This window comes from the organism of the source record quoted next, unplaced genomic scaffold, assembly GCF_019419815.1.
Source record: "Pyrus x bretschneideri cultivar Hongxiangsu unplaced genomic scaffold, Pyrus_bretschneideri_v1 Contig17, whole genome shotgun sequence".
Classification (NCBI taxonomy): domain Eukaryota; kingdom Viridiplantae; phylum Streptophyta; class Magnoliopsida; order Rosales; family Rosaceae; genus Pyrus; species Pyrus x bretschneideri.
In genome coordinates this window covers 2,710,554-2,779,890 of record NW_025999468.1, presented here as the reverse complement: position 1 = coordinate 2,779,890, position 69,337 = coordinate 2,710,554, and the positions used below count along the sequence as shown (strand labels likewise).

Sequence of the window (69,337 nt, the reverse complement as noted above, 5' to 3'; positions counted from 1 at the left end):
AATCTTTTTGTACAATTTGGTGTTTGGCTGTCGTGTCCAGTTTTGTACGTGATCCACATGTCTTGTAATCTCACACGCAATGTCATTTTTCACACATCAAAGATTCTTGAGGGAAATTTCACGAAAACAGAACAATATTGACATCCAAATTGATGAGATTGTGACATGTGAATTTAAAATTAAATCCCAGCAACAAAATTTAGATCAAACCCGCGATTATTATCCTAAAAACCGCGAAAGGGTAGAGATCATGCTCTGTAATTTGCTAGGGTTTCATTTTGGTTCTTATAATTCATAACGTTAAAACAGCCGGTGACGGATACAGAAAAAATTCTTTGGGGTCAAAAAGGAAATAGCACAAGCAACGCACAAACATTTTTGGACAGAACAACAGGTAAATTTTCAGTGTTGACATTTGTTAAATAGTTAGTTGGCTATAGTCATCTAGCAAGCCTTGCAATGCATATAAAGACATTGTCAAAAGATGTCAAGTTTCGCTCAAACATTTTGTCAAACACTTGTGCACAAAGTAATTACTAATAGAATGATCCAAATGTCATCAAACACTCCCAAACAAATTTCCGGGCTGCCATGGGGTCAACTAACCATGTTAACCCTTTTGTGGATCCGCCACTAAAACCAGTAAATTGATATTATTTTTTTTTTAGAATTCAACCAAAATTAATTGTTATAATAAAAATACCTTGAAATGCCTTGTGCCATCCTTACAAAACTTGAAAAGATCATTTTTTGGGTTTGAGCTTGCACGAAAGAAAAGGTATCGTTTTCTAGGTTCAAGCATTATTGCTTAATTATGAGAGACTTTTCAATATGTCTAGAGCACTAGATGTTATGCCATATATTTTTATACAACTGGAGGAAAAAAAATTTCAAGTGTTTCTCCACTTAAAAAAGCCCCAAATAAGCCCCAAATCTTTTTTTTTTTTTTTTTAAGAAAAAAAGAAATTGCCCAAATTTTTTTTTCTTAATTTTCAAATTCCATCATCAATTCTCAACCAAGATTTAGCCAACCCAGGTTAAGAAAACCCAAACCAGATCGCGGCAGCAAAATGATAAAACCAAATCCCACTTAAATTCAAACAGCCAAATTATCAGATCTCCCAAATATCAGAATTAAAATCTGAAACCCACTGCAGTACTAAAAAAACCCGATTCGAATAGACAGTTGTGAAACGAGAATGAAACTCTCTTTGTGTGGTGGTTGGTGCGAGTGAGTTAGACGACCGGTGAGAGAATTTGTGGGCATCTCCAATTATCAGATGGAGAGTAGGCGACTAGGAAGGCCACAAGGAGAGGGCGACGAGGACGAGGAGAGCAGAGAGCAAAACCGACTAATAATCCAAGTCTTTTGGTTGGTTTTAATAAGCAGGTGTATACTGTGTTAAATAAGTAGACTTATTAAATTAATCTGATACTTATTTAATCCGAATGAACGTCAAACGATCAAATCTGTATAGCTAATCTTATCCGATCGGCCAAAAAAACCTAAGGTGCCATACGCTAGAGGAATCTAATCGCACGTTTTTAATCAGCATCAATTGTCATCAAATCGTAGAACCAACAAAATTTTATGAAACACAAAAGGCCCACAAATTAATTAATACCAAACCAACATCCTCTCTGGATACGAAGATCTTAGAAATTTATGAATCATACTAGTTTATTGTATACCGTATGGTTAATTTTTATCAGGTATTATTTGTATTTAATTTTAAATAAATAATTTTAAATGTTTTTTTTACAGTACTATATATAATGAACAAACATAGTCTACGGATTCTTGAAATCCTCAAGGGGATTCGGATTCAACCAACATAAACCCTTACTTTCTTTCAACTTCTCCCAAAGCTAAAGTGTGTTGCTTTATGCATGTCTATCTGTCGCAAACCACGTGGGTCTGTACTCCGTAGACCTTTGCTCTACTTTTTATTCACCAAACGACAAAAACCAAATCAGTTGAAGAAACTGAGAAATACTAAATTATTTTATAATATTAACACGATAGTTAAACAAACAAAATAAAGCAACGCACGGATTATAAAAAGTTCCACTTTAAAAGTCCTTTAAGATTTCTCTTTGAAGGACTTTTAAAGTGGAACTTTTTTAAATCTCACCATCTCTTAAATTATCAAAGACTAATGTTTAATATATCCGTTCTGATTTCTTTTTAATTTATTATTATTAAAGAAAGGGCTCAAATTATTTTAATAATTTGAAAAAAATAAGAGATTCGAAATAAAGCTAACATTCTATATACCAAGGAATTAAACTCCAGTACCCCCTCCGTTTAATTTATTTAAACTAAACATTACTTTGTATGATTCTCACGTCATATTATTTAAACAGAATATTAAAAAAAAAAAAGTGCTTTGGAAAAATGAAAAAAGTGCTCTAAATTAAAACAAGTGCGTGAGAAGGATAAAACTTATTATTTTTTCTTGAATTCAATAGTACAAATTAATGGTAAAATTAAATTGATAATTTATCAATCTAGTAAAAATAAAGCCAGACCATACAATAATCGAAATATTAAATTTACTTGAAAATTACTTTCGAATTAATAATTAAGGTCACTACTCACATATAATGAGTTAATTAAACGGCGCAGAGAGTCCTTAAAGAAACAAAGAGACACAACCATGCTTAAATCAAAGATATTAAACTCAACGAATTAAATATAATTAATATATATCATTGGATCATAACAAAAGAATCTCCATAGTCATCATCATTAGCAACAGTAATGATGAAGTTAATAATAATAATTATAATTAATAATTAAGGCCGATGGAGTAATCATCTGCCGTAGAAACACCGTCCGATCAAATCAACACCGTCCAAATAATATCTCCATCACCAATAAGAATCCACCTTATTGAAAAAAACTAAAAAACCAAAAATAGTAGTTAAATTCTACCCGCTAATATACGAAACTCAAGATCCGCCTGCTGCATCTCTCTCTCGGTGACCGAACCAGCGGATAAAGGCCTCGTCCGCAAAACAAATCTAGGCCAAAAACGACGCCGCGATGACGACGGCGACCACGGAACCGGCAGAGAAGCCTCTGTTCACGGCTGCACCAGATGGGGCGGGAGCCTCAGCAGACGTAGTCGACTCAGTAGGAGCGGAAGATGTGACGTCGGAGGTGGATGGGCCGGAGGCGGGAGTGGAGGTGGGTGGTGAGGGTGGAGAGTCGGATGATGGAGAGCTGGATGGGGAGGAGGAGGAGGAGGAGGTGGTGGGGGCGGAGGACGGAGAGGTTGATGAAGCCGAGGACTTGGGAGCCTCAGAGGAGGCGGATGGGGTCGCTGCTGGGGTGGCGGATGGGGTCGCTGCTTGTGTGGCGGATGGGGTCGCTGCTGGGGTGGCGGATGGGGTCGCTGCTTGGGTGGCGGATGGGGTCGCTGCTGGGGTGGCGGCTGGGGTCGCTGCCGGCGTGGCGGATGGTGTCTTGGCAGCTGCTGCTGGGTTTGATGAGGGTGGTGGAGTGGATGATGGTGATTGGGAGGAGGTGGATGAGGCAACCTTAGCCTTGTCGTCGGAGAAGGCGGAGGCGGCGAGGAGAGCCACTGTCACCATCAACAACGCGAATGAAGAGCGAGCCATTGTGAGTAAGCAGGGAGAACACAGACAGGTAGAGAGAGAGTGGAGAGATAGAGAGGGAGGAGGAGGGTTTGTGATTTGGACAAAGACGGTTGAAAGGGAAAGACAGGAGGAGGAATATATATAGTGAGGTTTTGGGGTCTGTATTTCAGTCTGTTGACGTTGATGTCCCACCCGTACACGTGTATGGAAAGACCAGGCTTTTGCAAAAAAGTATGGGGAAGGTGAAATCCCAGCCGTCCATATTGGTAGGCCTGCAAACGCGTTTGTTTTTTCTGGTAAAAATCTTAATTCGATTTACTTTTATTAGCTGAAAATTTATGTGTTTTGCTTGGATTTTCTATTCTCTATTTTATATATATATATATATATATATATATATATATATATCGATATATATAAAAATAGAATATCTTTCATTTTTAACCTCTGAATTAATTTGGTAATTGTGATTTGTAGGAGCATTATCCGTGCTCTTTAAGGTAAATATTTCCCACTTTCAAGTATGGTATATTGAAAAGCGCAAATGTCGTTTTATATAAGTGTTTTTTCATCGTAAACAAAAGGAAAATAAATAATTTAAAATATGAATGAATAAGGTTAATTGCGTCAATCCCTAGTGGACAAAATTTACCCTATGGATCTAAGGTCAGGTCCAACCTCTTCATACAACTAATTACTTTACTTAATTACAAGTGGTAAATTGGCGTATGAGATTAAATGTTGGAGACGTTGAATTTAAGGTCAAAGTTAGAGATCGGAGTCTAAGGTCTAAGCTTAAGTGTAGATTTAAATTTGATTCAACGTTCGAAATCTAGGGTTGAGCACAGATTACTTGCAAACTGACAATAGTAATCTGACAATATGTTGAAAAACTCACGATTCGAAAAAAAAATCAATTGGATTGAAGTTGTTAACCCTACTTTATTCACATTTTAATTTTTTTTTTTTTTTTTTTTTTACCTTTTGTTTACAATGAAAAAACACTACCCTCATTAACATTGCAAAATTGTCTTTGGTCAAGCTTGCTCCATTTTATTCAATACAATGATATTCTAATTTAATGTGTTAGAGATTTGAGCTATAGGATACAGTGAGACGAACCCCAAATTATGTGAGTTAAATTAAAGATCTTTTACTTATAAGAAGAAAAAAATATTACTAGACTGTAATATGCTAGTGGCAACCGACGTCATTTTAGATTGTTTATAACAAAGAGTATGAGAGAGATGAAGGATCATTATGCACAACACATGCTGAATATACAAATCACTGAGGCCAACTCAAGAATGTGAAGAGATTTATACCTAGCATCTTGTATCAAATAATTATATTCTTCAGCTCTACTATCTTCCTTATCGATCCCTTGGCGTTATCATAACCTCCGCGTGCATATATGGTCAGCGTCGACGTTACCCTCCTTCTATCACTCCCGTACCTCTGATTCAAGTCTCCATGCGCCATCCACATTCAGGTGGTACGGTACTTTGGGTGTACCTAATGGCCCCGTCCTCGACACTGAGTGGTGGTGGTGGCTCGTATGTGTTTTCTTTGTTGCCCCTTGCCCAAGCATGATAATGCGTTACAGGCAATCCAACTGCTTTTTGTTTCGGTTTGAGTGGCCAACATCATCCTATGTTCAAGCAGATAATCGACATTTGGAGTGTCAAATCACACTAATTAACATTTAGATTAGGCTATTAAAACACCGTACCTAGGTCAATATATTGTCCCATGGGCCATGCATGGATATATTATTTAGATCTTATCCATCTCAGAGCATGCATGCACGTTGGCTAAGTATGCACTATAAGAGCAGCGGGAAAACAGTGTTATTTTGGCACACACTTTGAATTAGAATTGATAAACAAATGCGTTAATGTGAAACCCTTTTAATTTTTGTTAACATTATGGTTTTGTAGTTCAGCTGAGGTACTAACATTCTTTGATAAGTTAGTTACTTCAATCCAAATTGTGAGGAAATGATAGGAAAGTATATAAGTTACAATTAATACGTTCATGGCATGAGAATGTATAGTGACAATGTACTCGTACCATAAATATAGTTATGCGCATAAAGGACCAAAGAAAGTACATGCTTAAGAAGGATTTGGGGTATGTCTAAAATAGACTAGAAGAATTAGGACTCAGATAAACAAATTGATTACATTTAAATAAGGGTTGGGAACTTATTTAATTAATTATTTGTATACTTTCATTGAACACATACATTTATAAACTACTACTAGATTCTGAAGTGCCTGATTAGGGTTATGGTGTTGAATTAATTTTAATTTCTAATTGAAGCGAAAGTTGATATCGCGTGAACCAAAAACATGGCTGGTTTGATATGCATAAATGTGAATTTTACAGACGAAGATGAATGGAAACACAGACAGAGTAGTGGAGTTAACCACCTGTGCAAATGGGAAATGTTGAAACCCTTTGTTTTTATTGTGGGATATGGTGAGAAACTTCCCCGTGGCTCCCAAAATTACTCTATTTATATTTGATATGATTATCTTACTCATTACGTAATTGACTCTCTCTTATACATTTAATCTCTAGAAAAGGAAAGTACGTGATATAGATGATAAATGATGAATGAAGAATGGTGTGGTAGGAGGGAGAGGAAGAAATAAAATTGAACGAATAAAAACCAAATCTTCAAAAAATGGGTAAGAGTGGATGTAGACCGCAGAGAGTTGGAAATTCCCAAAACACAACCGCTTTTATATTTCATAGAGGAAATTGTAGAAATGGTTCCTCAATTTTAACTCAATTGGAGTAATAGTCCCTTAACTAAAAACCTATGACCATTGGTCCTTGAACTCATCCAAAACATGTAACTATGGTCATTTTCGTCAACTCCATTAGAACTTCTATCAAAATGAGTCATGTGCCACACATGTGAGGCTAAATCAAGAGGCAAATATGGAAAACCAAATGAGAAAAATTGTAGAAATGGTCCCTCAATTTTAACCCAATTGGAGAAATGATCCCTCAACTTTAACGTAATTGGAGTAATAGTCCCTCAACTTTAATCAAATTGTAGCAATGGTCATTCCGACATGATTCATTTTGACATAATCTTGAATGAGTTGATGAAAATGATCATAGCTACACGTTTTGATGAGTTGGAGGGGCCAATGGTCATGGAATTTTAGTTGAGAGTCAATTGCTCCAATTAGATTAAAATTGAGAGACCATTGTGACAGGATTTTTAGTACCTGCGCAAATAGGGTTAAAATCACTGAAAATACTTGCAAGAATACAAGGTAATTGTAGTATAAATGCTCATGCAAGGTCTTTATCCCCAAGGATTGTTTGACTAATTTGTAATTAAATCAACTCTTAATTAACTATTAAAACAAATTTTTATCAAAGATTTGAGATTTATGAATTTGAAAAGATTAAATTAACAATAAAAGAAATATGACAATTTGGAAATAATGGTAGCAAGGAAGAAAAAAACGTTTTTAAAATTAACAATTTAGAGAAATCTAAGGTTTAGCCGTCATCGTCACAATCCTATGCAAATCTATCAATTACTTATGAATTTCCACATATATGCTTTGAAGGTTAGATTTTCCTAATGCATATTTTCCTTGTGATGTTCAAGCAAAAAACGTATATCTAACATGCAATCCGTCTGTGATGTTCAGATCAAATATAAACATGCAAGACTCATTAAGTTTCGTGAAAACCCTCTGAAAAAACATGCAACCCTTAAGAGCGTGATATTCACCTTAAGTGAACTTACAATTACTAATCACAAGAAGCCCTCCTCAATTTCAGGGTGATGTTCCAACAGAAATTGCATCAAATTACTTGTCTAAATATTCTAATGGTGATCAGTCATTAAAATAGATACATATTTTTAATCGCGGTAATTAATAATTCAAAGTAAGCATGCACCCATTCATAAGCAAATTAATAAAATCATATATTCATGCTAAGATTTATGGCCTAACCCTAGCAAAGGAATTAGTTACGCATACTCATAATAAAAATCAAAGAAAATATTATTAAGGAGAAAAGGAATGAAAACATCTTAAAGTAGAAAATCTCCAAAAACCCTAGCAAAGTGTGTAGTTGAATAATATTCAGCGCCCCCCTCCCCTTTTAACTAGAACCGGCCAAACCCTTTTAATATCCCCCTAAAGCCAGCGCACAAAACCTAACAACAAAGTGTTTCATTCCCACTAAGAAACTAAATAATAATAAAATAAAATAGAAAATAAAGTTCTAATTAAACTAGAAGAATCTGTCAAGTACTTGTCCAGCCACGTTTTAGCCTCAAATATCCTCTAAATCCAGCCCATAATAACTTGTTTTGAAGATTAGGACATTCTGAACACATCTCCAGAAGGCTATGAACCCATCTGAAGTCACCTTAGGCTCCAAAAACGCAATTCAAGCCTAAAACGTCACTATTCCAGCACTGCGCACTGCTCATTTATTTCATTGCCAGAAAATCACCGCTTGTTGAAAAAATCTGATATTTTGATACAATCAAGCCAAGTGACTCACGAACATCCTCCAACTGGAATTACTCCAAAATTCGTCCATTTGGTCCAGTTTTGCTCCAAATGAAGTCGAAAGTCCTATATCAAAAATACACTTCAAAGTATCAAAATTTTTCCAAAATATACTAAGAATAGGGTTAAATATATAATATAAAATCTACTCATCACATTGCTACAATTTTTTCTATTACGTAAATGTGTTATAGTGGGTGTGATTCACTTATCTAGGTACCCCCTGTTGCATCATAAGACAATTAGACAACAATCTCTTCACTGCTCTTGATCAAGTCAAAAGTGCAAAGTTTTTCTTGCAGATCGCGTCAAAAAAGTATCTTGGTCGGACTGTTGCGCAAGACGCCTTCCCACAATCCGTGGGAGAGCTTCTGTACGCGGTAGCCCTGATTTTCTCCCTTTCCTCGGGCAATGGTGTTCATTGGATGACCGTACAACACGAGTAATCCATGTTTCTATTCAAATACTTTGATAATTAGAGTAATTTTACATACACGAAATTAATCCGATAATTTTTGGATACCAAATAAGTTACAAGTGTTTCATTTTTTCATATTTAATTTCACTACGAACCTCATTTATTTCTAGTAATTACACGTCTTCATAGCTCCCTGCATATACAAGGTTGAGGCTGGAGGCTCCTCTTTCTTATTGGTGATTTTAACTACTCTCTACTTACTTTACTGGTCCCAGTCGCATAAGCACGCATTGCTAGAGCTGGAGGAGTTTGAGAATGCAACTAGAAAATCTTGTTCAAGATCGAAAGAACCCGAATTCTTCACCCAGCTTCCAGATAATCCACTTCATTTGGAAAACTCATCCGCAGGCAGCTTCGGAATGCTATGTCATCACTTTGCTTGAAGAAGAATTGAGGAGAAGGGGGCCATGTTGTAAGTGCCTGCAAGGCCCGGGACGCCATCAGGCACGATGTCATTGGGAGACTCCAAATTAGTGTCAACCTGGAATTCAACAAGGCTTGTATTCAGTAGAGTTTGGTAATGGATGATAATGATAGAGAAATGAACACATATGCTCCATTTCATTGAAGTCAACAACTATTTGAATCACCAGGGCTATTTACACGAGGGATGATAATAAGAAACAAAATTAACGGAAGCGCAGCAATCTATGATTTTCCAAAGGAATGCATATGGTAAAAAATGCAGATCCTTTGGTGACCAATTTCTCGAAAACAAAGGATTATGCATGGAAGTGGGGGAAAAACCAACCACACGAAACCATTTCCTCTTGACCGGTGGTGCGGGCATTGGAACTTTAATAAAATAGTCATGTGCATTGAATGCCAAATAGATGTCGCCTTCGCTATTGTCATGAAACCTGCAAAACAAAAGTTTCAGTACGTATGTTTCTGATGCATTTAACAGTCTTGAACTTATAATCTTCAAGGTTAAAGTTACTAACAAGAGAAATGTAAATTGAACAAGAAAAAAAGGAAAATGGAAAATGCTATACAACAAGCCATAGAATCAAGTCCAAGACTGATGTTAGCAGAAAGCGGAAAAAACAACGGAAAAATCAGATGCTTTTCTAGGTGGTATCTAAAGTAACAGTGCATGCTCAAAAGTACAAAACCGCATTAAGGACCAACAGCCATCAAACGTAAGGATACCTTGAAGCAAGACATGATCACTTAACAAATTACTCATCAACTCCCCTCACGCAATATCTTGAAAGGAATATTCAAATTTACAGTATCAAAAATCTGTACTTTAAAAAGAAAACAGGCATAAGTCCTTACGTAAATGCAAGGAATTTGCTCTCATAGTTGTACCAGTTGTCTTCATGCCATGTCACATCATGCTACACCAATAATTGTTCAATGAGTCTTAGAACAAGGGGATCCGTAAAGTTAAAATTCAAGCATGAATGCCTCAAAAAATAAAACAAAAGGAAAGGAGATTACTTTCTCAAGAAATGTATCACGACCAAATACACGATGTGCTTGTCGAAACTTTATGACCTCCTTGAAAAACCTGAAGTGATTGTTGTTCCGTGCCTTCAACTGTCATGCCATAAGATTATTACATGCCAGTCGTAGATTAAAGTTCAACAAAAGCTGAACAAAAAAACTTACCAGTCCCCACTGGAAATGGTTAAGAGCAGTATCATGCCCATAACTGTTGTTATTTCCATGTCGAGTATGCCCATATTCATCCCCCATCAGCATCATTGGGGTTCCCTGGTCAAGTGCATTCAGAAGCTTACATCAGCACTAAATGTGCTCAAAGTGGCATGCAAATTAAGTATATTAAAGATATCAATGTTGCCAGATCCGAAAAGAATTGTCTAGCAAGAGTACACAATCATACCAGAGGTTTAAATCTATTTACCGCCAATCAACAGGCAGAAAAAAGGCAGGACCCCATTACAAGGGTCATAATAATTTTCAATGCTTCCAGATTCGGCAAATGTCAAGTAAAAGCTGAATTTTGAGACCATGTAACTGAAGTCTGAACTTAACAAGTTTAATATAGCTCAAACGGAAAGCACGATAGCACATGCATATGATATGACACATGAAATTAGATTTTGAACAACCTGGGATATCATTAATGCCAAATGAAAGTTTTTCATTTGGCGGGAGCGAATAGCTTTAACAGTAGAATCATCAGTTTCTCCTGTCAAATAAATGTGGAAAAAATGAAATTTCAACACATGCATATAGAAACACAAACTAATGCTGCAGGGACAAAATGTAATATAATTTTTTAATTAAGCAGTACCCATTTATACATGACAATTTCACTAGAGAACTGGTACGTCCCATTTGCACAAGTTACATCTTCTCTTATAGAATATATGCACAAAACTCAAAATTGCACGTACACCACATTTATTTACTTTGTGGTTTTACATAACATGGAAATGGACAGTTCACTACTTGATACTATCATTGTAATTACATTGATTAAAACTTTATCTACCTAGGCATTTAGGAAGTTCGGTGAAGATAACAAAAAATATCAAATCTAATGCTTAAATAACCAAAGACAGAGATAGGACATGAACTTTTATTTTTAAGATGTAGAATTTGTACTTATAACCACCCCCTCCCGGGCTTCCCCAGTACACGTACTAATACAACGCTAGCTTGAAATTGAAAATGATGCATCAATTGATGCCCTGTGGCCTTGACCACAAATTTTCAGTCCTGCCAATACACTAAAGCTAGAATAATAACAAAATATATCAAGGAGCAAGCGTCGAAGTTAGCCCTACCTTCATGACCACAATTCCAGCTCAAATTATCGTTATTTCCATCATTTCCTCTTTCTCCATTAGCATCATTGTGCTGCAAAATCAACAATGAAGTGACAAACTGGATGATGTAGACTTAAATAAACAAAAAACAATTGATGCATTAACAAATGTTGAAGTACCTTGAAATTGTATGAAACAAGATCATATAGTGTGAATCCATCATGCGCAATAATAAAATTAACACTGTGATAGGGTTTGCGCTTATTCACCTGTGGAATAAGCGAAAATAATGAGAACATGTAACCAGAGCTTGCATTAAAATGTAAAACACAAATAAATAAAAAATACAACACTGATGCAGACTTGCAGTTAAACAACTAGCTAGTAGTAGAAAAAACGATGCAATGTACGTCTACTACAGGATGGTCGTACATTCAACAGAGGCCAAACAAATTCCCAGATGAAAAGAGCGAGTAAAATAATACAAATCCAGATTAAGAAGTTGATAAGTTCATAAAACAGAAGAAATAATAATTGTAGTTCAAGGTCGTGAAATCAGATACTCTACATCTTTTTATTATCCATGGTGATAGAAAAAAGAATCATAAACCTAAAAAGAGTTTTGGGGTATTGTGGAAACTAGAAAGGAAAAAAGCACATTCAATGAGCATGAGGGTACTTTGGTTGCATCAGAATAAAAAAATTTCAGTAATGTGGGTACTGGGACCAGTTTTAATCAAGATAGTTTGTGAAGAAAAATATCATTTTCAGAAAAGATGTATGGCTGCCTTAATATGAAATATAAGGCATTCTGTTCTTTTGATTGTAATGGGGTATCCCCGCGTCTAACTTCACCCGAGACGATAAAACTTGGGAGATAAGTTTTCGATCCCAGTACTGAACCCAGTTCCATGTTCAATTTTATTGAATTTTCAAGCTGGGGCAAATCATCCCAGTTGAAATTCAAAATACAGATTAGGCAGCTTAACAAGTTTGCATGGTGAACATCAACAATACCAAATTGATAGTTATGGAAAAAAAGGAAATGATAGTAAACAGAAAACAGTATAATGCAATAATATTGATGAAAAAACTTACTTTGTAAAGGTCAGCAGATCCAGAAATGCGGGTGGCAAAACTTCCTTTCATACCAGAGTCACCCTGTATAAAGGAAAGTCAATGAAAAATCTGAATATGTATATATACATATTTATTTGTATGTGTATACATGTGTGTGTGTGGCTTTATGTAATTTATAATCCAACCACACAATAAAATACAAGAAAGTGGTACTTAGAAGGTACAAATAACAACAACCATAAAATGGCAAAAGTCATGCCCAGCAAAAAAGGAAGACAAATATAAATGTAATGATTAAAGAAAGTTCATGGCAGTCAAAAGACATATCATAACAGTGTTAACACTGAACAAAATGACAATACACTAAACTTAATCCCACTCAATCAGTTTATGGCAAAGCTTCAAAAAGCATCCACTGATCCAAATAAATAAATGTATTGAATCTTATGCAAGCCCTTGCTTATCTAATTCAGCCTTTATGGATTAAAATGAGAGGAAATCCCTTTTGAGTAATAATCCATACTTGCACTTTAATATTTGTTGTTATATCAGTTCTTGTACTTTGCATTAAAGCTAAGAGCGTGGTTATGTCATAGAGCATTTAAGACGACTATCATTTCTTAAGAATACCTTTATAAATCTCCTTAAGTCATCACGATATTTCCCATTCCATTCAGCCCACCTGCATTAAGGGAATTTCATGAGTAATGGACGAGAGCCACCCAAACTTTCACAGGCATACAAGGATCTTTACAAACAAATTGGTACATCAACATTCGCATCCTTCACCAAACGGCAAACAATAAAAACATCTCATGCACAGCTCCAAACCGTACAGACCAAGAAGTGGTCCTTAAAAACAATATGAAGCACGAAAAAAAAACATAATCTAGAAGCAAAATAGTCAGATATAGGTGGAGACAATGAATTGTTACATTTTTCCGGCAAGCCAACTTTATTCACACACAAAAAATATATATATATATAAAATTAGAGGATGCAAAAAAGTGTCCTCTTTTTTCTTTGACAAGAAAGTAACATTTACTTCTAGAAATCTCAGGCTAACAGCTTCTCCCACATAACTATGATGAATTGTAAATTTGTAAAATGAATCACCTGTCCCAATTTGGAAATCTTCCAACAAGATAAAGGCCTCCACAATCCCAAGGTTCGGAAATGATTTTACATCTTGATAAGATGGCATCTTTTGCAATAGCCTGGTCCAACAAACAAGGCTAAGTCAATCCTCACACAATTAAACATCTAGAACTTCACTCATTAACTAGAAGGCAGGTCTACATGGAAAATCATATATAATTATGCCCATAGCAATGGCCACCAACTTGTAACTATAAAAGTAACAACGGACATTTTCAAAATTTCATAATAACAAAGACATTGATTTTAAAACTAGATACACAAAGCAAACTTCTGTATGGTTTGCAAATAACTTACCCTAATAAGTGGTGGTGCGTCAAGAGGAGTCCCATCTGCTCCCCGACAAAGAACACTGGTAAGGTCAAATCTAAATCCATCCACATGATATTCAGTAACCCTGAAAATGTGTAACAAAAGATGAAGTATGAAGCTTGATATGAAATAGCTATTCATTGTATAAATCAACGAATGAAGACGATTTATGAGACAAGGGAAAATATTATACTAATCATTTTTGTCGAAAAATTTAAACTTCTTACACTGGAAATTCTCTAGTGTTGCATCAGAATGTATAAAGTCCAGGCCTTTACCTCATGGCCAATTGGTTAAGGGTTGCATGCTCTAATACTAACATGACACCATAACAGGCAATTTCTCCACTTGTCCAGCCCAATTTGGCCACACATGCTCCACATCACCCAATATAATAGATCTACATGTTTGGCTGAGTCTAGCCACAAGGGCAAGGGCTTAATGAGAATATAAAATCCCAAATCGGGAATTCCAAGTCTTGCACCACAATATACAAACTTTTGGGCTTCTCTGACCATTGCCAATTAGTTTGGATTGGCTAACTTAAGTTCAACAATATTAAACAAAATTACGGGTCATTTTCACCTAAATATTAATTCATTTCCTGAATCATGGGAGAAGGTATGATTCCATGAAAGTACTAAGGAAAAAAAAAAAGGTGTTAGGGTATAGGGGGCACTAAGGCTATAGACTTTTATGTCATATATCACATTTGAATAAGTTTATAAACAATGACTACAATATTGTGTCAAATGATAAAAGACATCACAAATACAATTACAATGTTAATCGCCAGATGGATAGAAATGCCAACAGATTGAAACAGATCACAACACAATAAGTTAAAAAATATAATGTTACAATCCTTCTATGAATTAGTACTCTCTGAATTGTGTCCTACCAATGTCTTAAACTGTCAAGAATGAGCTCCATGACAACAGGATGGTTACAGTTTAATGTGTTCCCTGAAAACCAACAAATACAAAATCTTAGAACTTCAGATATTAACAATGCTAGTTTTAACATTTATTCAAGGCCAAAGTCAATCATGTTTTGCGTCCAAAATCCAGCAGTACAGTCCAAAAATTGTCACTTTCAAAGTTTACTTTGGCAAAATACATACACCTTCCCTTCATTGACAAATCAATTCCATATCCATGTGATATAATTTATAACACATTCATGCTATATAAACATTTCATACACTTTGCCTTCGATAAAACAGCACCATCAGAATTTGCAGGTAAGAACACAGTTAGTAAAGACATTTGAATTAATTACCGCAGCCAGTGTAGTTACGTAATTTGCCATTGTTGTTTACGTCCAGCATGTAGTAAACCTGTAGATGTAGTATGCATCATTTATAAAAAAAAAATCTGAAATAATACCTCGAATACTTTATTTTAAAATAGATGTCCAGTGTTTTAAAGTTGTACATCCTGCCACAGCCAGAAGTTTATTCCACAAGGGAACCGTGTAGGTCAACTCCGAATTAGAAATTGTAGGTTAACTCCAAAATTCAGAACCCTAAACAGTTGTAGCCTCCTTATTAGCAAAATTCAAGCTTAGATTAAATGAACGATATTTATAAAGACTAAAATGAATCAATTCGCTCTTATATAGTTGATTAAATTTCAGTCTTTAAGACCTAGGAGGTGCAAGGAAATTTTCTCTCTAATTGATGGCAGTAAAATCTAGTTGAGCTAAGCCTTAATTCCAACTGTTTGGGGATTAAAATACACAGTCAAGGCATGAAAATAGTGTAACTAAAATACTCATAACAGAAGTATGACATCACCTTATTATCTACGCCGCGAAATGAAGTTGTATAGGGGTTGGCATCATCAGCTTCATTAGTATGATTATAGACAACATCCAAAATGACCTGTCCAAAAGGATAAGGTTTCACAACTGCAATATTAGGAACTTTGCAGAAAAGACATACTTTACCTCTATCCCAGCACCATGCAAGGCTTTAACCATTTGTTTAAATTCCTGAGAAGCTTTAAGGGGTCCTCCACCAGCACTTGCATAGCGGCTCATAGGAGCAAAGAAATTTATTGTTGAGTAGCCCCATGTGTTTATCTTCAAAGCAAAAGAAGCCATACGCACACAGTGTTATACAAATTAGATCACTTGGCCATGGTAACAGTTAACGCTCACAGGATTTAAAAATTGGAAAAAGAAAAAATACACAATAATTATCTACAATTATTGAAAGATCATCTTGTTGAGACGCCTCAAATAACCAGCTTAAACTTTGAAACCACCTGGGGTATCCAACTTGTCAGTCAGTAGCATCTATCTGTGGCAATGACTTCATATATAGTATAGAAAATGACCTGTGATACTGATGATAGTGTCATAACATAATTTAGGTTGATGGTGATTCATTAGATGGATTTTTCTCCCGCACAATGTTGGTTTTAAGTTCTTATCAGATCCATTTCTTTATTTATCAATATACATGTCCCATTTTTAATTGCAAACATCTAGATTTTCATCTCAGACTATGAAGAGAAATTACAAAGAGCAAGGTATATATTATAAAATTCAGTAACAAATGAAGAGAAGTTGATTTAAATACCATGTGATCTCTAGGATTTGGTCTCCTCTGGAACTCAAACTCATCAAATTCGAAAACCGGCAGCAGTTCCACTGCATTGATACCAAGCTCTCGAAGGTGTGGAATCTAAAGATTAAAATGGAGGGGAAAAATCAGAGAAGTCCATCATACGTGGAACTGTAAAGGATAGCAATTTACTAGTTGAAGTTGCGATTTCAATTATTTATACGTGGAACTGTAAGGCAGTATATGTTGTCATTATTCATGATCAATCTTGAACTTGCCAAACTTTATTTCATTTAATAAATCACTAGAAGTATTCACATTGTAAAACAAATCTTCAAGCACATAAGAACCAAGGCCCATAAGACAATTTCTTCTGAGGGCATAAAGGTTCACTAGTCTTGTCTAATGGAAATCGTATCCGGTCAGAACAACTTAGCAACAAATTTGGTTTTTAATAGGCATATTTATAGGCAACTGGGCATCACTTCAGACAATTATAGAGCTCACACCAAAAATTAAAGTTCTTTTTATAATTAAAAGTGAGGCAGCAGATAAAAACCTAAGAGACCATTTTTCAAATGAAAAGGAAAAAGAAAAAACTTAGATACCATTATGCATGTCTCCAGAAGTAGCCCCTTACCGTAACTTAGTTATAGTTTTCTGGTATAAATCATGTATGGAGTGTTGCATGAAAACAGAAGAAAACAATTGAAATTTCAAAAAACAAACGTAAAATGTTATAAAATCAAGTTAAAGAAGGATAGAGTTGAAGGGAGCAATCAGATAATTGATTCAGATATTGCACTTTGTATTAAAATGCTATTAGATAGATAGATTCTCATTCTTCTTGGTAGAACCAATTAATACCTTCTGGATCACACCAAGGTAGCTACCACATATATCAGGATCCAAACCACTGGATTCATCAGCTGTATATGCACGAACATTCATTTCGTAGATAACAAGATCCTTCTGAAAAAACAGCAGACAACATACAGGTTGAGATGTGATGCAATGTATTTTAAGTCTACATGTAACTCAGAAACAAGATGGAGCATCTAATGTTTAGTTGGGTAAAAAAAAATGAAAATATCATTAATTAGAAAATTAACTCATATCAACTATGAGCATATAAATAATACAGATATTAATAAAAATGCATTCAGTTATGAGTTTTCTCATAAACCATAAGATGTGATGTTGAGGGGAGAAAGAGAACTATCAAATTTCCATCTGATTGAACAAATGTATCAAGACCACAATTTATCCTGTTCACTGCATGACAACCGTACAACCATATTTACCTCAGGTATATTTGGGAGCTTGTAGTTGTCTCCCCAGTAAAAAGGCAAGCTATCAAAATCATAAGTTCCAAGAAATTTAGATAACTTTTTTGTGGTATCTCCAAAAATTCGACGGCCTTCAACTAGCTTTGCGTAAGGATCCACAAGCACAATGCTGCTGTCAAATCGATGTCCCTGATGCCAACCTCGTGGCCCATCCATACGATAACCATAAAGAACATTGCTCCTCGGCAAATCCTGGGAAGAAATAATTTCATTATCATGAGCAGTGTGTGTACAAGCAAAGAACTAACGCCATCATTAAATCAAGAACATCTCAAAGACAGGTAGTGCTTTGAGTAACCTAAATCAAATTCTACCTGGATACATATGTGCCAAATGTCACCGGTCTTGTTAACATTACGATCCAAAGGCAGCTCCATCATTCCACCATCCAGCCCTCCAAGCCTTACCATGACAAAATTATATTCATTAAAAGCATCAGTCAACAGATGAGTACATCTAGTAACAACAATATATAAACTGAGCATTTTAAACCAAAATGCAAAAAACGAAGAAATTATTTGAAAGAAGACTTTTTTTATAGGACTAAAAAGAAAGAACGAATATCTCCAAAAAGGCTGCAGAAGATGTCCATTATCCATCTACATCAAAACTACAGTTGGAACTTAAAAAAGAAACGAAGTTACATTCAGATCAAAGCTCCCTCTAACGAAGAAAACATGTCCTTGGAGAAGTTGAAAATCTACTTTTTTCCAGTTTCCTATAAGAAAAACTGATCTAATTTGTTTCAAACAATGGGAAACTGCCGCCAACAAGCTGAGATAGCACAAAACAATAATTGCCCTTGTGTTAGCCTAGTACTAAAGCAAGCTTCCACCGAGGAATGAAAATTTTTAGGCCAAACCCCGGCCACTTCAAAAATATTACTGTTCTACAAATCCCCGCCTTGGGCCACCTAAGAGCTAGGCGGTTGGCCACCGCCACAATTAATCCCTAGGCATTAAAAAAAATACGAAAGGGTGCCTAGACCCAGGTCAGGTCATTTCGGGGCAAGTGGATCATTTATGTAGGAACCTTCCTAAACCCGCCTAGACCACCTAGGTCGCAACTCTCACTTAGACATAATATAGATAACTTCCATTTTGCATTTTACTTTTTTCAAATAAATTGTTAGAGACTTGTTGGAACTTGGATTAACACTCATTATATTCACGTTCCCCTATTTTCAATATGTTCTACTACTTTATAATTTATATGTCATTCTATTTTGCACTTTATGTCTTCTAATACAATTATATATTTTTTATAACTATAAGTAGACATGTATTTAAATGTTATATAATAAATTTAGTTAAAAATTAAAAAACTGCCCTGGCTCGCTTAGGCACTAGCCCCTACCTGCTGCCCAACTAGCGCCCAGCGCCTTCTCGAACCTTGAAAAATATGCATAAACCTAATCCATATTTGCATAGTGAATGGAGTCAATGGACAATCTGAAAAAAGAATGATGAATTCTCTCAACCGCTCTTTTACAAAAAGCACACAATATGGAGATACATAAAGGGCCTTCATCCAAGTCAAATTTCAGCCCCAATCCAGGCCTCAAGTTTCAGTAATATTGTTAAATTGTCAATCTGCAACATAACAGACCTGGTATTGTATACAGATGTACAGAACTACATATATACGTGAGTGTACAAATATATTAACCAACGAACAAAATGGTACTACAATGTTACCTCTCTGGAAATGATAAGCATAGTGTGACAGCAGTTGCATGCTGTGAAAAGATAGCAAAATTTATCCCACTGTCAACTTCTGATACACCCAACGGAAAAGCTTGACCCGGGAAAAGCTTCCATGATGGGCTGGATTCTGACAGTTGGGTGGCTTCTTCCTATAAACACAGACAGTGAACACATGAAAATGTGAAATATTCCCATTCTGGCATTGCCAAGGAGTTGATTGAGGAAAAAAGTCATCAATCAGTTTCTGGCTCTCAAACATAGATGAATCATCACTGTTTTAGTATTGTATTTATGAATATTACATAATTTGGAAGTTTCAGCCAGCAGATATAGAAGGCAAAAGATATGATCCTACATGAAAAGAAGTAACTACCTCAAGTACACGTTCTTGAGCACGCTGACCGTAAGCACTGGCTGTACTATGCCTGGCCCCATTCCTGGTCTAACCTATGCCAGAAGTCCATCCATATAATTACCAACAATGCAAAACCAAAATAAATACAAAGTTCGATTCCCTGCATTATCGAAAGATAAACATGCCTTTCTGACAGCTCCTTGCTGATTGCTACCCGATGCATGTTTACTCCACTTCAATCTAATAAACCATCAACGCCGAAATCAACAATAACCCAAATGATTCATCACAAACCACTATATTTCCATAACATAAAATACTGGTACTTGCACTGCTACAAATACATTTTGGTGTATTTCTGTATGATATTCTTTAAACTTGAAAGTTGAAAAGTAATCATTTTTATTAATTTAAAACAAAACCCACCAAAGCTTTTTCGTTAAAATGGACCCCAAGAGCATAAAAAATGAAAATTCAAACCAACAAACTGAAAATTCAATCAATCATATAAAAAAAATCAAGAAAACAGAGAAGTAAAAGAGAATTACCCCATTTCAATGACAGGAGAAGCCACTGTGCATGTAGCACTAGTGCGAGATGAAGGGGGAGAAGCAAAGAGAGGGAACATGGAGGTATTTGAATCGTACAAATGTGGGGTTCGAAGCATCATCGATCTTTTTGTTGGGATGCAAAGTGTTTGATAAAAGTTGTGGGAGAGAATATTGAGAGTCAAAAGGGAATCGAATTTTCAGAGAAAGATGATGGATCTGAGAAAGTTAGGGACAAAAGGAGAGCACCATTTTAGTGACGTTTCGATTGAGCTAAAGCTGAAGCTTTCATCGCAGGGAATGGAAGTCGGATAGTGAGAGTGGGAGGATGGAGAGAGAGAGAGAGAGAGAGGATCAACTACCAAGAACGGCATAGAAGCGGGATGCTTTTTCATGTCTGCCACGTGAACGGATACGAGAGAGTTGGGTCAAGTTTGATGTTGCAATCGACACGTGTTCGATAACCTTTTTTAACATCATTTTTATTTCTTTTGATTTTTGTACCGACTTAGTTTGTGATATTTTCTTTTGATTTTTAGAGCACTTCCACCTTTAACAAATGTGTTAATTCAAAGTCTATATTTTAGGTCACCCTTCCAAAACCCACTCCATCCCACTCAATAGGTTGGCCCAAAGTGGAGGCCGGCTTTGGCTCAGCACATAATGAACAGAGCAAGAGTCTGGCTTACATGATGTCAGGCTGACATCAGTCATGTGAATTTCTTTTTTTTGCAGCTGGTGCGTGGGATACACGCTCACGTGAACAGGCGTTTCAGCATTAAAAAAATAATAAATAGATAAAATTTTAGATTTTACTGTGGGCCACATGTCTATTTTTAAGATGTTGGATTTCATCCTTTTTGAAATCTAACAATCTAGATTAATTAACTTAATAAAAAAATTATAAACATTGTTTAAAAATATAGAAAGAAATAAAATATTTTACACACACACACACACACTTAACCATCTTTCACAAAAATTGTACTTTCAGAAAATGACACGTGACGTGACAAGATTGGTTAAAAATTATATTTGAAATTAAAAAATAAAATTATTTTATAAAAAAATGTGACATCCCGTCCCGAAATTATCTAAAACGTGCATGGGAAATGACATTTTTACCCCTAGTTGTTTACGTTATGTTTTTGGTTGTTTTGTGTGGTGTTGGCCAGAGTTGGACCACACACACACACACTGTCCCTTTTCCCTTTCCCTCTGTCTTTTCCCTGTCTCTCTCTCTCTCCCGAGTCCTCTATCCTTCTTCTTCTTCCTTCGAACTCGTACGGACACACACACAACTACACTAAATCATCACAAATCGAGGAAACTAAGGGCACAGTCGTGATCGTGAGGTCGAGGGGAGCACGATCATATCATTTTCAGGTGAGAAACCAGTCGTTTTCACGTCGATTTCACAAGCTCCGATTTGAGCACTATTCATGCAAACTTATTTCTTCACGTTTTTGGGATTTTGAAGCTCATAGGTGGCTTGGTGGGGTCCCAAGGAGTCTCGGAGTGACTTGTTGGACGAAATTGGACGTTAGAGTCACCTGGTTCGAAGTTGGCCGGTTTTGGTTAGTTTGGACAGGTAAGATCGCGTGGTTTTTAGCCTTTGAAACTTGTATGGACGTGTTCTACTAGCTTAGGGCTTCAATTTGGTGCAAAAATCTTGAAAAATGGTTGAGAAACGAGTGAGAAAACTCGAGTTGCAGGTTTTCCAGTTTTCCGGCGCCGGCGACGGCACCGGAGAGTGAACGGAGAAGGAGACGGAATATTCCGTCAGATTTGACGGAATATTCCTGACGCCGTTGACGGAATCCGTTAGAAATAACGGAATATTCCTCACGGCGTCAGTTGACGCCATCTGTGTGCACCGCACGTGCCTGCGCGTGGCCGGCGCGTGCGGCGGAGGAAAATTTTTCTAAAAATATGGTTGTGATCCTGAGGTTGTGTAGAGCACGTTGGTATATTCATTTGTCCATTTTGAGCAATGTATGAGAAGTTATTACAAAAGGAAGGTTATGTGCTTTATAATTAATGTTTTTATAGTTATTTCGCATATAGGTGATTCCTATCCCGAGGACGAGCGTGCGCACTCGAGACAGGGGGGCTACGACCCTTCCACATACCAGTGAATGGGCTTTTGATTTCCGTATATACCTATATACATATAATTCCCAGAAATTTATATAAATGCTTATCATTATTTGCATGCCATTCCTTTATGTTATTGGTTGATATGCATGATTAGTGGCATATAAGTTGATTTATATATTCATTCATATGTCATATATATATGTTGGTGCTGTGGAGGCATAGGTAAGTGCCAGGTAAGCGTTATTTAACCTTTGCATTAAATAGTGATTTGAGGTGCTTAGAGAGCTCATAACCTACACCCCCGGTGTTAGTGCTCCCGCCCAGAGTAGGGTACAGTCCTTCACATGTCGTTCACCTCCCGCACCATACGCTCAGCTTGGATCCAAGTTAGGTGCACAGTCCTGTCGTACAGACCACTTTAGGTGGTTTCGACTAGTAGGTGACCCGCGATTATTCGCACAGCCTTCACGTGATCGTAGCACTAGAGCGTTTATATGTATTACACACAGGCTTGTCGTACAAACCACTATAGGTGGTTCCGACTCGTGGGCAGGTTTAGTTATTGAGATTGAAATTTGAGCTCTAGATTCAGCCGAACAGGTCACTTTAGGTGACTCCGGCTGCCAGTGATATGTTATTGATGTGATTTATACCTGAGCACTTGCATATCTTTATGAGGCTTTAAGATGGCATACCTTGAGCATGATTGGCATATTTGTACATACGTATATATGTTTATTTTCTGGGAAGTATACAGGTTTTACGGCGAGGGGTTAGAATGTATTTTATGAAATGGTTTTCAAAGAGCTTTGTTTTTGCCCACTCACGCTTTTGTTTTGCGCCCCTCCAGGTTCTAGTAGCCAGCAGTTTCGGTGGTTTTCCCAGAGGGCGTCCCGGCATTTCTGACAGACACTTATCGATGTAGGGTCACCTTCGGGTGTACTATTGTCGTATCATTTTCTTTGGACTGCTGTAGTCTTTATGCTCTGAATTCAGCGTCTCACTTATGCTAGCACTTATCTTATCACTTGTTGTATGCTAGTAGTTTTAAATTATTCGTACTTTTATATTACTTCTTTTAGCTTCCGCACTGTGCACATGGCTACGTCACTTCCACGTGACGGCCATCATGCCCTGATCTCGGTCGGGGTGTGTCAAAAAATATTTTAATTTTTAAATTTTTTAATTTTTTAACTTTTAATTCTTTTAATTCAACGTGAGCCCAAATTCACACGTGACATTCAGTCATGGTACATTTAGGCGTCACGTCATCAGTTAACGGAGGTTCTGACGGAATATTTAACAGATGTATGAAAATGTCTCAAAATTATGACTTTAGTACCAGACTGGGACGAAAAAAACTTCATATATGAAACGTTGAAAACTAAGAAATTTCAGGTAGCAAACTAAAATTAATCCCTTTCAAAAATCCTAACTAAATTATACAAATAGTTTATGTGTTATTGATCTTTTGTAGTTAAGTCCATTATCAACCTCAATTCGCGTAGAATTTTTACTTTTTAAATTGTCACCAGTTTTTTTTTTTTTCTTGATAAGTTATGTGCAAAAGATGATTTTTTTTTTTTTTTTAAATGTCACTGTTAGATGTTAAATGGTAAATTACATTTGCACTCTCTAGTTTGAGTCAAGTACAGCTTCATACCTAAAGTTTAAAACATTGCAATTTCATACAAAAATTTATGGATTTATTGCACTATTATACATCTGTTAGTCAATCTGTTAAATAATAACTTGAAAAGTATGAAATTCATATTTACGGTGATATGGAAGTAAAATAAGTGCCATGTGAAACAAGTCAAATTAAAATAGAATTTTTAGAATGTTATATTAAAAAGAAAATAATTTAAAAACTAAAAAGAAGAAAGAAAAAAAATTAATTTTAGTGGGGCGCATCCCCTTCTGACCTTCCTGAATTTCTCCTCCGTCTTTATCAACACTTGGGTCTTTCTTTAACTTGCTTAGATTGAAAGGCTACTAATTTTAGTTTGTTTTTACAAAGTTTTGAGCTCTGTGTTGTTTAAAATATTGTGATTTTAAGCTCTAAGACATAATTCTAAAGTATTAGACATTTTTTGAAACACAAGATGATTAGGTACATCTGATTCATAGATTTTCAACTTGCACCTCAACATATGTAGCTATTTTTGAGTGAAATCTTGGGATAAAATTTGTCTGCAAGCTTGCAAATATGATCAATGTTAAACGCCTTAAAAGTATATCTTGATTCTAAAGCTGAACTGAGAATAAGAAGTTCCATTACCTCCTCATTAAACCTACTATTTAGCTCTATCAACTGAAAATCTATTGCATTATTGAAGATATCAATGCGATAATGATACTCAAATGTAATATGACCTGTTTGTTGACAAGAACGACTAGTTCCTACTTTGTATTGAGTATTCATGTTGTGCATATCAACGTCGTGTTTCTTACAAAATGAATTCACTTTGTCAATAAAGGTAGCCCAACCATCTAATAACAAGTTTTGAAGGACATCTTTTGTAGTACTGACTAGGTTCATGTCATTTCGAATGTCTTGCTACTTATTTTGCAGTTCACGATAAAGGATATCGATGCTTCCCATGATCTCCTGCAATAGATGCAAGATGAAAACAAATTTAGACGATCTAATTGCATTGTAAGCACCGGTAGCTTCCCCACGCAAAGCGTTTGTAGCAGATCTATCATTCTTTATGTTCTCAAATATTGTACAAGATGCATTGTACATATGTATCGTCACATACTGAACCATAATGAGAACCCCAACGAGTAGCTCCAGGTCAATGTATAGTACCGATTTGATTAGCTTATCTTCCCATCTCAAGTTCACAGCAGCAACTTTGCAATGTTAACTGCTTGTGCAACCTGTAACCAAGTATGACGCTTTGGAGAAGTAGTAATAACATTAACAATTGGACCTAATACTAGATAACAACCACTCCTTTTGAGGCTGCAACTAATGGTAATTGCATATGATGGGCAAAACAATGCACATAATAAGCGAATGAACAATCTTGAGTAAATAATGATTGTAGCTTATTTCACTGACCTCGCATATTACTCGCACCATCATTGCCTTGACCTCTTAACTTTTTTATAGGCAACTCATGGAAAGCAAGGGCTTTTTTATCTCCCTATGAAGTGTCGATACATAGTGTCTTCAACCTACACAATGTCCAAAAAATGTTCTCGTTGAAAACTATCATTATCAACAAATCTTAAAATAATAGTCATTTGCTCTTTGGAGCAGTATCCTGTGCTTCATCAGCAAGAATACAAAAAATAATGCCCCCCACTTCTTGACGAATTTTTCTTCTTAGTATGTTAGCAAGAATGTTCAAAACCTTATCTTTAAACTTAGCTGTATGCTCTGAAGGATGAAACCCATGATTCGTCATTAGAAATTATTGTCTTAATGATTTTGAATTTATCTAATTTTTTGAAAAGATAATCTATAAATTATGTATTTGAAACATTGAAAAAAATTACCTAGTGATAACCACAAGAAAAAAAGGTGCCAGAAAATGTATCCCTCTAGAAGAGAGGACTGACCCTACGCACCGTGTCCTTAGAAGAGAGGACTGCCCTGCTCACTTGACAACAACTTTAAGGAAATTGACGACATTCAGAAATAAGGACTATCAACAAAATTACAAGAATTGAACAATAAAGATTTCAAAAGCTTCGAATCACATCCTCAAGAGAAGAGAGGGATCACAGCGTAGACCTCCTCTCATCAGTTGCTCACATTTAATCTTTCTTTTACAAAATCATAATGTCATTGCAGACTTACAATGTATATTCTAATGCATTTTCATTCGTACTATAGCGCGCCCGAAACATCTGTATGTTTTATCCCCACCCCCTAACAGAACAAAGAAAAAAAAGTAAAATTAAATGAAACAAAAGGGTGTACTGTTTCACTGGTGGGTATAAATCACCCGCATCTAAGCACCAGGTACGATGAAGGGTAAACTTAAGAAAAACCATATGCTCTCTTCACTGTAGCTACAAACACAGTGGGCGTATGCATCATCGGAAACACCAACCTGCGTCAATTAACAGATATCAGCTACTCAGGTAATTTGTATCAGGAATTAAAGCGATATGCAGAGATCTTTTTATGGTTTGTTTTGAATCATCTGCACAGATTATACGTCATTGAACTGATAACATTAATGAATAAGAAACTCCCTGGTGTTTACCTCTGAACAAAGCTGGAGCTGGTGCATAATGACCAACGGCAAAGATGAGCAAGCGAGCCAAATAATCAAACTAAAAGAAGAATGAAGCTACTCGTAGTAACGTGATGGACTCTTCTATATTCGCCATCCAAGCAAGATTCTATCATGAACCCCTACTTTGTTGCAGAGTTGCTGAGGCAGCAGCTGCCTCTGCTATTAATGAGACAGGTTGACGAGCCTGTAGACAAGCACCTATCTCAAAGGGGTGCAACTCAGAGCCATCAAAAACAAGATTAACTCCAGGAAGGACTACTTCTCTGCTGTCTGCTTCTTCTTCCTCAACTTTTGTAGTGCTCACCGGAGGGGCTTCTTCAACTGGCCTTGTGGCAGCCTCATAAACAGGAGCTAGAGCATATGATCTAAATACCAGTAAATACAATGGAGTTAGAGAAAATTCTCTAATACTATCATAACAAAGAAGCTAGAACATACGATCTGAATACCATCATATACAAAGAAGATACATCTGAATACTGTTCATATATATACAAGGGTTTCATTCATTATTCCTCATCCATGACTCATAGAACACTTCTCCCAACTGGAAATTGATTTATTAAGACACTTTAGAATAGGATACTCTTCTCCATTCATGTCCGACACTCATTTCAATGAAGAACCATGGGGATTAGGGTAAGATACTTGTAAGTGGGAAGTATCATTGTGTCCAAAGAAAAGCACAAACGTAAAAATGCAATGTACAGTTGAAGGATCATATAGCAAATAGTGAATACTATAAATGAAAATCTGGCTGTAATACTAAACATATAGATGTTAGGGAAAGGAATAAGATGCAAATATAGAAGAGAAGAGTTTGAGACAAACCTTAGAATGCTTCCATCAAAGCTCAAAACTTCAGCTCGGGAACGATGTCGGTTAGCAAGTTTTAGTCTCTGATGCTCACTCGAGGCTCCTGAAATGGGAGAGGATGGGTCGACAAGTGGATTCCACCTTCCACTAGCATAATTCATGAGATGTCGTGAGAAGTCCTTTGATTGCTCCTTTTGGTAAAGAAGTTTGGCAGCAGAACCTGTTGCTTGGTACTCTGCACAAACATCACGCAACCTTTTCCTTAAGCTTTGCATTGCATCATGATGCTCAGTAAGTAAATCTTTTTGAAGTAATTGCGACGAGACCACTCTTTTACATATGTTATTGCACAATTTCGGACTAAACAGTGGCATTCCAAATTCGACGCTCAATGGGACCCATTCATACTTCTCATCATCAGGTGCAAAGTGTTCTGAATCTCTTTCTTTATAAAGTTTCAATAAGCGAATATAGCCAACTGTCCATAACTCTATCTTGTTTGCCATATCACATAAGAGAGAATTCAGTTTTGAACTTTCCTTCTCACTTAGTTCCAATTCCTCCCCTATGCAAGCAACTGAACCGTCAGAGTCCTTTAAGGGTAATGGAATATCCATGGTGATGATTCTTCCAGATTCGTCGAGGTCATATCTACTGAGGGGCTGCACTAGTACAGCAGAATATTTCAGAAGTGAATTTAAACAATGTAAAAGTACACTTCCCTTCACTAGATTTCCTTCAAACTTGCCTCCCAACCCTCCAATTGTAGAACCATCCCAAGACCACAAAAGGGCTTTCTCACAACCGGCCAGCGGGGCAGGAAGTAAGCGTAAACATTGTCCTTTCATCAGAACAACAGAGAGGGGTCCACATGCCACAGTTGAGTACAAAACTAATTTCATCCAAGGTGTCATGCATGAATACGAGGGAGGCCCAAAATTAATAGGACCTGCTGGTCCAGGAAGTACTGACGAAGGTGGAAGAGGAATCATAGATACAACAATATCATAGTCACGACGAAACAACCGATCTAACGTTGCTGTTGCAAGAGACGCCAAGCTTTCACAGCGAAGGATATCCACTCGGAATTTCTTTTTCTTCTTTAAAATTTCTCTTCCAACATCTAACCCTTCAGCATGTATCGGTTTCTCATTATTCTGGAGATTCAAGTCTGGTTTAGGGACTTCAGTTAAGCTGGTGATATCTTCTGATAACGTACCAATTAATATTTCATCACTTTCTCTATCCGTAACAGGTTCAGCCAAAACAGAACCTTCCTGAGGTATTCCTGATTTCACAGAAATATCATCATCGACATCAACTTCATGTGTAGCTAAGTGTTCTGATTTCTTAGTCAAGGTGACATCAGATATGTCAGCTATGAGCGTGGCCGCATCATTGTTTGATGCCATCATATCCATGTTCTTGCAAACTTCTTCTGTTTTCACATCAGTTGCAGCTCCTCCTGATTGAAGGCATTCCAAAACACAACGGAGGCTAAATGCATGATTTGCAAATTCCTGTAGTTCTCCTTCAAATTTTGTCCCCTCTAGTGTACTCAGATCCTTACAAAGATCTGTAATACTAGTATGACCCAACTTTCCTGCTTCATACAGTGTCACAGCATGCGATTTCAAGCCTAAAAGAAAATACGAGAAATCAAAATGCATAAAATATTCAAGTATAAGACTCAAGATTGGAAGAACATATAAAAGCATGAAACGCAGATGATGACTGATACAAAGCACAAACACAACATTTTCAACAAAGCACAAATACAACTTTTTGTACATGAATAAAAATTTAATCTGCAAGCCTTTACGTCATGCTTGATATTCTTCATGTAATTAATGCAAATTACACGAAGTACCAAGTACCAATTTTCAAATATGATAAATAATCCTATCAAGTAACAAGCACCACATGATTGATATTCTTTTTGTAATTATGCAAATTAAATGTACAGGTCTATTTTTTGTAGTGTAATATTCATTGTCTTTGAGCCTCTCTACGTCACATGAACAATACCTTAGGTGTTATCTATTATGTCTTTTAGAATCCTAAGCATATTAATTTTGTCCTTCAACAATTCACGTACTTTGTAAGCCTTGAAGTGAACAGAGAAAGAACTTAAAGGTCTTGTCAGTTTGAACTTGCTTGCAAATGGTGAGTTGACTAGGCATGAGCCCAAGACACCATTGGCTCTGATGCCACAATTTTTCCATTCTCTCTCGAAGTGAATCCAAAAAACGAAAACTTCTTGTGTGATGCCAAAATTTGAATTGAGTCCAGATATCTCCTCTTGCTTTCTCTTACTCTCCATCCTACATGAAACTTATACTACACGGAAAAATTAGGATCTATTTGATGCATATCAGTTCTTCAATTTCCTTCGTTCTATCAGGTCCACATTTTCCTCTGCTGTACATCATTGGCAACTCATGTAAAGCCTTCTACAAATTTCATATGGTTAACTCTTTTTATAGATTGCTTACTGGAACGTGGAACAGAGGCTTATAGCTCCAAGATGGGACAAGCCTTTAGCTATCAAAGACATTCACAATGTTCTTAAGTATTCCAATGAATAGTACAACCTTTGGCAATCGTTGACAGGTCGCAGTTTCATCCCTTATGGAACGTCTGCTGGTCCACTAGTATGCAATTTCAAAGGAACTCAACTCTGGAATAAATTTGATCAAGTTTCTCGCCGAAGGAGATAACAGTGCAGCTCTTCCCCTCGAAAAGGTATTCCCTTATTCTAAGAGAACAAGACAATTCAAAATTCAATCTCTCTTTTTTTTTTTTTTTCCTTTTTTCTTTTTTGAACAAACGATAGTATACACTAAGGTGATAGGGGAGTGGGCACAATAGGCTTGCCATAATAATATGGTTCAACTTCGCCTTTGGCGAGAATCAAACCTAAGACCTCTCACTTACAAGTGAAGAGGAATACCACTAGACCATAGTACCAAGTGGCAATCTCTCCTTTTCATGATTTGAATATAATGCCCAAGCGGTACTACTCCTGACACTGATAAGTCATCCAATTAAGTTGAGCTAATCCCTTTGTATAGAAGCAGTAAGCTCCAGCAACTTTCAAGCAGAAAATTGAATCGTTATCCTACTCATGAAAAATGGGAGATAAATAACAAATGATGTTACAACTGACGCAATGTTAAAGTCAGTTATGGCACCATCTGATGTTTCATGCAAGATGGCAAGGAAAGTTTGGTTGCTGCGCAAGTCTGGCATAATGATAAAATATCAGGCTGTGTAAGGCATTATGCTTAAGTTGGCTTCCAGATTACAAAGAATTGTAGACAACTGCTTAAACTTTCAAGCAGAAATACGAACATTATTTAAAGACTTTAACGAAGCTGATTGAGCAAAACTAATAGTTGAGTTCAAGAACGCCTGTTCTCCCATGTGTAAGCCAGATTCTGAGAGGGAGTCTATGCCACTTCCCAACTCAAGCACATTCCACCAAAATGAGAATAACCTCCACTTTTTCGCTTGAGAAGCCGACTTGTGAAAGGTTATGTGAAAGGCTACCATCACTATAGTACTTATTGGATAAATTTTAGGACAGAGAAAAATGAGTTCATGAAAACTGTAGTGCCACTTTGAGGAAAGCCAGCACATAAAGAAAAATTGTACGAGACACTATAGATGCTGAGAGCTCCCAATGAACTGGTACAGCAGCTGTAAAGAACATGCTGGTACCACTTGCAGACATTTAAACTGATATCTATCTTAAGGTAAGGTTTCAAGCACAACTGCTTAGACAACCCACCTTATCTATTTCAACCACATGACTAGTATGTCAGCAAAATTCAGACTGCAGATCAGAAGTTGATGGTATTCAATATAATAAACTAATTCAGTCTTGAGAAGAAGAAACAAACCTGGTGAGACAGACCCCATCATAAGATAGGATGTTATGTTAGCATCAACAACAAATGCAACACGATCATGCAAAGAGTTTTCTGTCCCCGAAACATCTCCTTGTAGACTAGCTTCACCATCGGCAAACATAATTGCTGAGCTTGTACTACGACCAGAAGTATCTTCTTCACTGAGACTGTTTCTAGGAGATCCAGGTAAACTTGTATCTTGAAGCACAGATGCTGGATCAAATACTTTTACCGCCCATCCCAATCGACATGCAAAAGATGCAGCAGCCTGCAGCTGTGAAAGGTCAGCCTGTAATGTTGTTGCCAGTTCAGCAACAGTTGCATACTCGCTTGAAACAACAAAAACTGCATATAGTAACCTGAACAATAGAGCGTAGAGTATTATGATCCTGGTTCCACTGCCACGAAACAAAATTCAAATGACAAACTAACAATTAAGGTATCTTTGTACTAAACAACTTCCTTACTCCTCTATAGGATCTTCATAAGATTGCTCCCTGTTCGAAACAAATCCTTCGAGCCTGGAAACTGAACGAGAACATTTATTAATATTTCATCACAATATTCCACCACCATATAGAATTTTGTCTCCTTAGCGCAATACATTAGAAGTTCAGTTTCATTCTTAGTGGGATTGGTGGGAGTTCGGCATGTACGTCCATTCACAGTTTTATTTAGAATAAATGATGAAAGAGAGAAGGCACTTATACTCTAGGTTTTGGCTCAGATGGTAAGGAGTTGGGTAGAAGTACGATTGGTTAAAAGTTTGGGCTTCACCAAATACTTGAAAAGTTAAAAAAGGAAGTATAGGATTATATGTTGAAACTCCGTACTGGCACAACTATCAGTATATAGAACTGTATAGTGACTAGAAAAACAATGAACACAAATGCTAGCTCCAAATCAAAAAAAATAAAAATAAAAGTTGATCAATGAGTCAATGACCATAAACCATTTGTGTAGGTTTGGAAGGTAAAACCATGTAAATATTTGGGCGTCTAATCCAATGAGGCAGTATACGAAGATGAAATCAAAAAGGTCAGAATTTGTATGCCAATTGTTCATCCATACAACTTACCTTTAAAACGGTCATCAGGATATACAGGGACATCAAAGTATACTAATCCTCGTTGGTGAAGACCTTTAATAATATCTGGATCGAAGAGAATATATGAATTTGCTTCCTCTTTACATATTTTATCTATTGTTGCCGTTTCCTCCTCCGAGAGTTTCTACAAATATGGGAAATTACTGTAAGGTCATCCAAAAAGCACATATCTAATGACATTGTCGTTTTGCAGTTCTCACCTTAAATTCTTCCAGCGTGAAATTCACAAGACAAATTCCCCACCACGGTTCAATTGTAAAATCCACAGGTTGTGTAGGTAAAAGTTCTTTTGCAATTGACTTGTTCAGCTTCCACATAATTTTCTGGATAGCTCAAAATAAAGTAAACAACGGGTAAGAGAATATGAAGTTCCATTTTGTTGTGTAACTATATAGTGCCTAAAGCTGAAGCACTCTTTAAGGTAAAAATATGCATTGCCATCATAAAATTATATAGAAGAAACTAAACAGTATGTCTAGCATTAATAGGAATAAAATTACAAGGCAAATGACAGTTGACACACAGCTCATTATGCATGACCTAAATCAATTTAATCTTGTGATGCAGAGCAGCAGAGTACAGACCTTCATCTGAAAACTCTAGAAATTCATCTAATTTAAATGTACAATTTGCAAGAGATGAACAGGAAATACTTAAGGGATGCCAGCTCCTAAGTCTCCAAATTTGGAGACTATAATAAACAAATGCAAACTTCAATTTTTTATCCCCTAGGATGTCTTGCATTAAAGAAAGGTTGGACTGAAAATTTGTAAGATAAGGTGTAGTTGCTCTAAACTATGCCAAAGAATTCATAAATAGTGATACTTCATATATGCCGGGGTGCCATGCAATGTTTGTATCCAATCTAGATACCAAGTATGCACTATGCATGCACCGTAACATGGACCATAAACAAAACGAGCAAATTGATTAATACCTTAGATCTGCACTTGTTCATTATATCAATAAATTCATTTCTCCCTATCCCTGTAAGGCGCAAGGCATCTGCAGCACTAAAATTGGGGATGCTGTCGTAAGGTTGTTCTGCAAAAAATGTGATATGCATGAGAATAAGCATAAGCTGATGAAGTGTCTCAGTGAATAAATATTTCACAAAACACACTCTTAGCACACTTGTTCAACTTGATCAAGCTGTATCAGCACCAGATTCTCTTTTATTTTCTGCTTTTTCTTTTTAAATGCAATGTAATTGAAGGGCATACTCTAAGTTAAATTTTGTACATCTGATGAGAAAATAATGTAATGTTTTGTTGCGTCTTTTACTCGCATACTAAGCAATCACATGTAAGACCAATTAGCTCTTTCAACTTATTGCTTTTTCTAGATCTCTAGTGATACAATCAATCCTTTCCAACAAAAAAAATCCGTAATCTAATCCCTGTGAAGCATGGATACTCCAAAAATTTTAGATCTTGCATGTCAGATACGCTACTCCACCAGATATGTCCTGGATATAACCGATACTTCAAATCCTAGTTGCTAAAGTAACACTGTCCCTTTCGTATACCTATATAAATATATATAGAGACTTGTAAACTAATAAGCATCATCACCCATTTAAGTAGCTTCTTTTAGCCAAATTCACGCCCTTGCGACAAGTTTCTTACTTAGAAGTTAAAAATCTTCATTAGCATACATAAAAAATGTACCTATGATAAATTGTGTTAAGTTTGAAGCTTAGGTCTCCAATAATTTAAATTTATACTGCATAAGCAGGACACAAAATCTTTGAAAGCCATATGACAACAATTAATAGTTCCAACACAGTTTATAGTTTATATGCATCAATCATTGCTCCAGCAGACGAAATCCATAAACTATACCTTCAATCAGACAATTATTCTAACAAATAAGAGTGTTGCAAAATTAAAAAATGGCTAAGACACCTATTTCTAAGAGAAACTGTCATACAAATCACAGTAAAAACAGTAAATAGCAGGAAACTTCAGCATACTAGGAAAGGATTTGGTAAATAAACTAATACCATTTCTCATAACTTCAAAAATCATATCGCAGTAATATCTGAAAGGGGATACCCTCATTACACGGCAAACATACTCCGCAAGGTGATAGGGAAATAGCTGCAAGTAATAAAATAAACACATTAACTGCAGAAACCTATTAAATAAAACCAAAAAATAAAAACCTATATTGCTCTGATGGCTGAATAAATTCATATGAAAATGAAAGGACGAAGCAAAGTATCAATTTCATCCTAGTTGTTTACATAAACAGTTTTTAACCCAAATAAATGCAGAATCAAAATCGAAAATTCAAAACTTAAATATTCTCCAGTTGGTCTCCAAAAAACTGAAGTTGTAGTGTAGCTCTTTTCATTATCGGAAAGAAAGAGGCTTCCCTAGCATGTAAACTAATAATGCAACTCAACTCAGACCAATTCAAAGAATGGACTTCGAATGAAATTCAAAAGTAAGAAGCTCACTGCTAAATTCCTTCGCAAGTACCGCATCATGTCTTCATAATATTCACTTTCTTTGCACACTTTCCGAGCAAAACAAGTGTTCCATGGGAGTCGTTTCTTTATGCAATGCTCAATTACCCTGCACGGAGTTAGCAAATTTAAGCCAATACCAGAAACCAAGTACAAAACCACACTATTTTAAAACCTAATTCGTCTACTAAACTACTAGTGTAAACTTTTTTATGAAATATGACATTCCAGTCCTACCACTTTCTCGACAAAACATTAAACTATGAACCCAAAACTATCATTTAATTCACAGTCCGAAGTACTTTAACCGCCTATTACAAAGAGAAGAATGGCAAAAGCATTAGCTACTCTAACCTTCTGTGCCATTCTTCTTTGGAAGACAATGTGACTTGAAGCCGTTTCGGGAGACTCTCCCACGGGCATTCTTCTTTGATTGCTTTCAGTAACAACTGTTCCTCGATCGTTGCCGGAGCGCGCTGCATTTCCACTCAATTTCCCGGTAAATTGAAAATCAATCACTGCCATATGCAAACAATTCAAATCATAAACCCCAAAAATGATGAAAAAACCAAATAAATAAAAAACAGATCCGGAAAAAATCAAATTCAACTGCCTTTATTTACAGATTCCGCTGTTTTCTTACGAATTTCCTGATCGAAATCAACAATGGCGGCAGAAACCGATCGTATTTCCCGGAGAATATTGATTAGTAAATGGCAGTGATGGATCAGTGGATTGTGAGAGTGAATGAAGTGAAAGAGGAAGATTATGGATACCTGATGAAGATTCGAGTACGGTGGAGTAGCAAAATTAGGGTTTTTCAATTTTGGTGCCTTGAGCTGGGAAGATCTGAGAGGAAATGTGAACGTTCAAGTTTCTGAAATTTCGTATGTCTGAGGGGCGACCTGTTTTCGCTACTGTGCAATGGGATCGTATGAGGAAGGTGTCTGGATTTAAAATTACATTTATACCCCTCAGATTTGTTAGAAACTTCAAAGCATGGTCTTGTTTAATCTTTTGTAAGAGCAAAAGTCTAGCGGGGCCTTTAGCCCGATGGACCGTGGATTGCACAGGAGCAAATTGCTAGGGCGATCAAGTCCAGCCTGTGCGGGCTTCAACATCAGAGGGGGCCCGAGCGACAGGCCCGGCAAGAATCGCTGGTCCGAGAGCCCAAGGTGGAGATGATGCAAAGCTAACATTATGGCTCACTTCTTGCTCCTCTGCTCCTCGCTGCTTGCTTCCTCTATCTCTCTCTCTCATCACCCCTTACTCAGAATCGTGAAGAGGCCTCATATTCGAACCTCAATCGAAGAACCACGAGCTCTGTCATCCGATTCACCAATCAAACCAAGCTCATTGATGTCGCCCTCCATTTGAACCCCGTCTTCCTCGACCTCGATTTTCGATGGCACAAGCTTCATCTCCGACGACCTCGTCATCTTCGAAGTCGCTTGTTCGTTTAGATTTTCCAATTCGAATTCTGGGTTCTCTGCCCTTGAAGTGCTTCTCCCCACACCACCCCCCACCCCCCAAAAAAAAACTATTTATAATGTTGGAATTGCATTTCTTGAATGCCCAATTGTGAATCTTGAAGTTTAAATCGGTTTCAAACAGTATAGGAAGTAAGAAAATGGCCAAGAGATTGTCTTTAGGTGGCATAATGAGGAAGAAGCTATCTGACATCACCAATTTGCAAGCTGCGAAAACGATGAGCGATGAGGACGGATTTGCTTAGTGAGTAAAATCTAATATTTTATAATAATAATAATATTTTATTGTCTATTGCCATGGCTATTCAATTTTAGGAATGGAGATGTAAAAGGCAGTTATTATTCATTAAGGGCAGTTACTGTTCACTGGGTGGATTCAATAGTGAATAGCCTTAGGGGGGTCTTTGCAAAACTGGAGTTGCTCTAAGGACACACGGGGCAATAAAAGGAAGGGCAATGAATAATCAAAGGGGTGTGCTATCCACACGCTCCTTTTTACTTCTCACACTTCTCTTATTAATTTCTGTCCATTGATCTTCTTTAATTCATCTGATTCGATGGTTGAAAACTAAAAAAATGTGGGAGAATTAAAAAGAGGTCTTTGGATATCACAGCCCTAATCAAATAGTCCACGCGTTTGTATGTTTTTTTTTTTTTTTTGGCTAAATTGGAATAATAGTCACCATAATGATAGAGTATTCGAAATATAACTCTCGTGGTGAAAAACTTCATATTTACATGAAGGCAGCTAGGATTCAATCTCAAAATTAACATTTTCATCCACTCATTCATCCAAAGTTATGAATCCAAAATTTGGAAAAATCAAATCCTTATTACTTTCCTAAATTAAAAAATAGGGTAAATTACAAAAAACTACCTCAACTATTGGTGTCACGACACTTTCATACCTCATCTTTTAAAATTGACAATGTCATACCTCATCTTACGAATTTGTGCAAATGTTATACCTTCCGTTAGCTTGGCGTGAATTTCTCAGTTAAATGCTGACGTGGCTTGATCCGGGACCCACTTTCTGTTAAAAAATTATTAAAAACTAAAAAAAAATCATTTAATAATTTTTAAATATTAAAATAATAAAAAAGTAAAAAAAAAAAAAAAAAACCCTCAATTCATCCCTTTTCCCTCCCTTTTCTCTCTTCTTCCCCATCTTCATCTTCTTCCCCCTTCCAGCCCCCTTCCTACAACCTAGAAAAAAGAAGGAAAAAAAAAAAAAAAAAAAAAAAGACCAATTGGTCTTCCCCCCTCCCCACCCCCACCCCAACCCTCTCTTCTCCCCCACCTAAGCCTAACCAGCAACCCAAAAAAACAAAAAATAAATAAATAAAATGGTGTCGCGATTTTCCCCGACCCCTCTTCCTTTCTTCCCTCCTCCCGTCTTCCCTAAACCCGCACCCACTACCTGCAACCCAAAAAAAAAAAAAAAACCAGGAAAAAACCCAGATCCCGTTAAGATGGAATCAGGAAACCTTCGTGATGGGGTGGGAGTGGTAGATTTGGGGTTGGCAGGGGGGAGGAACTGGGTTTGGTTTTTTTTTATTTTTTCTAGGTTGCGGGTTGGGGGATGGGTTTTTTAGGGGGGTAGAACTGGTTTGTTTTTTATTTTTATTTATTTAGTTTTTTCTTCTTCTTCTTCCTTCTTCTTCTTCTTCTTTTTCTGGGTTGAGGGGACGAACTGGACTAGTTTTTTTTTTTTTTTTTTTTTTTTCCGCTTCTTCTTCTTCTTCCTTTTTCTTCTTCCCTTTTCTTCTTCTTCTAGGTTGCGGGAACGAACTGGACTGGTTTTTTTTTTCTTCTTCTTCTTTCTAGGTTGCAGGGGGTTGGATTTTTTTTTTTTTTTTAACTTTTCTTTTAATAGTTAAAAAAGTATTAAATAATTTTTTTTTAGTTTTTAATAATATTTTATTAATTTTTAATAGAAAGTGGGTCCCGAATCAAGCCACATTAGCATTTAACTGAAAAATTCACGGTAAAGTAACGGAAGGTATAACATTGGACTAAATTCTAAAGATGAGGTATGACATTGTCAAATTTAAAAAATGATGTATGAAAGTGTCGTGACACCAATAGTTGAGGTAGTTTTTTGTCATTTACCCTAAAAAAAAATATGACCAGTTGATTGCGCACCCAAATGATTCAATGACCTCCAATTTCCACAGGAAACCCACCAAATTTATGAAGCCATACCATGCTGCTCCTCCAAACCAAATCCCTAATCCTCACCTTCATGGGCTCTCTCTTCTTCCTCTCTCACCTTTCGAGACTATCCATTTCGTCGTCCAGGTCTTTGCAGCATTGAGGGAAGCAGCTGCTGCAAAGAGAATGCAGGAACTTATGCATCCATTTGGCACAAATATTGCGTCAGGCAATCAACTCTTCTATGTAGGAAGCATTGAGGTTATCTTCTTAACATCTGCTAGTTCTGCTATAACATCTCTCCTCGCGGAATTAATTGGTCATATTTTTGGAATTTGGGAAAATAGTTGGGATTTGATTTTTTTTTTAGATTGGGAATTCATAACCTTCGATGAATGAATTTTTTATAGAGAACTTTAATGAAAAACACTCAATACTATTCATTTTAACGAAAAATCATATTTTTACACTAAAAAGTCAATTTTGGTATCATTCACTTTACCATTTATTTTGTCATTTTCGTTAAAACTTAAAGTTTTCAAGCTCTTTTCATTAGTTTTACCTTTTTTTTACTCCTTCTGGTTATGAAGGCTGAATAGGTTAACAGAGAGTTGACGGAAATGTTAATTTTGGGCTTGAATCCTAATAGAATTTACCACGAGAGTTTAAATCCGATTTTTTTCCCCATGAATATTATCTTCCGATTACTCTATCACTCTGGAACTATTAATCCAATTTAGCTTTTTTTTTTTTTTTTTTTTTTTTTTAACAAATGATATTATCTACACTAAAACAGAAGAGGCAGGCCTAGCCTCACAATGAGTTATCAATAATGTGGTTCAAATCCTCTAGCGAGAATCAAACCTAAGACCTCTCACTTACAAATGAAGAGAAATGTTATTAAACCGTAGTACTAAGTGGCTCGTTTGTATGTATTTTCGGATCCCAATAAGATCAAGTCCATCATTTTGACAAAAGTTGGAAAAACCAACTCCAACACATGACAAAAAGTCGGGCAATTGGTGGGCCCAATTGAGCCGAATTACCCAGTTAGGCAATTCTTATTCAATCGTATGTTCAAGTTTGATCTAACATCATGCTGGCGTCAGCATGACGTCAACCAGATCAAAACTTAAATCAATTGTTCCTCTCATGTCAAGGTCGTGATACTTGAGGAAGTGGGGTAATCTAGCTTCTCTACAGTAGAGAAAGGAAGTGGGGGAAGCCTTCTTTACGGCTTCCACACTCATGGAAGATGATACCAAGAGTGAGAGGCAATAAGGACAGGCATAAAAACCATGGAACCGCAATAAAATAAACCATAAAAAATCGAGTTGACAACAAAAAGTTAACTTTGGTTCAAGAACAAACTGAACCGTTCATACCGGTTCTTGTTTCAGTTTTCATCTTAACAGAACCGCCAAAATCAAACCACACCGTTAATTTATTTTTTAAAATTTCTAATTCACTTAGCCCCTATATATAAACCCAAATGAAATTTAATTAAGTCCAAGCCTAAAAGTCATAACTAAACCCTAATGTTTAAAGCTGGCATTATTGTTTTTATTTTTATTTTTTACCTCATCTCTTCCTCTCTTCTTATTTTGTGCCACACCACTATCCCATTTTCTTCAATTATTCTCCTTATCCATTATCCCAACATGTAGCCTTCATCTAATATTACCCATATAAGTTTTTGTTCTTATAAGAGCAAGTCCACTGGGGACTTTTATGCCGGCACCTAGCTCCCTTAATGGCCCGGCACCCGGCCAATCCCCTCCAGCCCAGCCTAATAGGCTGGCACCCAACCCAAGCTAGGCCATAGACCAGCCCAAAATGTGATGAGCAATCAGCTGGCCTCTGTGACGTCACGTTAGCGTTAGCATGACGTCATAAGCCAGCTTTTACCGTGTTTCTGGTTTCCCGGCGCCACCAGAAGACCCCTTTCATCGTCTTCTCTGTTGGACTTCGCAACCACAATCCCAACAGCATCCACCCCTGCAATCAGGGCTCATCAAGCTCTCGATGTACACCGACACATCGTGAAGAACAAAGTTTCCTTCTTCTTCATCATCACCATGCTAGATCTAAGCCATACAGTTGATTTCTCACTGTTGAAGAAGTCGATTTCTTATTGCTAAAGAAATCACTGGCTTGTGGTTATAGTGGTGAAGGGAGAGGGAAGGACAAAGGGGGAAAAGAGGATAAGGATGAACGACGGAGAGCTCGGGGACGCAGATGAAGTTCTACTTTTCCATTTATTTTTTTTCTTTTTTCTTAAGTTTTAAAATTAATAATATTTTTTATAAAGTCAAAAATTAACAATAAAAATATTATTTTATAATAAAAAATACTAATATTTTAATCAAATTGACTAGAATATTTTTTGTTAGGGATGGAGATGCATTTTGCCTATTACTGTTCATTGAGGTCTATCACTGTTCACTGAGTGGATTAAATAGGTTGGGTGTTGTTGCATTTTTTTAATGGTGGACTTGCTCTAAGCTCTGATTGTGTTTTCTAATGGTTTACCAATATTAGAATTCATTTTATTTTATTTAAGAGTGTTGTAGGAAGTGTGGTATTATTAGCCATTAGTTGAATATATATTTCTTGCTAGCACAATTTTGTGTATATATGGCAGGCTCTAGCTCGATATTGGGGTAGAGTAAAACTAGCTAGGGGTGGGCATAAAAACTGGGGAAGTAGAAGATTCGAAAAAATATATATATTTTTGGTTAGAACAGTAACACAGTATGAACCGAACCAGAATCGTCGTGAATCGAACTGTACATTTTTAGTAATAAATTTGAGCAGAACCACACCGAGCCGAACTGTTGATATTTTTCAGTTCCGATTTCGATTTGAGAATGGAACCGGGCCGAACCTGACCATGCCCACCCCTAATGGCTCCTATAATTTCTGGGTTTCGAGAGGGAGAGGAAGAGAGTGGGACGAATGGCGATGCGAGAATTTTTGTGTGTATTTTAGGATGGATACTTGTTTAATTTAGAGGGGAGGATGGTTCAAATTAATTTTAACATTAACATTATATACAAAAATATCTTATATATGCAGTTAAATAGATAAATAAAATATGCACACCTGATGTAGAATTTAAAAAGGCAAACCCCACCAATAAAAAGTGCTCAAGCTTCCAAATCAAGACAAATACTTTAGGAAAGCAAATACAAAAAGAACTTACAAAACACATCTTACTAGATGTTCCACTAGAAGGCAATTTCATGTATGCGCCTTTGCTACTATCTTGTCTTCTTCGAGTGAAACTGCAACGTCACTAACATGGTCGTCAATCACCTTCTCAACTTGTTTTCTTAGATAGCAGTGGGTTGTAAGTATTGTAGGTTGTAGATTGTGATATTGTTGGCTTGCTTGTTAGACTTGTTAAACAAGTGGGCAAGTAGTGAAATTTATTTTATTACTTTTTTTTAATTAGGCCTAGTGCCTAATTAATTTATTGTTTGGGCTTGACCCAAACATACACACACCTACATACTCTCATAGTACACAACGCCACGAGTGCGTAGGCGCAAGCAAAACAGAATTGGGAACGAAGATTCTATAGAACTACAAAGTTCAATGACATTTTAGTAATTTAAGTCACTTAGATACGTTTTATTTTTGTTGGGTTTTGGTATAGGACTGATCACTTTTTATTCTTCCTGCGCACTCATCTCTCTTCCTCTTCTTTCATTTCTCTTTTCTCTGACTTTCTTCCTTTTTCTTTTTCCTTTCTTCTTCTTCTCCCCAAGCCCACACAATGAAACACGACAGCTCCTCGGCGAAGTAGACCACAACCTACACCACTGTTACTACCTTTTCACCATGAACATGTTCTTGGTCTTTATTTCCTATTACTCGACCGACAAGCCATCGAACCAATGAGCTCTGACACGGAGAAAGTTTCCCCACGATAATCCCATTGTTTCTGGTGAATGTGAGTCTTGGAACACCTTAAATTGAATCTTCTCGTCAAATAGAATCGTTTTCATGTGTTGCATGTGTGTTTTGGTCAATGTTCTAAAAAATGGCCTAGGCACTAGGCGAGTTAGAACTGAGGCAATTTTGTGCAAAACAGCTGGAAAAATCGGGGTGGCTCTAGGTGACACCTAGGCAGTTGGGTGGTTATTATTATTTTTTTTTGAAATTTGAAAAAATAAAAATAAAAAACTTAAGTTCTAAGTATCTTACATTACTATATTTCCTTATTTTCCTCATATTTTGCATTTTATGTTATTTTAAATTGTGAACTTGTTGTACATGTGTCATCCTACATTACAATACTCCTCACTATGGTTATATGACATATATATGCTTAATGCGTTTTTAAATTTCGAACTTGTTGGATACTCTTTTTGCATTTTATCATTCTTTTATTATCTTATATATGGATTTCATACAAGTATAATTTTTTGCAAGTGTCAATATGCACTTATTTACAAGATATACAAGAAATTTACCTAAATCCGCCTAGGCCCCGCCTAGCCGCTTAGGCGCTAGGCGCTAACCCGCCGCCCGACTAGCGCCTAGCATTTTTTAGAACCTTGGTTTTGGTGAAAGACTATCACAGGTCGACGTAGAGGAACCCTCTCTAGTTTTTTTTGGCGAGACACCGTGGCTTTTAGGCCTTGTACTCCATTGCATGGAGCAGCAATAACCAGCGCATGGGCACACGTGCCTCCATTGAAGATACTGTGCTCTAGCACCAAAAATGGTGCCGACCATGGCAGAGCTCTGGCTAACTTTCAGAGACCTAACTCGGGGCGTAGTGACCCGAGCCACTGCCACTTGGCTATGCGTGGTGACCCGAGCCATTGCCACATAGCGGCGTGTAAAGGAACCCAACGTCCTTCCAGGGCAACCACATGTGAAGGTGATACAAAGATATTCTACTCTATTTTCTTCAGTGGTTTTATTCATGATCATTGTTCTCTCAAATATCCTTAATTCAACGACGTTCTTTATTAATAGGGAGAATTTAAAACCCCTTAATGATAATTTAGTACCATTCATACATTGAGTTGTGCTGCCAAGACCCCTAATTAGGTTGGATAGACCTAAATTTGTTGTCAGATGAGTGATTTAGGTATAAAGTTAGTGTGCATAGTAGCACATTCATCCAAACAACTAACTACCCCAAGATTGATACCTAATCACGTGTTAATTGAATTCGGTCACATGTATAATAAACATGATTCAATGAACTCATATTCGAGAACAATATCCACAACATTATCCAAAATGAAAACAAACACCAAACTTGAATTCGAGAACATGGAAAAATTGTTCACAAAGTAAACTAGAATTTACTAAAGGAATTCAACCAACATGTCCTCCCATTTCAAAATTCTGCTCTTCCAAATGTGTTAGGTGGAGCAAAATTAGTCTCACAGGTTGACTATGGGAATGGTACTCCTCAACAACATTGGTAGGGGCACAAACAAGTGCATAATCAATGATCTCTTCCTCAAAATGGAAGTAGATTTTGCTGGGTCAAGGTTCAAGAATATTGTCCCTTAGTCATGAAGTTTTGGATCTTAGGTGTCACGAATCATGCTTGTGGTAGTGATGCCACCCCTTGGCAGGCCCTAATGCTACCATATGTTGTAAACAAACCTTAAAGTGGAAGAGAGAAAGATAGACAGACAGACCAAACCAAACTTAGATTTGGAAGGTTCCAGCTGAAGTTGGGCAAGTTTGTTTAATATTTTCTACGTGAAGCTAAATAAGCATATTCAGTAGGCATTTGACGAAATAGAGCCTTCTGTTTGGTACTTCTCTATCGAAGTAGAGCATTTTCTTCGATACATCCATACCGAACAGGGTAGAGCATTTGGTGGACTCTAATCGAAACTGGGTTAAGCCATTCGTAAACTCAAGTTGAAGCTAGGTCTATACCGTTCGGTACTTCCCAGCCAAATCACTGGTACCTTACTCTCACAGTTATAATAACAATAATTAGTTTCAAGAATTTGGTAAACTTCTACTCTCTACACTACTACTTCAAGAGTATGTTAAAAGCATATAAAGACAAGGAAAATCTTCTCCAGTCAAAATTCAGTCGGATTCTATAAACTTTAGAATTATACTTATTCATGGACATAAAGGTTTCAATCATGTTTTGTTTTAGGCAAGATCATCTTTCATGATTGAATGGCCCGTAAGGCAAGTGAAAAAGTCATGAAATCCTTTTTGGTGAGGTAATTTTGCAATGCTTCAAACATAAGTTTTCAAACAAGATCATGGTGGAGACTTATTTAGCTCTATCACCTCCATTGTTAGCTTCAATAGTTTCGTAGCTTCTTGATAGTAAAGTAGAGCTTCACATCTCGTATCCACATAAAGTAGTTTATGTCAGAAACTTCAATGTCAGTGAAATTGAACTTGCAATGGTTTGGTAGTCCATTGAATGGAAGGAAGAAGATTATGTTTGGTGTTATGGGGAATAAAAACCTCCATAGGCATCAAAGTTAGAACATTCGGGTTCTAAGACATGGTTTGATTTAGTGGATCATGAAGAACTTCGGGTCTCTACAAGAGTAGTGAGTGTTAGAAAACTTCAAGTTTCTATGGCACTTTATTTGAAACTTTAGGTTCAAGTTGAAAGTATGAACTTCGGCTTCATAATACCTGCATAAAAGCGCTTATATACAAGACAATATATATATAAAGCAAATGAAAAGTAAATATATTGAATATGAGTAGTTTCAAGACCGTGTGGAAAAAGTAAGTCACCGCCCTCAACTGTGGGCTAACGTAGGCTACAAGCCTATCTGATGGCTACTAGGTTGTGGGCCAATAGGGAGTTGGTGGGTTGACAAAACCCATGCCCAAATTAATTTGGTTTAAGAAACGAAAAATGAAAACCAAACCCCGATTAATAGAGTATAAGGTTACATATGGGCTAAAGTAAATGAGTCAAGGAGAAACAAAAATATATTTTTTTTTTCACGAATTGGACTGCAGGTTCAATAGGATGAAGGTGGGCTGAAAGCCCAAAAAAAAAAAAAAAACAGAAGTAGGAGTCCAGAAAAAGCTAGGCTGAATTATGGTCATGTCAACCAAGTTCAACAGAACCAGAAGCCCAAGGTTACTAGGCTGTCTATGGCAAGCTCAACAGAAGGGGTGGGCACTTGGAACCAAAAACCGAAACCGAAAGACGAATCGAATCAGACCGCACCGAACGGTTTGGTTTTGCAGTATTGAAACGGTTTCGGTTTCAAAACCGAACCGCGGCAAAAAAAACGGTTTGGTTTCGATTTTGGGTTTTCAAAACCGCACCGAAACCAAAACCGAAACCGCACCATATATTGAATGTTATGTTTTAATTAGTTCAACTACACTAGGCATCCAATTTTGCACCACTATTCGAGTCCATCCAATTTTTCCCCTACATATACTTATTCATACTGAATTTCTTCTCGTTTTCCAGAAAGAGGATGGACATTCTTCCCTTCCTACTCCATCTCAGCAGTCAATTACTGAGGGCACCACCTCTAGTGTGATTATGGAGCCTGATGTCGACAGGGATTTGCTTCCTTGTCTTATTAGGGTAAATTGGACAAGTAATTGTACTAATAGAAAAATGATGAACCGAGATTTGTTCTCTCTTTTCGTGAAAGCTGATGAAACTCTTGTTGCTTTCAGATATATGATTGTTTGGAGTTTGACTTAAAGCTTGATGAGGTTTTTGAGTTTTTTGGAGTCTTCACTTTCGATTCAGAGTTTAAAGAGACAAGGATGCATCAGATGATTTCACAAATGGTTTTAGCGAAGATGTGTTGGTTCACTTGCCCCCTAATCAGGTATTGGTTCATCTTGCATTTATGTAATTGTTGGTCTCCATGTATAAGAAAAGACTAAATTTTGCATGTTTGGTTCTGTACATAAGTACATACATTTTTATACTTTTTTTTTGTTTCACATTTTTCCCTTGGTGCAGGTACCACGTCTCCATTGTTTTATTCACAGGAAACTTGCAGTTCACGACTTCCTTCCTTGTTCCCCTACAATCACAGGAAACTTGGACTTCTATGCCTGTCTGCGTGTGTATATGCAAACCTGGGATCTCTAAATTTTCGCACTTCCGCATCCTTCCCTTAATTACTTAGATATTGTGTTTGACAATGCTATTATTGTCTACCTTATAGCCAAAGCCCAACGTGGTGAAAGAGATCAGGGAATCTCTCTTGAGGCATCTTACAACTGTTCTTGGTAATGATGGCATAGCTGCTAGTTTCACGCTGTTGCATCTCATGTCCACGGTAAATGGTCCTTCTCATATCAAAATTTTCGGTGTTGGATCCACATGATGATACTATTTTTGTTCATCATGTCGTTTGATTTCATGTCTTATTTCAATCTCTTAAATGACATCTCTCCTCATCTCCTTTACTTATGAGGTATATGATTTAATCTCTTTTTGACTGGTGTATTCTAGAGTTGAAACTGTAGCTGTGGGGAAGCTTTCACTAAACTTACTTGTTTAAGAAAAGAAAGTGCACCCGTGTATGGTATTCGGATTGGCCTTGCTCTCAAGAATCTTTTACCTTTCACACGATTTATATCCCTAACAGTGGATTATGCAGTTTTGCTGCTGTTTTTTGCTGCATTTTTTTTTCATTTTTGCCGCTGTTTTTGTTGCAGTTTTGCTGCATTGTTGTTGCTGTTTTTGCTTCATGTTCATTGATTAATATATAAGAAAAATAAGACCGTCTTATGCGTAAATAAATGTATATTTTAAATTGTACATTTTTTTCTTAAAAACCGAACCAAAACCGTTTGAAACCGCACCGAATCGAACAAAACGGTTTGGTTTTATTTTGGTTTTGACTTAAAAACCAAACTGCAAAAAAATTTGGTCTCGATTGAGGTTTCACTCGAAACCGCATCGAACCGTACCACGTCCACTCCTACTCAACAGTGGGCTGTGTGTTGGGTGTGGCCGAGCGCATAGGAAGCCCAAATCCTCAAGGGCGTGAGATCCGAGCCTAGCTTCGTTGCGTTAGGGTTTCGTTGAGAAACCGTGAACAACCGATACTGCGGTGGTGCTCAGAGACATGTGGCGTCACAAAAGACAGCTGTGAGCATGAATCACGAGGTAGAAGGCCAAAAACCAAATGGATTTGACGGCAATCGCATAGAAACTTCAACAGGGTGTCTCGACTACAACTCAAGGATTTTCGAAGCTTGAACTCGTGTAAGGTTCGTCTGGAATCTTGTGGTTCCATAACTAAAACGTTTTCCTCGAAGGTTAAGAACAACTGCAGGTCGTCAGAGGGAATGGTAGAGATCGGTGGCACGGCTTGGTTCACGACTTCGGACCGTGACCTAAGGCAATTTCCAACCGAAGGTTAGTCAGAGGACTCGTTTTAACCCTCTGGTCATTTAAAAATTAATATTTTAATGAATAGGGCAAAGTTATATTTCTTACCATCTCCAACCGAAGGTCAAAGGGTTATAAGGCTCGTTTTAGCCATGTCACAAAAAATCATCTCCAACCGAGGGTCATAAGACCAAACATAATTTATTATTTAAATTTAAAAATTACAACAACTTAAATTAAATGAAATATAATTAAACATTTAAAATAAATTATGAAAACACTTTTTTGTCGTAGTAATTGACGCCGCTTTCATGTCTACTTGCGGCAGTTAACAGTTGTATGTTAAATTAATTTTTAAATTTAAGTGTCCAATTACTAGTACAACTTAGTTTGAGATAGTTAAATCTCTAATAGGAACTTATATTTGGGGCACCCATTATATTTGTCCCACACAGGGACAGAATTGAGCAAGCAAAAGATTGCATGTGTGGCACCCATTATATTTGTCCCACATTGGCTGTGGGAGAGGTTTGAGCAATCAAACATGCTTATAAAAGCAACATCCCCACATAAAACAATCACCTTTTTGGTTGGCCCAAAAAAAAAAATTTCAAAAATAACGGCTAGCTGACGTCAGTTAGCCGTTGTGATTCAAATTTTTTAGCCCGGCCTGGGGTCGGCTGGCTAGCTCATTTGGGCCGGCCCTTTAGCCCTTTGGCTTGGCCCTCGGTTGGAGACGTCAGCTAGCCGTTGTGATTCAAATTTTTTAGCCCGGCCTGGGGTCGGCTGGCTAGCTCATTTGGGCCGGCCCTTTAGCCCTTTGGCTTGGCCCTCGGTTGGAGACGGTTTTAGGGCTATTTTCAGCCCTCTGGCCCTTTAGACCATTCGGTTGGAAATGGCCTCAGCAGCGCGGCGCAAGATTAGGGTTTTTTCCTTCCTTTTTCTTTTCTTATTCACACAGATACAATTCACCATAGTTATAACAACAATGATATAATATAATTTTGATCAATAATTTGAGTATAATTCCAAAATAAAAAATTTATGGTACAAGCTCAATAAGGAATATTGCTTGCAATTAGGCTGAAAAAATATCGACAATTTAGAATGTGTTTTAGAAAAACATAGGTTGCAATGATGAATCTTGTGAATGAGTTTGTAGCAGAATATCCTTAAATTCCTTAGCGTAGTGTCAAGAGTGTGTTGTGCTGATAACATGTTGTAGCTTATTTTACTGAAGGGAGAAAGAATGCAGCAGAGAGATGGAGAACGACTTGAAGAAATCTATGTGTCATATTCCTCATGTTTTGTGCCTTTATTTATAGTAAACTGGATAAGATTCTTTGCCTTGCAAGTAATACAATCACAAATGAATAGAATCTTCTAATATCCTAAATACAATCTACTAATATTTATACAATCACACATGTGCTGTAAATGTATCACCACGTTTTTCTTATGCACATCAAAAATGTGAAACATCAATTAAACAAACCCATCAACTTACGACACTTAGTGGCTTTCTTAAATGAGGCTTTTAAACCAATTGGGTTTACGATATCGACTGCATATAGGAATTTCGTTAAAACACATTATTAAAGGAAGCCCTTAAACTTAACTAATAAATCCAAACTAAACGGTCCATTGAACACATATTTAGACTAATGAATGCATATGCATGACAAACTTACTTGAGTAAATATCTTTGAAAGGCTTGACGTTCTTGTGATGAAGAGCATGAGAGACAAATTTAGAATTAGATAATTACAATCGAAAACATGCGTTGGTCTCTACGGACTTAAGTGTTTTGTTAGAAATTGCCAAAAAAAATAAAAATAAAAATAAAACAAATAGTTAAGTAATAACTAAAAAAATACTAAAACTAAATAGTAAAGGGGCAATAACAAACCTCTTGATATAACAAGAAATTTTTTATTACTCTTTTACTTTCAAGAACTCATATATATTAAGACCAAAGTCTCATCCATTTATGATTCAAGAACAAAATTGTCATTTCCGTCAACTCTCTCCATTTTCCACCCTTGTCCCAATTATTCTTGTTCCAATGACAAAACTCCTAACGGATATAGTATACATCCCGTTACAAAACTCGGTATGATATTAAACCGTTTACGGTCTCAACAACCAATCGACTCATGCGTACAAGTAGCAGCAAGTAAGATCTCGCTTTCAGCCCTATATCAATGAACAAGCACCCAAATTTGACATCTATAAAATCTATTTTCCTGTGTTACGAAAAGTAGTGCGATTTCCTCATGAAAGTTTGGTGGCAAAGCGATTTCAAATGAAATATGTGTGCATATGCCAACAAGTATGGATGCACAGAAGGAGTGCTAGTGTTCGCGTGAAATCAAAGTCTACGAAGAAGCAAGGGAAAGAACTTGCCTAAGCCCAATGTTGAATCGAATTTGTTGAATAAGTAGTGTTAATCGTATAAATTCTAATATTCATAAATTACCATGATCATACATTACGTAATAATACTTGTTTTCGAAAAATGTAAGAAATTAAAGTATCTTGGCTCTATCGCATGAGTCAATCCAGAAGTAGATTGATTAGAAACATTATGATAAATTATTGATTCATTTGGTGTCTAAATATATGATTCATTTTCAAGTTTACTAGATCTAAACTTTCTGACATTCAAAAATTTATAGATTCATATGTCACATTCAGTAAAGATTTATGATACGTGTATAGGGTGTACTCAATGCGTGCGCACCTGCCCAACAGATGTATTAGAAATGATACCTTAGAATGGGTGTAAAGCTAAGCAAATTGCTTATGCTCCAAGAACAGAGGACTGTGTTGGTTATAAGAAATGTGAATCCACATGTCCGACGGAAATAAATCCCCCCACCTCCTCCCCCTCCATTTTTTTTCCATTCTCATTATCCTGGTTTGCCGCTACTTTATGACTCTTACTAGTTAAGCTTTCCTTTATTTAAGTATGTCGCAGTTGTCCAGGAGGCATGGGAACATGTCAGTATCTACTGTTCCAGTGACTTGCTTGCTTTCAGTACTTTGTTGTAAATTACTAAAATGACATATCAAAGATGGTGTTTTTAAATGGTGATGTAGTTACTAGCCAACTTACTTTCATAATGTATGCTACGGTAAAAGTAGAACAGGCTTTCCGAGTTTTTGATAATTATTTTAAGCTTCGACTGATGAATTCATGCTGTTGACTGTCTGGTTGTTTTGTTGGCTAGTTTATTAATGTTGTTTTCGCGGACATCTTTTTTCTGCATCATTAATTATATATATGCAGTGACATCATACAATTTATTATTGTTACAGTTTTCAGGTATCATTATTGCATTTAGCTGACATCACCGAAGAAGGTGTAACAATTCAGGTAATCTCTTATTTTGGCAGTGCTTATTGTAGTTTGGGTGTGGGTAAATAATGATTGGGTTGTTCGCTCATGTTGAGCTATCGTCACTGGATCAAGCCCTGTTTTCAGGTAATCGCCAACAAGGCGTCTCTAATATCTTCTATAAATGGCAGGAGAAAGATTAAAGCACCAAATTTAATTAATTTTAAAGGAAAAGTAGCAGTTTGTTGGGATGAAGAAAACCATTTTTGTGCAGTGAAAGAGATGGTCTCCAATTATTTCTTCTTTTGATTGCATTGCTAATATCAAGTACTGTATGTGAGTCATACTGGCGGAATGCAACGGTGGACATGGAGAAAGAAGGGTGATGCTGATTCCTCCTTTCTTTTGGTGTACTTGGGGGGAACTGAGGTCATCTCCAACCGAAGGGTACAATGACATTGCTAATAGCCCGAAAACCGTCTCCAACCGAGAGCTAGGCCAGAGGGCTGTGGAATCTGAGAGGGCCCCATGGAATCGGAGAGGGTTGGAGGGATGGTTGCACGCAGCCAGCCAGCCAGCCCGGGGCTGGCCAGAATTTAAATCAATCATGTTGATTTTAACCGACATGATTGATTTGAAGTATTTATTTTTTATAGTTTTATTATTATTTTTTATTTACGAAATTTTTCCTATAACTTCTATTTTTCATTTTTTTTAAATTCTATTTTTTTCCCTATAACTTTTATTTTACAAAATTTGTAGTTTTTAACAACATTTAACAAATTATTAAAAACATTTCTAGTTTTTCATATTTGTTAAAAAACATTTAACAACATTTAAATTGTAGTTCCTAAATAATAAATTATGTTTGGCCCTATGGTCCTCGGTTGGAGACGGTTTTTTGTGATAGGGCTAAAAAGAGCCCTCTGACCCTTTGGCCCTCGGTTGGAGACAGAAGCAAATATGGCTTGTACTGTTCATTAAAATATTAATATCTTGAAAAATCTTGGAGGACCAGAGGGCTAAAACGAGCCCTCTAGCCAGCCATCGGTTGAAGATGGCCTGGACAAAGTAGTTGAGGCATGGAGATACCTTTATGCTTAACCTATTATGCTCAAAATTATTAATAATTTGATTATCGTTTAATCCAATTGCCCCATTCTTAGGGGCCGATATGTCATAAAAAAAACTTTGTAAACAATTGCGTCTGCAAATTGTTTTCAATTGTTAGGAAAAGAGTGAGTGATCTAAATAATTTTTTTGGTCCATAATGCTTTTTTTTTAATGGGAAATACGGGGTTGGGGTTGATGGAGAGGATAATCAATGGATAAGATTTAGTTTTAATATCCATTTGTTTTGCCAGTGAACACACTTTATCTTCATCTTTCGTAATCTACAATAATTGTTTCATAATTTGGAAAACTAACCTCAAAAAATATTTTTCTTATATCTCATCTCATTTTGGCAAGCATAGATGGGTGTTGTCATTTATTTTATATAAAAGTCTATACCTTGTTTATTGTTAATGCTATATTACTTTTTCATTTTGTACTTAAATGTTTCATGCTGAATATTAGGTGTATCAAGAATATTGTTATTTTGGGTTTGTCGTTCGTCCATAAGGACGATAACTGATTATTGTCGTACTTCAGTCACCAATTGATGGAAAGCCAATGCTTTTGACACCTGACGAGTCAATTCAAATCCAAGTAGGTACTTCTATTTCATTTCATTTTTGGGTATCTGTGGGTAATTATTGGGTTAACTACCAAGGTCTTTCCACAGTTGGTCATATTTCTCTTTAGCGAGAAATCGAAGAAGCTATCCAAGGGTTTTGCTGAGCATACTCATATGGTATTTAAACTAAGTAATTCTATGACACCCATGTCATCTTGGGTTTCTCCAGTTCACCTAGGATTATAGTTCCTGAATCCCATTTTGAGGATTCACAGAAATGCCTCGTATATTGCCGCAATCTGTTCTACGTACAACAATGTGTTGAACTACTTCAACAAGTCTACGTATAAGATATCCAGCATCCGATGTCCGTACAGTAGTATCCACAACCCTTTTTCGAGCTCTGTAACAAGAAATGATATATCTTGTTAAAGACAGTCCTTCACGTAAATTACTTTGAATAGGTAAATCAATCATTTGTCCTTGTGGATCCGACATTAATCCTCTCATACCTACTAATTGGTGTACTTGGGATGCATTTCCTCTAGCTCCCGAAAAGGACATCATATAAACTGCATTAAAGGGGTCGATCATCCTAAAATTAGGATTCATTTCTTGTTGCAAAAATTCACTTGTAGCATACCATATCTCAATAGATTGACGTAATTTTTCTACCGTGTGTACATTTCCATAATGATGGTGTTTTTCCAAAATATAACTTTGTTGTTCATCCTCTTGGGAGAACTAAAGGAAAAAAAAAAAAGTTTGGATTAGACCCAAACCGTACATACGAAAACTTTAAGATTAGTTTGGTTTAGTCCAAATAAGTTAACAATGAATCAGACTAAATCAAACCAAACTATTCTTTATATTCAAGTAGAAAGTTAGTGGGTTAAATACATAGTTGTTAGGAGGAGGAGAACTTGTGGGTATCGAATTTGCACCATAGTGCATATACATAATTATTTTCTGTTACTGCAGTAAAGCGTCATCTACTTTCTCGTGTAAGGTCACTTGGACTGACTCCAAGTCCAAGGATTTAGGCCATCTCTAACCGAAAGGACTAAATATAGCCCTGTCCAGAATTATAGCCCCGCAAAATATTATTTTTAAATAAACAGTGTTAGGCCATACTCGTTACCATCTCCAACCGAAGAGGTTAAATATAGTCCCCTCAATAATTTAGTTTTTTTTTTTTTTTAAGTCAAATACGATATTCATTGAATATGGAAGAAAACGAACAAACAGAGAATATGGTGCATAAACCGGCCTCGATAAAAACCTTGTTAGGGATTTCAACTCGGTCGAAGGGAAAAAGAATGTTCCGCACCAAATAACTTAACAACTAATAGTATCCTCCAATACAAGACGAAAAATTACATCAGCAGGTTCCTCGAACCAAGAGACCGGGTGAGCTAAATTAGGCTTAATCTATCTAGGCGATGAGCCAATTTATTGGCATCCTTTCGGACGGAAGTATTCTTCCATTGTCCAACATTTTGTAGAATCCTCCGTGTATCCTCTAGTAGGTGCCCAAAAGGACCATTATTAGCCGTGACCCATTAGTTGGATTGCTGAAACAACCATAAGGGCATCCCCTCCACCCCCACATTTGCAGTGGGAGGTGTGCTATCCACATACCATTTTTTACTTCTTACACATTTCTTGTTAATTTCTGTCAGTTGATCTTCTTCAATTCATCCGATCTGACGGCCAAAAACCAAAAAAGTGTGGGAGAAGTAAAAAGGAGTGTATGCATATCACACCCCTTGCAAGGGGCCATTGTTGCATAAACAAAGCTACTTCACAAGCAGCAGTCACCTCGGCTAGTAACGATGTTGTGATGCCATCGAACTTAAATGCAGCAGCTGCCAAGAATTGCCCTTCCACATTCCTAACCTTTGAATTTGAATTAATCATTGCAATTGAGAAGACCGGCCCCAAAAAAAGGCTAAATAATAACCTAGTGGGCTTCATAGGATTATAGTCTAGCTTTCGATTGGAGATGAATTTTTAAACAAATTAAATTATTTTTTAGCTTTTAGACCTTTTAACTCTCTCCATAGCTTTAGATCCCAACATTTGTCCCAATGTGAACCCAAAAGAAAATCCAAAATTCAAATACCCGAAATAGAAATAGAAAAGTAAAAAGAAGGATCGAAAACACAAAAAGTACAAGTAGAATACGCGTGACAACGGTCAACCTTGAGCGCAAGACCCGGCCTTCAATCCAATATAAACTCAGAATCCCCGCCGCCCGGGCTTTCCAAGACTGAAAACCAAACAGATAACAGAACACCACAACCACCGCCGGCTGCGGCACTCAAAAATCCGCCGCTCGCCGCCCTTCTTCTCCGCTTCCTATTCCAACTCTCTTCTTCTTCTTCTCGTTATTATTCGCTTTCTCTGGGGCTCTCTCTACAGCCATTACATTGCAAGTTAAGGTTTTGGGTTTGGGTTTACAATACAGTTACAAAGCTGCTTCCTTCATTGATAAATCCTTCACCAATGGCGCTTCGTTTCGAGGTAGGTTTCGAATTCTAGGGCCATGGTTTCTTTTACGTTGTGATTTTTAATGGTTTTATATTTAAAGTTTTGAACTTTCTCATCCCAATGGGCACTTTTTTATTTTGTATTTTATATTTGCATAGGAATGAATGAATGAAAGATTGATAAGCTCACTGTCTCCATTCATTCGAAATCAATACAATGTTTGTTGGTTTGTTGGGTTGTTTCTGTTTACTGATGTGGGAAATTTGTTCGGTTTTATCTGTTTTGTGATTCAGGTTTTGGGGAGGTTTAACCGTGCTCGTGCAGCTAGATTGACCCTGCCTCACTTTGTGTGCCAGACACCACTTTTCATGCCCGTTGGAACGCAAGGTATTGCTTTAAATTTCATACATTTTGGTACTGAATAGAAGCTATTCCTCATGAGTAAATTAATCTTTTATCTGAGCTAATTAGCTTTCAATCCAATTGGTATTTGATATGTTAACGACTTAGGTATCGAGGATTCGTTGTCTCAAGAACATATTTTTGTGGGCTAGCTTTAGGTGCTGACATTAATAAAACATTATCAGTATGTGCGTTGTGTAAAATCTTCACGCGTGCATGCATGCACGGACACACACACACACACACACACTTTTCGCTCCTATTGTCCAATATTCAATGCCTTGATAATTTTTCTTTGTTCACCTTAGATGTTGATGTGCATATATGAACAACATTCATGGATGCCCTTGGCTTTGTTGTATTGAGTAATTAATGATATGGATAAGGTTTTCTTGGTTTCAGGAACTATAAAAGGGTTGACAACCGAACAGCTTGAAGATATTGGTGCTCAAATAATACTTGGCAATACGTATCATTTGGCACTTCGTCCGACCTCTGAGCTTCTTGATGAGTTGGGAGGTCTCCACAAATTTATGAACTGGCCAAGAGCATTGCTTACTGATTCTGGTGGCTTTCAGATGGTTAGTTTCCCTCAGTATTTCACTATATGTTACATATTGATTTTGATTTAATTGTTTTTTCGTTTTAAATTGTTTCCATGTCTAGAGTTTTGTTGACGTACTTATTGAAATACAATCCATCTGAAACTATTTATGCAACACGTTTAATGGATGCTTGTGCATTGTGATGAATTTATTGTCCTAAATAAATCCCTCTGCCTCTTCCCCCTCCATTTTTTTCCGTTCTCATTCTCCAGGTTTGCCCCTACTTTGTGATTCTTACTGGTTACATTGAACTTTATGTGACTATAGTTAAGCTTTCCCTTATTTGAGTATGTCACATTTGTCCAGGAGGCATGGGAACAAGTCAGTATCTACTGTTCCAATGACTTGTTTGCTTACTGTACTTTGTTATAAATAACTAAATGACATATCAAAGACGGTGTTTTTAAACTTACTTTCTAATGTATGCTACTGTAGAAGTAGAATGGGCATTCTTTCATAATGTGTAGCCCAGATTTTGATAATTCTTTTCAGCTTGGATTGATGAACTCATGCTATTGACGATGTGGTTGTTTTGTTGGCCAGTTTATTAATGCTGTTTTTGTGGACATTTTTTTTTGCATCAGTAAATAATTTATGCAGCGAAATCATACAATTTATTTTGTTACTGTTTTCAGGTATCATTATTGCATTTAGCTGACATCACCGAAGAAGGTGTAACATTTCAGGTAATCTCTTATTTTGGCACTGCTTATTGTAGTTTAGGTGCTGGTGGTGAATAATGATTGAGTTGTTCGCTCATGTTGAGCTATCGTCACTGGATCAAGCCCTGGCAAAGTTTTACAATCGCTAACAAGTTGTCTCCAATATCTTCTATAAATGAAAGGAGAAAGATTAAAGCACCAAATTTAATTAATGTTAAAGGAAAAGTAGGAGTTTGTTGGGATGAAGAAAGCCATTTTTGTGCAGCGAAAGAGCTATTGTCTCCAATTATTTCTTCTTTTGATTGCATTGCTAATATCAAGTACTGTATGTGAGTCATACTGGTGGAATGCAATGGTGGACATGGGGAAAGAAGGGTGATGCTGATTCCTCTTTCTTTTAGTGTACTTGGGGAGAACTGAACAGAGCAGCTGAGGCATGGAGATACCTTTATGCTTAACCTATTATGCTCATAATTATTAATAATTTGATTATCGTTTAATCCAACTGCTCCATTCTTAGGGGCTGATATGTCATAAAAAACTTTGTAAACAATTGCGTCTGCAAATTGTTTTCAATTGTTAGGAAAATAGTGAGTGATCTAAATATTTTTTTTGGTCCATAATGCTTTTTTTTAAATGGGAAATACGGGGTTGCGGTTGATGGAGAGGGTAATCAATGGATAAGATTTAGTTTTAATGTCCATTTGTTTTGCCAGTGAACACACTTTATCTTCATCTTTCGTAATCTACAATAATTGTTTCATAATTTGGAAAACTAACCTTAAAAAATATTTTTCTTATATCTCATCTCATTTTGGCAAGCATAGATGGGTGTTGTCATTTATTTTATATAAAAGTCTATACCTTATTTATTGTTAATGCTATATTACTTTTTCACTTTGTACTTAAATGTTTCATGCTGATAATTAGGTGTATCAAGAATTTTTTTTATTTTGGGTTTGTCGTTCGTCCATAAGGATGATAACTGATTATTCTCCTGCTTCAGTCACCAGTTGATGGAAAGCCAATGCTTTTGACACCTGAGGAGTCAATTCAAATCCAAGTACGTACTTCTATTTCATTTCATTTTTGGTTATCTGCATGTAATTTTTGGGTTAACTACCAAGGTCTTTACACCAATCTATGCCATTGAGTGTCCTTCATCAAGATGTCGTAATGATATAGATGTAGCACATGGAATTATAGAAAGGAAATAAGATTAGAGTATGAAATCCAAACTCTTAAAACAAGGCCCATCACATGGGCAGCCCAAAAAATAATTGAATTTATAATAGTAAAAAACAAAGGAAAACTAATGAAAAGTCCAAAAAAACTTTAGTTTTAATGAAAAAGGACAAATAAAGGTGTAGTTAATAGTACCAGGGAAAGGTAAAAATATGGTTTTTCGTTAAAAGTGAACAGTACCGGGAGTGTTTCGTTAAAACTCCCAAAAAACAAACAATAATAGTTAAACTTCTGATAGTTAATACTTCAATTCATTGAATTTGTAATTAAATTGCTTCAACCTTCTGTTAAGGTTTTGAATGTAGTGGTAAACCAAATTAATTCATTGGGTGTTAGAGCATGAGATCTTGACTTTGAATTTCTGGGCTCTTTAGCAGCGGGAGAAGCTTGATGAGTTCGTAACATAGAGTATAGCTTTCAAGATATTATGTCTAATTAAAACATTTATTTTCTAACCAAGTGTTTCCCTCTACCATCCTTTCTGTACCTTCAATGATCTGTGCAGAACAGAATTGGAGCAGATATTATTATGGCCCTCGATGATGTAGTCAAAACCACCACCACTGGTCCAAGAGTTGAGGAGGCCATGTATCGCACTATACGATGGATAGACAGATGCATTGAAGGTGAATTATATTTGATTGTCACTGGTTCGTATATATATACTTTTAAATAGTTTACACTTTACAGGAAAAGGTAACATAGATATATGTAGATGTGTGCATTTATACATGTATAATCATATATAATCATCTCAAGTTTGATAGATTGCCTAGAAGATCTTTCTTAGGCTTTAGAGCTACTGTGCTGTGCTAAGTTTATTGAACTAGGTGAAGTCTGTTCTTGAGGTCCAATTTCATGGTTAATAGCAAGTTTCTTAGATTTACAACATCATGACTAGGTGATTTCTCGTAGTATATGTATACGACAGGTTATGCTTACATTCCAACTATTTCAATAGTTATCAATTCAGCAGTTCCTTCTTTCCTTAGTTCCCCAAGTCTCCATAATAGCCATATACAATTCTTAGGTTGTGCGTAAATTTTTAGTTTTCGTCCTATTTATTGTAAGTTGTAATGCTTTATGTTCTCAATTTTTATGCTCGTCTCGGCTGGTCAGCTTTGTATTTATCTGCATTGCTTGTATAAACAGCTCACAAGAGACCAACAGAGCAGAACTTATTTGGTATTGTACAAGGTGGCTTAGATCCTGTATTAAGGTGAACTTCAACTGAATATGTAATCTTCATGCTTTATGTTGATCTTTTAGTGCATTTCTTTATTATTATTCTGTTCCTTATACTAATAATGCGTTTGTACCAACTAACAAATTGTTTCATGCCCATAACTTGTGAGCAGAGATATATGTGTTAAGGGCTTGGTGAATCGAAACTTACCCGGGTATGTTGTCTTTAGTGGCTGATTCGTTGTAGGTCACTTTATCCGGCACATTGGTAATCCGTTCTAGTTTTTGAAGTTAGCCAGTTACGATAGTTGTTGAATTTGTAATATTTCATGATAAAATAGTAACAATGCTTGTATGTAAAAATGAACTATGATGCATTACTTACAGAATGCCTCTTGCAACCGAGGTCACAAGTTCAATTCCCCTCTTCCCCAATACCGCTTTTACAAAGGAAGAAAAAAAGAAGATAATAAGTGCAGCCTTATGGTACAAAAACACCATAACACATTTAAAATCTCTGATCATTTATGTTAGTCTCATAGAAAGCTAAGGTGTATTGATTATATTTTTCCTTTAAAAGCAGAGTGGCAATACTGTCAATGGCTTATTTTTGGTTAATAATGTTCTAAAGTGTGGAAGAAAGAATTTAAAATTCTCCTTCTCTTTCTGACGGGCTAACACAATTTTTTCTGTATTGTTCCTTAATTTCAACTTTATTGGTTTGAAGTTCGAACTCTCTGCAGAATTAGCAACTTGTTTACATTTGTTCTAATATTTAATGGGATTTGAAAATCTTGCAATACTACACATGCACTTCTGTTTGACGGTTGGTGGTGTTGGTAACTTCTATTAAGCAGCTGAGTTGACCAAGTTTACTGTGACAGGTATGCTATTGGCGGTCTTTCTGGCGGTGAAAGTAAGGATTCATTTTGGCGTGTTGTTGCACAGTGCACTGCCGCATTGCCTGAGGAGAAACCGCGATATGTTATGGTGCTGGAGACTTACTAATTTCCATTTGAACTTCCTTTTAAGTATCCCAAGTCATGATATTTTCTTGCGCATCTTTCAGGGTGTTGGTTATCCTCTGGATATTGTAGTTTGTAGTGCTCTAGGTGCTGACATGTATGACTGTGTTTATCCCACACGTACTGCTCGCTTTGGTACAGCTCTTGTACCCGAGGTGATTACTTGAACATTCTGATCTACACTTTTACATTTTTATTGAATATATTTATGTATGCCATCCAACTGTAGTAATTGATTAACATCATAAACAGCTAATCTTGAACCATTACATCTATGATTAATATACTCCTTTCATCAGGATGATTAGTATTTATTTTAGTTGCTTACTAGAGGGAATGAATACATTTCTATCATTAGTTATTTATGTTAGTTGCTTACAAGAGCTCCTGTATGTGTGTATGTACGTGTAGTTGTGTACTAAAATTTTTTATATGAACGACTTATAAATATATGCACTAGAAACACACTAGCAGCTAAATTTTTTGGCAACGCCATGAGGTTCTGTTAAGCCCATTTTAAAATAGTCCTTGTAATCACTGGAAGGAGAGTATTCAGTTTGATATTCAAGTAGGTTGGTTCCTCTGTTAAGTTCCGTCACAGCTTGTAATTTTGTGTGGTTATTTGGTCAGGATTATTTGTTTGAACTTTGATTTCGAACTTCATGAATCATTGCCGTTTCTTTCTTAATTAGATGGGGATATAATTCTTATCAGATACGAATTTAGATGCTTGCATCTTGTCCTACCAGCTAAGCTCTACTTGTCCTCTTTAAGTTTGTTGTTATATGAATGTGACAAATAACACTCGCTTATTTCAAAACTTCTCAACGACCTTTGTACTTTATAGTGTTCATGCTTGAAATGAGTTGGTGTTTCTTCAAGGCTTTCTAGTTAATGTTCTATGTTTTCTAATGCACTTAGAACTGTGTCGTACAATATTCATGTGGGTATTGCCACATCCAGTGCACGTTCATTGAGCGTCGTCACTATACAGTATTTTATACAAGGGGACCTAATTCTGTTGATAAGTGGATGCATAGTTCAACAGTAGGAAAGAAGATTTCCTCTCATTTTGTATGTGATGTTTACTATTTCAGGGAGTGCTGAAACTCAAACAGAAAGCGATGTCTGAAGATACCCGCCCCGTTGATCCTACATGTGATTGTATGGTATGCATAGATGGGCTAATCTTTTGCGTGAAAGATCAATGCAGAAGTCGATCAATGATGTATAACTGATTCGTTCTATTTCTTCAAATGCAGGTGTGCAAAAATTATACTAGAGCTTACATTCATTGCCTTGTTACGAAAGATGCTATGGGATCTCAGCTTCTGTCATATCACAATTTATATTACATGATGAAGGTTAGAACACAAAAGTTATTATATTTTACTTGCCATATAATTTTTTTCCTCTGCATTTCTTAACTAAAACCCTTCCTCTCTCTTTCTCTCTCTTCCCTTTTAAATGCAGCTAAGTAGAAATCTGCACTCTTCAATAATCGAGGGAAGGTTTCCAGAGTATGTTTGCCTCTGATTTACCCTTCCCAACCGTAGTTCTCCTTGTTCCGGACCTCTAGTTGTACCAGTTTAACCCTTTTTCTTAAAACTTTTTTTGCAGGTTTGTACGTGAATTTCTGCAACAAATGGTACTTTCTTTAGACACCTTCATCTTTTTATATCTGCATGTCCAAAGTTCTTCTGTTGAAATGTTTCACATCTTATTGTCTTGTAGTTTCCGAAAGGTGATGTCCCCGAGTGGGTCTGTGATGCCATGGAGGTTGCTGGAATCGACATTTCTTCCTGCTGCACTCCATTTTCATCATCCCAAGATTAGAAGTAGGAATGTACACCTAACGCAGGTTAGGCTTATACAAATTTTGACACAATTTTGAGGTTGACATTGAAGAAAGGTAAACTAGGTAAGGGCAGCGTAAATTTGTTTGCCCTTCATTTGTTTCACTAGAAATTACAAGATTTAGAGTGTAATTTAGAGTGGGAAATTTGTTTCGGAATAGGATCCGACAAAGATTTAACTGCGTGTAATTTAAAATATTATGAAATCAAATGCAGTTAGCAAATTACTATAGTTTGTATTGTGAAGTTTGATTTTTGTTGTTCATTAGTCCTTGCGTGACCCAATTACATACCGACACACGTTGGGATGGGCAACAGTTATGGTGGGAGGATAACGGCTGTTATTTACACATAACCGTTTATGTTCATACCCGCATAACTGTTTACCCGTTGGGTAATTGCATAAACGGTTATATCCATATCCATAACCGTTTATAAATGGTTAACTATACCCATAACCGCGTACCCATTTAACCATAACCGTTTACCTATTTAATCAAAACCATTTACCTGTTTTTGAACCCGTTTATCATTTTTTTACCCATTTACCCCTTTTTTCACCCGTCTACATGTATTTTTTTTTTTAACAACTTGAAAATTACTATAAAAAAAAAATTTGTCATAATTTTCGTTTTCTGACAATTAAACACCATTATAGGTACATTTTAGCATGCATTTCCCTATTTTAATCATTTAAGTCCTCATACAATTCTAATAATTGAAATAATTGTTTATGAACGATATTTTTCTGTTACACCCAAGCAAATCTTTAATTATAATCCATATAATTACAAAGTAAAGCTTCTAAAAATAAACATTTTTCTACACTAATACCAGTACTTTCTGTTAACTGCAAGATAGGTCATAAGCTTCAAGGTAGCTCTCAAATTTTACATATATTAAATTAAATAGGTAAATGGATACCAGTTATAACCGTGGGTAATACCCATAACTGCACATTTAAATTTCACGGATAAACGGTTACACCCATAACCGTTTGGTCGTCTAAACGGTTATCCATAACCGTAACCATGAACTTTAAATGGGCGGGTAACCGCGGTTACCCAAACCCATGGGTATTTTGCCCATCCCTAGACACACGTGGTTAGGTTTCTCTCTTTTGTTAAGAGTTTCAATTCACATGTTATGTGACTACCTTGTCGAACATATATCTAGTGGCAAGAAAGCTTACAACAGAGATGTCATTGTGGTGATATCTAGAGTCAATCAAGCGCTGCCAGGATGCTATTCTAACGTATCAAAGCATGGCAGTGCATGATCGACTTGATATATTGTTGTAGATGCATTCCTATTTTATCATAAGGTTGGAAATTCATATCACTTCTAGATTGAGTGTTGATAGACTCAACAGGGGAAAGGAAAATCGGACAGACATACAAATTGTGTTATGGCATTGCGAATTCCACAATAATATAAGCACTCTTTTCAATCGTATTCCCTGTAATCTTTATCCAAGCCATCTTTTCACAATTCACACCAAGTTTATATTGTTCTCTTTTCATTTCAACAAATTCGGCTACCCTTTGCTGAAACAAACATATGAGAGCGAAATAATGAAAGTGGGTTCATGTTCCTTTCTCACTATTCATTTACTTTTGATGCAAATGACACGTAACTCAATTGGTTAAGATTGTTCACATTTGCACCCAAGATCTCCAATTCAATTCTCGCTTTCCCCAATATCGGAACCTAGGGTTCATATTCCTTTCTCACTAACCCTAGCCTTTCTTTGTTGCTTTTTCTTTTCATAAAGAACCCTCCCTAGAGAATGAAACTAATGGTAAGGGTTTGAAAACTCACGCAACTTAGATATGTTGAAGTGAGGCTTTGGGACCAAGTGCCCTTAATCTCAGTGGCACAAATGGAGTGTCCCACAAGGAACCTATTTCTTGTTGGCATGTTATGGCAAAATTCCAAGCTTGCACGGCAACCGGATCAGACTCCTTAAAAAGGAAACCTACCTATTCTCTACCTAAACCCGTTGAAACTGAGATAATGCATGTGCCTTCCTCGTCTATGGTCCTGAAATACGTTTCTGGAATGCATCACTGCTTCTGAGATTCAAGGCACCAAATCAATGCGACCCCTACATGCTTAAGCCTCAAAGCAATTCCAGTTCTAATTGATGGAGTTGAGATTCAAACCTTGCTGTCTATATAACATCACCCGATCAATATGCTGTCTATATTGTTGTTCGTGTCTATATTTCTGTTTTGCCTAAACACTTTTAGAATTACTGGAGCGTTCCTGCAACCAAGAAAATAATAAACATATTAGATCTTGTCACACTAATGGATGATGAAAATTTAAGAGCTCAAGGTTAGAGGAATTGTTACCTTTCATGGCTGAAGGTCGTGTCCTTATGCACTAGTAGTTTTGAGTTTGAAGATCATTCATTAAGGTACGTGTGGTGTACTATAATTGGAGGATTTGAGACTCGTTATCCCTCACATCATCATTATTCGTTTGACTAGGAAAAATGTAGTAAGTGACCAATGACGGAGCTAGGAATTTTTTACCGGATGGGCTAGCTTAAAAATTTTAATTTTTATAAATAAAGAAACTTGATAACCGTATTTTTTGTTGTATCAACTAGCTTAAAAAAATTCACAAGGTGAGCCAAAAAAATTTGTAATTAAATAAATACGTGTTAAAATTCAAACAAATCCAAACTTGTACATATACAAGAAACAATGAAAAAAAAAGGATGTAAGAAAAAGAGATGGTATGTAAACTGTATTATATAATTTTATATAGTTAAATCTAAAGAATTCGGATTAATGACTAAATATATAGTGAGTTACATTTGAAAATCAATCAAAATTAAATGTAAAATTTTATTTTTCACCGGAAGCTACCTGGGCTACAGGGCAACCCTTAACCTGGCTCCGCCAGTGTAAGTGACGTCATTAAGAATCTCGAGTTGGGAAGGCTCTTAACCACATTGGAGATCATAACGCCTGATTGAGCCATAATTATAGGGATTGTTATCCTATGACTGAATTGTATGTACCAAAAAGTTTAAGAATATTCAAAATTAAATGAATTTATACATAAGCATATAACAAATAATAAGAAATAACAATAAATTGTATGTACAGAAAGGTTTTGAGAGTATTAAAAAACTTATAATGAATTTCCAAGTTACGTTCTGAAATTTTCAGGATCATTCTGATTTCAAATTTTTCGAATATGCTCAAAGTTCCGAATTTGAAATTGTGATATGATCTGATCATGTATGTACAAAAAGCTACCTGGGCTACAGGGCAGCCCTTAACCTGGCTCCGCCAGTGTAAGTGACGTCATTAAGAATCTCGAGTTGGGAAAGCTCTTAACCACATTGGAGATCATAGCGCCTGACTGAGCCATAATTATAGGGATTGTTATCCTATGACTGAATTGTATGTACCAAAAAGTTTAAGAATATTCAAAATTAAATGAATTTATACATAAGCATATGCCAAATAATAAGAAATAACAATAAATTATATGTACAAAAAGGTTTTGAGAGTATTAAAAAACTTATAATGAATTTCCAAGTTACGTTCTAAAATTTTCAGGATCATTCCGATTTTCAAATTTTTTGAATATGCTCAAAGTTCCGAATTTGAAATTGTGATATGATCTGACCCAATTCTGAAACTTTGGAATGGAATTTATAAAAATTATTTTTGATCCGATCTATTCAAAAGTCACCCAGTTCATATGTTTGGCTTCTTTTAATCAACATGTGTTAACCTCATTAGGCGGTATTCTTTTGTTACAATTGTTCTATTCAAATTTTTTTTCTTTGTTTGGATTACGCAATGAAGTAGGATTATTTCTTCTCCTGTTACCATCTTTTTCCCTTCCCTCCCCTCACACTTTACTTTTTGTTTATTTCTCTATATAAAAAAATTCAAACAAGATGTTAACGTGAAATAATCGTAGTCGTTTAAACAATAGGGAAGGGAAGGGAAAAAAAGAGATATTAGGGGGGAATGCTTATCGTAGTCGTATTCTCTATAAATAAACGTTCAAGGTTGTCAAGGCTTTGCCAACTGAGGAATTTTATCGAGCATTTGATGCGCATAATAGAGACACGCACAAGAAGAGAGAAAAAAAATAGAAAGAGGAAGTTGTAAATTAATTTGTCCTAACTATTTAAAGGATCAAATGCAATACACATACAACACATGAAATTTTTTAAAGGAAAACTAATGAAAATAACTTAAAAACTTTGAGTTTTAACAATAAGGACAAAATAAAGGATAAAATGAATACTACATGATTGATTTTTTTAATATAAAAATATAATTTTTCGTTCAAATAAATAATACCGAAAACTTTTCGTTAAAATTCTTATTTTTTAAATTATTAACATCATGGACAATCAATGATCCTATAGGTATCGTTTGGTATGCAGACGGGACGGAACGGAACGGGATGGGACGGGACAGGACGGAACGGAACGGAACGGAGCGGGAGCAAAGATGCCCTCGGATGGAAACAAGGAGGAAGAAGAAGGAGACAGAGAGGTTATAATTTTGTGTTCCACCGATGCGGAACGAGTCGTTCCAGGGGGGTGAGGTGGAACGAAAATTCATTCAAAACTAGTCCCGTGGAACAGCTCGTTCCATCCGTTTTAGGCGCACCAAACGTGGGACGAAACGCCTTGTCCCACTCTATTCTGTCCCGTCCCACGTACCAAACGGTACCATAGTCTCTGCCACTGATTTTTAGTGACAACTGTTTAAAATCAGGAAATGATATAAGTTATGTTTATTTATTATTATTATTATTATTATTTTTACAGAAAGCGATATGAGTCACTTTGATAAGAAACAAATAAATGTTGTGAAAGTTCAACTTTCCTTATTAAAAAATTAGAATTAAAATAACACATGAGAAATGAATCCTCAATTAAATAAATATTCCAAAAAAGAAGATGCCTAAGATAAAAAATTTAGAGATGTGATATTCACATACTTTTTTTGCTTCTTTCACACTTTTTTTATTTTTGATCATTCGATCGGATGAATTGAAGAAGATCAATAAACAAAAATTAATAAAAATATGTAAGACGTAAAATAAGATGTATAAATAGCACATCCAAAAATCTAACTGAAAAAGCAAATCTAAGGCATGGGGTAAAAATATGGTTGAATCCAGCTTTTTAATTTGACTTATCCTCACTTACCATCTTTCCTTCAAAAAAAGAAAAATAAAAAATAAAAGTGCAATGGGGGTCCCAATCAAACCATTCGCATCACTGCGACTGACAGCAATAAAGCAAAAACAATGCAATCTAGCTGTGTCTGCAGCTCGAATCTCATTAAGGGCCCGAGGTGGCACCCGGCCCCCCACAGGTTTTTGGAAAAAAGAAAAAGGATCTTCTTCGAATTCTTTTTTACTAATGCACTAAAATGCGAATTTGTGTCAATAAAATTTGATCCAACGGTTATAAGTATGAATCTACTTTAAAAGATATTAGCATAGTAGCACACACAAAGTGAGTGAGAAATTTTTTTTTGTTTTGTTTTTGAAATAGAAGGAGAGAGAAAGAGAGTGATAGTGAATGTGGAAGTGAGAAGTTTTTATTTATTTATTTTTTATTAGAGATATATTAGGAGTACATGTAAGTAGGTTTTGAAAAAATATAGCAAAATTTGGTTGTGTGAAATTACATTTCTACCTCATATTTCTTATTCATGTTCTGTTTTAATTAGAGAGTTAAACTGGTAATTTCATAGGATTTTGGTTAACAATGAGTGTTTTATTAATTAGTAGAGATAATAACTTCAGTTGTTAGATCAAATTTCAACAGCACGGATCCCCTGATTTGGTGAATTAGGAGGGAGGGATCCAAAGAGAATTTTTTTCCTGGAAAAAATTGGTGGAACCAGGCACCCGCTTAAATCATAATCGTGTCTCTCGTAACATTGAATTAGATTCGAATAATAATCAACCTGTCACCACCATTAATTTTATTGCTCGCTCCTCATCCACAACCACTAAGAGACGGATATAACACCAAAATATTTAGTTGTAGAGTTGATTCTAACAATTCACGAAGAAGAATTCCCTCTTTCCATACATACGTATAACAAATTTAACCTCCAAACCTTATACATATATGACTTATCTATTTGTTCAGCATTTTTGCCCTTGTTAAATTGATATGGCTAAATCGCAAATCAACCTAAAACACCCATTCATCTATTTGTTGGTCCCCAAGGCTTACCATCCATGTGATTCTGATGTTAGATCTAAATCTAAGGTGTCGACAAAAGCCTAACGTCAGCGATGCCTTTTAATTTTTATTGCACCAGGCGCATGCATTACATGCATCCAAGTGGGAGAGTGGGGCGACAAATTTTGTCGCCTGGGGCCCACCACAACGACTACTTCCAATGTACTCAACACTTCGCCAAATCAAAGACGTCCATTTCAAATTCTCACTTTAATTCACGATTCTAATTATTTTTCATAGTAATAATTTTTTTAAATCCAGAAATTCATAAAAATTACAAAAAAAAAAAAAAGAAAAAAAAAAGAAAAATCAGAAAAATTAAAATTAAAAATTAAAAAATTTACATTGGTTACATGTAATTATTAGGTTATCTTATTAGGTTTTTTAAGATGTACCATAATTCATTTATAAAAATTTAAACAAGATTTTTGAAAGACATGAACACATTGTACAATCACAGTCACCT

The 69,337-nt window shown here is 36.3% G+C and overlaps 4 protein-coding genes across 8 annotated transcripts; 1 reads left to right on the top strand and 3 right to left on the bottom strand.

The window, feature by feature from the left end:
* Nucleotides 1–2,692: 2,692 nt before the first annotated feature.
* LOC125475925 (mucin-1-like) lies at nucleotides 2,693–3,627 on the bottom strand. The gene has a single exon (XM_048581386.1). The coding sequence runs from the start codon at nucleotides 3,625–3,627 to the stop codon at nucleotides 3,028–3,030; it is 600 nt and encodes a 199-aa protein (XP_048437343.1). The 3' UTR covers nucleotides 2,693–3,027.
* A 4,964-nt stretch (nucleotides 3,628–8,591) lies between these two features.
* On the bottom strand, nucleotides 8,592–20,769 carry LOC125475924 (isoamylase 3, chloroplastic-like). Its single transcript, XM_048581385.1, has 24 exons — nucleotides 20,468–20,769; nucleotides 20,105–20,159; nucleotides 19,938–20,006; nucleotides 19,556–19,713; nucleotides 18,173–18,260; nucleotides 17,814–18,050; nucleotides 17,377–17,481; nucleotides 16,525–16,629; nucleotides 15,888–16,022; nucleotides 15,736–15,822; nucleotides 15,219–15,276; nucleotides 14,839–14,902; nucleotides 13,923–14,022; nucleotides 13,584–13,684; nucleotides 13,098–13,149; nucleotides 12,486–12,548; nucleotides 11,567–11,656; nucleotides 11,406–11,478; nucleotides 10,725–10,804; nucleotides 10,261–10,365; nucleotides 10,090–10,188; nucleotides 9,925–9,986; nucleotides 9,395–9,503; nucleotides 8,592–9,124 (listed from the first exon to the last, which is right to left on the bottom strand). Exons 1-24 carry the CDS (start codon nucleotides 20,587–20,589, stop codon nucleotides 9,014–9,016), a joined length of 2,328 nt encoding a protein of 775 aa, XP_048437342.1. The 5' UTR covers nucleotides 20,590–20,769; the 3' UTR covers nucleotides 8,592–9,013.
* Nucleotides 20,770–26,285: 5,516 nt separating this feature from the next.
* LOC103962280 (protein FAM91A1) lies at nucleotides 26,286–36,074 on the bottom strand. Of its 4 annotated transcripts, none has more exons than XM_048581383.1 (13): nucleotides 35,915–36,041; nucleotides 35,761–35,818; nucleotides 35,492–35,655; nucleotides 35,129–35,246; nucleotides 34,670–34,766; nucleotides 33,602–33,708; nucleotides 32,865–32,987; nucleotides 32,635–32,788; nucleotides 32,024–32,084; nucleotides 31,548–31,915; nucleotides 27,658–29,281; nucleotides 26,794–27,191; nucleotides 26,286–26,637 (listed from the first exon to the last, which is right to left on the bottom strand). In XM_048581383.1, exons 3-12 carry the CDS (start codon nucleotides 35,617–35,619, stop codon nucleotides 26,936–26,938), a joined length of 3,036 nt encoding a protein of 1,011 aa, XP_048437340.1. In that variant the 5' UTR covers nucleotides 35,620–35,655; nucleotides 35,761–35,818; nucleotides 35,915–36,041; the 3' UTR covers nucleotides 26,286–26,637; nucleotides 26,794–26,935. The 4 variants fall into 4 exon arrangements, with proteins under 4 accessions (XP_048437340.1, XP_048437337.1, XP_048437338.1 ...); XM_048581380.1 differs by having other exon boundaries at nucleotides 35,781–35,818; XM_048581381.1 differs by lacking the exon at nucleotides 35,761–35,818 and having other exon boundaries at nucleotides 35,914–36,074.
* Nucleotides 36,075–55,317: 19,243 nt separating this feature from the next.
* Nucleotides 55,318–62,850, top strand: LOC125468273 (queuine tRNA-ribosyltransferase catalytic subunit 1-like). 2 transcript variants are annotated; one of them, XM_048581378.1, is made up of 15 exons: nucleotides 55,318–55,671; nucleotides 55,932–56,025; nucleotides 56,443–56,621; nucleotides 57,281–57,331; nucleotides 58,314–58,370; nucleotides 59,058–59,178; nucleotides 59,705–59,771; nucleotides 59,911–59,952; nucleotides 60,622–60,727; nucleotides 60,807–60,917; nucleotides 61,860–61,931; nucleotides 62,025–62,126; nucleotides 62,236–62,282; nucleotides 62,380–62,410; nucleotides 62,497–62,850. In XM_048581378.1, exons 1-15 carry the CDS (start codon nucleotides 55,654–55,656, stop codon nucleotides 62,596–62,598), a joined length of 1,200 nt encoding a protein of 399 aa, XP_048437335.1. In that variant the 5' UTR covers nucleotides 55,318–55,653; the 3' UTR covers nucleotides 62,599–62,850. The 2 variants fall into 2 exon arrangements, with proteins under 2 accessions (XP_048437335.1, XP_048437336.1); XM_048581379.1 differs by having other exon boundaries at nucleotides 55,319–55,671; nucleotides 62,383–62,410.
* The last annotated feature ends 6,487 nt before the right edge of the window (nucleotides 62,851–69,337 follow it).

What these genes read in the sequence shown, in the direction of transcription:
- LOC125475925 (XM_048581386.1), bottom strand. Translation starts at nt 3,627, where the DNA reads ATGGCTCGCTCTTCATTCGCGTTGTTGATGGTGACAGTGGCTCTCCTC.
- LOC125475924 (XM_048581385.1), bottom strand. Translation starts at nt 20,589, where the DNA reads ATGATGCTTCGAACCCCACATTTGTACGATTCAAATACCTCCATGTTC. An exon ending in CTGGAATTGTGGTCATGAAG is followed by an intron (nt 10,805 to 11,405) that starts GTAGGGCTAACT and finishes TTTATTTGACAG; the next exon opens with GAGAAACTGATGATTCTACT. An exon ending in GTGATACATTTCTTGAGAAA is followed by an intron (nt 9,987 to 10,089) that starts GTAATCTCCTTT and finishes TTATTGGTGTAG; the next exon opens with CATGATGTGACATGGCATGA.
- LOC103962280 (XM_048581381.1), bottom strand. Translation starts at nt 35,619, where the DNA reads ATGCAGCGCGCTCCGGCAACGATCGAGGAACAGTTGTTACTGAAAGCA. An exon ending in AAAGAAGAATGGCACAGAAG is followed by an intron (nt 35,247 to 35,491) that starts GTTAGAGTAGCT and finishes AACTCCGTGCAG; the next exon opens with GGTAATTGAGCATTGCATAA. An exon ending in TGAACAAGTGCAGATCTAAG is followed by an intron (nt 32,988 to 33,601) that starts GTATTAATCAAT and finishes TGAGCTATCCAG; the next exon opens with AAAATTATGTGGAAGCTGAA.
- LOC125468273 (XM_048581378.1), top strand. An exon ending in GTACAGCTCTTGTACCCGAG is followed by an intron (nt 60,918 to 61,859) that starts GTGATTACTTGA and finishes TTACTATTTCAG; the next exon opens with GGAGTGCTGAAACTCAAACA. An exon ending in ATCCTACATGTGATTGTATG is followed by an intron (nt 61,932 to 62,024) that starts GTATGCATAGAT and finishes CTTCAAATGCAG; the next exon opens with GTGTGCAAAAATTATACTAG.